Source organism: Lolium perenne, chromosome 1 (genome assembly GCF_019359855.2).
Source record: "Lolium perenne isolate Kyuss_39 chromosome 1, Kyuss_2.0, whole genome shotgun sequence".
Taxonomy (NCBI): domain Eukaryota; kingdom Viridiplantae; phylum Streptophyta; class Magnoliopsida; order Poales; family Poaceae; genus Lolium; species Lolium perenne.
In genome coordinates, this window is record NC_067244.2 from 59,865,408 (window position 1) to 59,937,496 (window position 72,089).

At 45.4% G+C, this 72,089-nt stretch overlaps 3 protein-coding genes and 1 long non-coding RNA gene across 9 annotated transcripts; 2 read left to right on the forward strand and 2 right to left on the reverse strand.

The window, feature by feature from the left end:
* Positions 1–12,028: 12,028 nt before the first annotated feature.
* LOC127342042 (cysteine proteinase inhibitor 6-like) lies at positions 12,029–12,575 on the reverse strand. The gene has a single exon (XM_051368000.1). It carries the CDS (start codon positions 12,522–12,524, stop codon positions 12,177–12,179), a length of 348 nt encoding a protein of 115 aa, XP_051223960.1. The 5' UTR covers positions 12,525–12,575; the 3' UTR covers positions 12,029–12,176.
* Positions 12,576–12,755: 180 nt separating this feature from the next.
* Positions 12,756–15,131, reverse strand: LOC139832249 (uncharacterized). Its single transcript, XM_071821922.1, has 3 exons — positions 14,953–15,131; positions 14,239–14,875; positions 12,756–12,778 (listed from the first exon to the last, which is right to left on the reverse strand). Exons 1-3 carry the CDS (start codon positions 15,082–15,084, stop codon positions 12,756–12,758), a joined length of 792 nt encoding a protein of 263 aa, XP_071678023.1. The 5' UTR covers positions 15,085–15,131.
* A 20,478-nt stretch (positions 15,132–35,609) lies between these two features.
* On the forward strand, positions 35,610–36,189 carry LOC127342118 (uncharacterized). Its single transcript, XM_051368076.2, has one exon. The coding sequence runs from the start codon at positions 35,704–35,706 to the stop codon at positions 35,974–35,976; it is 273 nt and encodes a 90-aa protein (XP_051224036.1). The 5' UTR covers positions 35,610–35,703; the 3' UTR covers positions 35,977–36,189.
* An 11,340-nt stretch (positions 36,190–47,529) lies between these two features.
* LOC127294851 (uncharacterized) lies at positions 47,530–52,642 on the forward strand. 6 transcript variants are annotated; one of them, XR_011754450.1, is made up of 8 exons: positions 47,530–47,861; positions 48,194–48,513; positions 48,679–48,748; positions 48,991–49,165; positions 49,784–50,202; positions 50,402–50,507; positions 50,763–50,936; positions 51,890–52,642. It is a non-coding gene; the product is annotated as an uncharacterized lncRNA (long non-coding RNA). The 6 variants fall into 6 exon arrangements; XR_011754452.1 differs by having other exon boundaries at positions 50,441–50,507; XR_011754449.1 differs by having other exon boundaries at positions 49,784–49,900; positions 49,995–50,507.
* The last annotated feature ends 19,447 nt before the right edge of the window (positions 52,643–72,089 follow it).

Here is a 72,089-nt window from a genome sequence, read left to right on the forward strand (position 1 = left end):
TCGATGTTTCTTACTTATTTCCAAGAAATTGTTTCTAGCAAAGTATTTGAGTGGGAGGACAATGGAACTTGATAAGGTTTATGAACCTGAGCATGATGATCAGAGTAGCGCAGCATCGGAAATGGTTCCGGAAGCGGCCATGAAGATCATAGCTCCCATGTCTACAAAGTGTTATAGTCATGGAGATCAAAGTACCTATTGAACCTAGTAGATATGGTTTACTTTGTGATCAAATAAATGATTTGTGGACAAATGATTGATTTTGAACAATGATAAACCAACTACATACAAAGAAGTTATGATGGGCCCTGACTCCGTTAAAATGGCTAAGCGCCATGGAATCCAAGATAGGTGAATACTTTTTGAAAGTAAATAGATCTATAAAATTGATGGAATTGGATTGGAATATCCTTGAAGAAGCTCGACTTGTCGAAAAGTTGTTTTCGACAAAGTTCAAAGAGTTGACTACGATAAGATTAGATCTTCCGTAGCGATGCTTATAGTCAATGTGGATTATTCTAGTAATCGCTACATATTTCTTTTATGAGATATGCTAGTAGGATGGTAAAATACATTACTTAACAGAAGTATGTATTAAAGTTGTATACAAGATACAACTGAGAGTTTTGCTAGTCCGTAGAATACTAAAAAGGTATACAAACTTCACTGGATGAAGTGAGTATCACGGAGTTGGAATCTTCACCGGATGAAATGATCAAAGAGTTATGATTTCACCAGAAACGATGAAGAGGCTTGCATTTACAAGAAATTAAGTGGGAGCACTAAGACATATTTGTAATACTTTATGTAGATGACATATCGTTGATTATAAATAATGTAATTATATAATTGATTAAAAATGTTTCATCGAGAATTAACTTCAATGAAAGGATATGAACTGAAACATATTTAGTGTCAAGATCAATGAAGATAGATTGAAACACATAATAAGTTTAAGTTAAAGTACATAGAATGAATATTGAAGTAGTTCAATATAAAAATATTAAGAAGGTGTTCTTTTCCATGTGAAGGTTTAACAAGACTTGAGTGTGTTTGACACTTGATGAGTAAAAACACATGAGTGATTTTAGATCACGAATAATATGTACAAAATCAGATGTCATGTGCTCTAAAGAGTTAGGAGCATATACCAGAATGATTCATGTGATGATCATTGGACGACAGTAAGAATATCCCTGAGTGCTTTAGAAGAACCAAGGATATATATAATTTTATATGGGGTAATGACAAAAAAAATCGCTGTAAGGTGTTGCAACGATATTAGTTTGGTCACATATAAAATCTCAATTAGGCTAAGTGTTGATTAAAAGGTAACACAATGAGCTAGAAGAAGTCTATGCTAGATTTAGATGAGTTCTAAATATTGTGACGGATTCTACAAATGAAGGCAGAGTATGTCATTGTTTTGACAATGACTGAAGATGTTAAGTTGAGAAGTTCTTTGAGAACTTGGCGTAGTTCCGATAGTGTCAAAACTTTGAAGCTATATTGTGTGTGACAATATTAGTGACATATTTCAGACCGCGGAATTAAGGTTCCACCAGAAGACTGAACATATATGATTAATGCCGACTCATTTGGAAAATGAGTGATGCGTGAAGACGCAAATGAATTGCAAAATACATACGATTCTGAGTGTGTCAGATTCGTTGACTGAAATCTTTCCCGTGAGCAAAACATGGTAAGCACCAGAAGGCCAAGGTGTTATATCTTCACAAATGTAAACTAGATTATTGACTCTAGTGCAAGTGGGAGACTGTTGGAGATATGCCCGAGAGGCAATAATAAATTAGTTATTGTTATATCTTAGTGTTCATGATATATGTTTACACTCCATGCTATAATTGTATTGACCGGAAACATTAATACATGTGTGTTGTGTAAACAACCAGAGTCCCTAGTAAGCCTCTCATTTAACTAGCTTGTTGATTAATAGATGATCATGGTTTCCCATAGTAAGCATAGCATAAGATCAAGTCATTAAGTTCACCTAATGATATGATCTTGTTATTAATAAGCTTACTAGTAATGATACTTAGGTGAATGATGTGATGGACACACCCATAGTAAGCGTAGCATAAGATCGAGTCATTAAGTTCAAATTGCTATAAGCTTTCGATACATAGTTACCTAGTCCTTCGACCATGAGATCATGTAAATCACTTATGCCGGAAGGGTACTTTGATTACATCAAACACCACTGCGTAAATGGGTGGTTATAAAGATGGGATTAAGTATTCGGAAAGTGTGAGTTGAGGCATATGGATCAAGAGTGGGATTTGTTCATCCCGATGACGGATAGATATACTCTGGGCCCTCTCGGTGGAATGTCGTCTGATTAGCTTGCAAGCATGTGACTAGGTGATATCCCACAAGTATAGGGGATCGTGTGTATCCTTTTCGATAAGTAAGAGTGTCGAACCCAACGAGGAGCTAAAGGTAGGATAAAATTCTCTCAAGTTCTATCAACCACGGATACAACTCTACGCACACTAAGCGTTTGCAATATCTAGGAAATAAAACTAGAGCGATAACGGGTATGAGAGGTGACTTTGCAGAACAATAAAATACACGGAATAAATGTTAGTGCTGCAGCAATAAAACAAACTAAACTAACAGTACCATGAGTGTGGAAAGGCGGTGGTAATAGTGGTGGCTTTGTCCAAGATCAATTAGTGAAGATCTTGGGTTCAATGTCTTCGATGCAGCTTTCTATGTAGGAGAGGCTAAATATACATGCTCTCCCTCCGGGATTACAAGTACTATATGATTGGCTTGCTAGCAAACATCCGTAAATACTAGCAAGCATTAAGGTTTCCCCAACCATAGCCTTAAGTAAATGGTCCTCTTACTCCCATACATGCAACTATCCGGTTCGCCTCCTTAGGTTTCTGTCACTCCGGCAGAACTCCCCCCTTCTTGTATACAAGTACTACCAACCCTATGGTGCTTGATCCATGCGCGCACAAATATAATGGGCACGAAGGACGGTAACATATCAACATACAACTCTAATGAACCAAAGAGAAACAACCAATCAATCAAAGAACACATAAACTATGGCAACATAACATAGATCATAGGATTATAACTTATAGCATCAAACACCATGGTTACATAGGGTGGTACAGAGGTTTGTGAGAGGATGGACCACTGAATACAATGAGGAGTTGGTGATGGAGATGGCGGTGAAGACGTTGGAGGGCTCAGCAAGGAGCGCCGGGAGGCGGAGGCGTGGGCGGCGGCGGCGGCGCGGGGGACTCCTTCCCCGCCGCCGGCATCATGGTGGAGCGCCGCCCCTTAGCCTTCTTCTTCTTTGAGTTGGTGCTGGTGTAGATGAGTGTTTCCCCCTCCTTGGCTGCTGCCAAGGAGGAGGATTTTCGTGACAATGCTTGGAGGCCTCCAAAAATAGGGTTTCCCATCAATATATAGTGTTGGAGATGCAATCTAGGCCATGAGATGGATGCCCTTTGATCCAAGGGCTCTTGGGCACCTCTAGAACCTTCCTAGGACTCCCCTCTGTCCTTCATGAGCCTCACAACTCGTGGCTGGGCCGAAATATCCAGGTATGGAAAGAGTTTCTGTCAAATACGTCACCAACTTTCGGAGTCCCGAGACTGCACGAACCTCCGCAGTAATTCTGCTCTGCCGGATGCATCCGTTGTCCGTTCTGGATGAATAAGATGTCCAAATTGTTCGGTTTGAAATTCTCTACAACTTTGTAGTTTACTACTTTTTCATTGGACGTCGTTTTGATGGAGTTTCGAAGCGATCTTTGAAAAGTGTTCAGCAGGGACAGATTCCGGGAAATTCCAGATTTCACCATAATGGGCTATTTCATTCCATATTTGCCTATTTCCTGCACAACAAAGTTGAAACCAAGAACTTGTACACTTTAGCAACTATTAATAGGTTAGTCCCTTAAAACATATAGTAATTGGTGTAAAACAAGCATGGAACATCAAAAATTATAGATACGTTTGTGACGTATCAACATCCCCAAGCTTAACTCCTCCTCGTCCTCGAGTAGGTAAGTGATAAAAAAATAATTTTTGAGGTGACATGCACCTTTAAAGTTCAAAGAATGACTACATACAAATAATTTAAGAACAATTAATAACACATTCATGATTCAATCAATAATAATTTTGGGACCATGCACATAGAACTAAGAATGACAACTATGTTCTCATAAGACGGTGCATATAACTTAGAAGATGAAGACTCAACATAAAAGTAAAAGAATAGCCCTTCGCAGAGGGAAGCAGAGATTAAACATGTGCTAGAGCTTTTTATTTTGAAAACATAGAGATATAAAATTTTAAGAGAGGCAATTGTGTCAACGGTAGCAATAAGTAATATAGGTTATGTATAAGACTTCCTATAAGTTGCAAGCCTCATGCATCGAATACAAATAGTGCCCGCACCTTGTCCTAATTAGCTCGGATTTTCATAGATTATCATCGCATTACATATGTTTCAACCAAGTTTCACAAAGGGGTACCTCCATGCCACATGTACAAAGGTCTAAGGAGAAAGTTCGCATTGGATTTCTCGCTTTTGATTATTCTCAACTTAGACATCCATACCGGGACAATATGGACAACAGACAAATGGACTCCTCTTTAAGCTTAAAGCTTTTGGCAACATAAATTTCTCATAAGAGATTTTTGAGATTTTAATATCCATGGTGAAACTTCCACCATGTAAATATGGCTTTGGTTAGCGGCCCAATGTTCTTCTCTAACAATATGCATACTCTAATCTTTTATCATGGTTATCTCCTTTACTTCAGACAAGATAGACATGCATAGTAACTCACATGATATTTATCAAAAATATGATGATGGTGTCCCCATGTCAGCATGGTTGCCACACAACAAGCAGCTTATAAGAACTAAGATACATAAGTGACATATTCCTCACCACAATATTTTTTTAGGCTACTTTCCCATGAGCTATGTATTGCAAAAACAAGGAATTATTTTGAAGGTTTTAAAGGTAGCACATGTAAATTTACTTGGAGTGGCGGTGAAATACCACATATAGGTAGGTATGGTGGACACTTTTGGCATATTTTGGTTTTTGGTGGTTGGATGCACGAGTAGAGATCATACTCAGTACAGAATGAAGGCTAGCAAAAAGAAAGATAGCGACCAACTAAGAGAGCAATAATGGTCATAATCATGCATAGCGACAAAACTTATTAATTAAAGCATATGGTGATATTAAAAGTCTAAACTAAATGATCAATTCAACCCAATTGAAACATCAGAGGAGATCTTCCATTTGCATCACTATTAATATGAAACCTTTTTACTCGTATCCAACACCAATCAACTTATTTGAAACAACTCTCATTTATAATATTCATTAAAGATCAGAGAGCTAATCATATATAACTGAAGCATACTAACAAGCTCTGAACAAAATAGGAGTGAAAAACCAGAGCTAAACGCAGTACTAGCAAAAATAAAACGCTTGTTGAACAATAAGAGTGAAAACTAGAGCGTTCATACAATTAAAACGGAGTGTGTCTCTCTCCCAAACAAACATGATATGATGGTGCCCACTTTATTGAAAATAAAATAAACAACAGAAAATAAAGATACTCCAAGAATAACACATAGTATATGAAGCAATAAAAATATAGTGAACAGAAACAGGACCTGATATTTTTATTGATGAAAAAGGGGATGCCTTGGGCATCCCCAAGCTTTGACGCTTGTACTTCTTGAATATATCTTGGGGTGACATGGGAATCCCCAAGCTTGAGCTTTTGTCAATTCTTCATCTCATCTCATCATCCTTCTTTCCTACACTTGAAAACTTCCTTCATATAAAACTCATCACAAATCTCATTAGCAGCGTTAGTGTAATGATAATATTAATCAAATCTACAAAGTTCAGTATGACATATGAAAAGCATTTTAATAAGCATTAGCTACTGTAGCACAACTTCAATAAGGTTCTTTGATCAAGAGAACTCAAAAAGGTGGGCAAAAAGATGCAAATGCAAAACAGGGCAAGAATCTGTCAAAACAGAACAGTTCGTAAAAAATGATTTTTGAAAAATAGTTACACTGCGTAACTCGAAAAACTCTGAACTAATGAAAGTTAGATAAATACCTGGGGAAGATGCTCGTAAATTGGCAGCTCAAACTTACGTTCTGGTGATTTTTGGTGATTTTTCTCGTGACGAACCAGAAACAGTAAACAAGATTGCAAATCTCCCAAATACCACTTTCTTACCATTAGAGGCAATTCTTGGCACAAAAACGAAACAAATATGATAAGGAGAGGTCATTACAGTAGTAATGACTTTCAAGACTCAACAAAGCAGTAAATAACAGAAATATAAACATATTGGGTTGTCTCCTATAAAGCTCTTTCTTTATAGCCATTTAAGATGGGCATGATTATTTGATGGAGCTCTCAAACCCCCTTTTTTTGTTGTTGTTTTCCAATTATAAGTGAAACTGACAAAGCAACAAGAACCAAATAAAGAACCTAATAAAACTAAATAGGATAAAACCAAAGATAATAAAAACAACTATATACAATGCTTACATGTGGATGGGTAATATTGAGTTTGAAGGAGACAACCTCATGTTGGTTAATGAATAGGGGGATGCCTTGGGCATCCCAAGCTTAGATATTTGCATCTTCTTGAATATTCTGGGATCCATCTACACATCCCCAAGCTTGAGCTCTTGCATCCTCTTGCTCATCTTATATCACCATATTGATTGGAACTTAAAAACTGCATCCACATAAAGCTTCACAAAACTCATTAGTAGGTTAGTACTCATTAAATAAAATCCACAATTGTTCAAGTATCCCTAATTTCTATAAAATCTATCAAATATTTGGCCACTGTAATACTGAGGTTTCTTATTATTATTTCAATCGTACTTCGAAAACGAAGGAAACTTTTGAATCCTAAGTACAATATTTAAACAAAGAGAATAGAAATCTGTTAAAACTGAACACTCTGTAAAGATGTCACTCAATGAGATAGTTACGTAGCTTAAATCGAAAAACTCATGATTAATGAAAAACAGATCATAACCTCAGGTCTATGCACAAAAAAATTTCAGATCAAAATGCCATACTGAGATTTTTCACGAATTTTTGCAGCACAGCAGAGGAAATCTGTCTCAACAGAATCAGTCCGTAAAGATTGAATTATTAGATCTGTTACCTCAAATCAGAAAAGTCAGAACTAACGAAAGTTAGATAGCAAGCACTACTATGCACTCAAGAAATTTCAGATCAAGATCACGTTCTGGTGATTTTTAAAATTTTCTACAGTGGAGCACAGGAAATCTGTTTTCTAGGCAGCATAGTGACAAACTTGCATAACAAACTAGGGGTTATCTATACATTCTATTTACAGCGGGATATGTACACTATATACACTATATACACTATTTACAAGTTTTTAATGAAAATCTTCCATGGAAAGAATTATTTTGGTTTCGCAGGCATGAACACAAGTGTTCAAGGTCGACCCCCACTTCACCATTACTCATCTTTCCAATCACTTTTCTTTTCTGAAAATATTTTTTATTTTTTTATATAAAAAGTACAACTAATTTTTTTGTAATTTGCATTCCCTATCCATACAAGAGATAGAGAACAACTAGGTACAGGAAGTAAAATTACTTAGAGATAAATCAAACAAGTGCACACGAAAATATTCACCTACGCTATGGCTCCTCGGCAACGGAGCCAGAAAAGGTCTTGATGTCCCACAAGTATAGGGGATCGTGTATAGCCTTTTCGATAAGTAAGAGTGTCGAACCCAACGAGGAGCTAAAGGTAGGATAAAATTCTCTCAAGTTCTATCAACCACGGATACAACTCTACGCACACTAAGCGTTTGCAATATCTAGGAAATAAAACTAGAGCGATAACGGGTATGAGAGGTGACTTTGCAGAACAATAAAATACACGGAATAAATGTTAGTGCTGCAGCAATAAAACAAACTAAACTAACAGTACCATGAGTGTGGAAAGGCGGTGGTAATAGTGGTGGCTTTGTCCAAGATCAATTAGTGAAGATCTTGGGTTCAATGTCTTCGATGCAGCTTTCTATGTAGGAGAGGCTAAATATACATGCTCTCCCTCCGGGATTACAAGTACTATATGATTGGCTTGCTAGCAAACATCCGTAAATACTAGCAAGCATTAAGGTTTCCCCAACCATAGCCTTAAGTAAATGGTCCTCTTACTCCCATACATGCAACTATTTGGTTCGCGTCCTTAGGTTTCTGTCACTCCGGCAGAATTCCCCCCTTCTAGTATACAAGTACTACCAACCCTATGGTGCTTGATCCATACGCGCACAAATATAATGGACACCAAGGACGGTAACATATCAACATACAACTCTAATGAACCAAAGAGAAACAACCAATCAATCAAAGAACAAATAAACTATGGCAACATGACATAGATCATAGGATTATAACTTATAGTATCAAACACCATGGTTACATAGGGCGGTACAGAGGTTTGTGAGAGGATGGACCACTGAATACAATGAGGAGTTGGTGATGGAGATGGCGGTGAAGACGTTGGAGGGCTCAGCGAGGAGCGCCGGGAGGCGGAGGCGTGGGCGGCGGCGCGGGCAGCGCGGGGGACTCCTTCCCCGCCGCCGGCATCATGGTGGAGCGCCGCCCCTTAGCCTTCTTCTTCCTTGATTTGGTGCTGGCGTAGATGAGTGTTTCCCCCTCCTTGGCTGCTGCCAAGGAGGAGGATTTTCGTGACAATGCTTGGGAGCCTCCAAAAATAGGGTTTCCCATCAATACATAGTGTTGGAGATGCAATCTAGGCCATGGGATGGATGCCCCTTTGATCCAAGGGCTCGTAGGCACCTCTAGAACCTTCCTAGGACTCCCCTCTGTCCTTCATGAGCCTCACAACTCGTGGCTGGGCCGAAATATCCAGGTATGGAAAGAGTTTATGTCAAATACGTCACCAACTTTCGGAGTCCCGAGACTGCACAAACCTCCGCAGTAATTCTGCTCTGCCGGATGCATCCGTTGTCCGTTCTGGATGAATAAGATGTCCAAATTTTTCGATTTGAAATTCTCTACAACTTTGTAGTTTACGACTTTTTCATTGGACGTCGTTTTGATGGAGTTTCGAAGCGATCTTTGAAAAGTGTTCAGCAGGGACAGATTCCGGGAAATTCCAGATTTCACCATAATGAGCTATTTCCTTCCATATTTGCCTATTTCCTGCACAACAAAGTTGAAACCAAGAACTTGTACACTTTTGCAACTATTAATAGGTTAGTCCCTTAAAACATATAGTAATTGGTGTAAAACAAGCATTGAACATCAAAAATTATAGATACGTTTGCGACGTATCACTAGGTCACAAGAGATGATATACCACGGTACGAGTAAAGAGTACTTGTCGGTAACGAGGTTGAACAAGGTATGGAGATACCGTTGATCGAACCTCGGACTAGTAAAATATCGCGTGATAAAGGGAATCGGTATCGTATGTAAATGGTTCAATCGATCACTAAGTTATCGTTGAATATGTGGGAGCCATTATGGATCTCCAGATCCCGCTATTGCTTATTGGTCGGAGAGGAGTCTCGACCATGTCTACATAGTTCACGAACCGTAGGGTGGCACACTTAAGGTTTGATGACGTTTTAAGTAGATATGGAATATGGAATGGAGTTCGAATGTTGTTCGAAGTCTTGGATGGGATCCAGGACATCACGAGGAGGACCGGAATGGTCCGGAGAATAAGATTCATATATAGGAAGTCACTTTCCAAGTTTGGAAATGATCCGATGTATTTATGGAAGGTGCTAGAATGTTCTAGAACTTTCCGGAAGAAATCACCATGGAAGGTGGAGTCCCGGTTGGACTACACCAATCCTAACCAGCCAACCAAGTGGGAGGGTGGAGTCCATGGTGGATTCCACCTCCTTGGCCGGCCAAGAAAGGGAGAAAGGGAGAAGTCCTTGTCCCCCTAGGTTTCATCCATATGGAAGGTTTTGAATTGGGGTCTAATTCAGACTTTTGGGCAAACCCTAGGAATTCCACCTATATAAAGAGGAGGAGAGGGAGGGGGCCGGTTACACCAAGTTGGCCGCACCCCCAGGGCTCCCAGGCCGGCGCCCAAGCAGCCCCCCTCTCCCAAACCCTAGCCTCTCCCCTCCTCCATCTTCTCCCATGGTGCTTAGGCGAAGCCCTGCCGGAGATCTCCACCACCACCGTCACCACGCCGTCGTGCTGGCGGGATTCCGAGGAGGATCTACTACTTCCGCTACCCACTGGAACGGGGAGAAGGACGTCGTCATCAACACCGAACGTGTGACCGAGTACGGAGGTGCTGCCCAACTGTGGCACCGTCAAGATCTTCTACGCGCTTTTGAAAGCGGCAAGTGATCGACTACAGTAACAACGAGATCTAATCTCGTAGGCTTTGGAAATCTTCGAGGGTTAGTCTCATGATCTTCTCGTTGCTACCATCTTCTAGATTGGATCTTGGCTTGTTATTATTCATCTCAAATCTAGCAATCAAATGGTGATATTATATTTGTCGAGCTACCCGAGTCTTTGAGTGTTAGGGTATTGAAGGCAGTTTACTTTCCAAATGGTGATATTATATCTGTCGAGCTGGGTTCACATCCATCTCAAATCTAGCAATCAAGGATACAAGGTTGTGACAGATTACAGTCAAGAAGTTGGATGCCCCGGTGTTGCTGGGCGTTTTCATTAACCATGAAGCAAAAGAATGAAATATACAGAAGTTGAACGAATTCTTCTGACCGATGGATTCAGAGATCATCAGGTCAATTCCACTTTCCTATAGGGAGGCTCAGAGTGATTCCTAGGGGTGACATTTTGAACACTCGGTTATTTTCTAGGTTAGGTCTTGCTATTGACATTTGGCTGCGATGAAGGGCACCAAAGAAGACTTGCTAGATAAATGTGCGACATCGTCGGGTATGGCTGCAAATGAAAAAATCTTGGAAGCGGCTATGGATATTTCTATGGCGGCTTATAAATCATTCTTTGCCACCCGGGGGACGTTTGTCACTGACGGAACATGGCGCCAATGGCGGCATGCTTTATATGCGGGAGAGAGGACTCATGGCATCATTCTCTCATCGAGTGTAACATGGAGAGGTGCTATGTGCGCTCATGGAGGCGGACATTGTTGAACATGTCTTCATGATGACGGTGTCCTCGGCTAGAGTGTGGCTCTTCGCCATGATCAAAACGATGAAGGTCGAGGATCTTACTCGCATGCTAGTAACAATATGGGAATTTGGCATGCCAAGAGGAAGGCTATCCGCGAGGAGGGTCTATCAAAGCCCAATGAAAGCAATCGCTTTTGTAAACCAATTCCTGGCTGATCTTAATGCTGGTGTGGTAGAGACAAGCAACAAGAAGGACAGGACTCCTACCAGTGGGAGAAAGCAGGGACGGATTGCTCCACCTGAAGGCCGATCCAAGGTAAAAATTGATGCGGCGGTGGCATGGGCGCCAGAGAGAGGTGTAGTTGCCGTTGTTTGCCGATCCAATGCTGGTTCTTTTCTAGGTGCATCGATGATGATATATGAAGGCATCAAGCACCATCGGACTCTGGAGGCACTCGCATGCAGGGAGGCTCTGGACGCCGATGCTGATCTTCTTCTCGGCCAAATTCACGTTGTTTCGAATTGCCTCGAAGTAGTGGATGGCTTGCATGGCGAGAACTTTGACGTCTTTGGTAGTATTCTTCAGGAATCGGGAGATCAAAGACAGATCAAAGGCGAGGGGCAATATAATTTTTTTTGCAGGGAATATAAATTTCAGCCATGAAAGAAGGGAATCAAATGAAGAAGCTCACGGGGTCTGCATTGTGGTTTATTGAACCACTTGTAGGTTTGAATATGCCTGTAATTCAACTTCTCTTAATAAAAGGCATATGAGTTCTGAAAAAAAATTAAATCGATTCAAGCATAAGACGCAACGCATATGCAACGAAAACAAATCCACCTTCAATATTTCGAACTCGTGTTTATTACTGTACACCAAAAGCCATTACAATCCAGCCATGTATGATCGTGGTACCCTTTTTCAATACCATATGCATGCAGGAGATTTGCACGTCGGCTCCCACTCGAGACTCGATCAGTTGAAAGACACGAGCAGGCGCGTGTTGGTCCAGTCCTGCACGTACACCTCCGCGGTATAAGCACCGACCACGCCGTCACTGCCCACAGCGTCGATGTCGAACACGTAGCGTAGCCCGGCGACGACCTCGAACTGGCCGCCGAACACCTTGTTGAACGTGAGCCCGTCGTTCGCCTGCTTCACGTGCTCGCGCACCGCCCACTGGCCCAGCTCCTGGATATGGGGGGCGTCCACGTTCGGGATCGGCTGGAACGGCGCGGCCTCGGCTGCCGCCCCGGGCATGGCTATCGCCGCGGCGCAACCGACGGCGGCGACGGCGAGAAGGAGCTGGTTGCAGGTCGCCATGGCCGATAGATGGAACCTTTTGATGAGCTGCTGGCCGGTCGTGGTGATGAATTTGTGGTGGTCGATCGAGAATGACAGGTGAACTGAGCCTTCATATAGGGAATCGATCGCTAGGGCATGTTGTTGCCAGCAAATTGGATGTAAATCCGCCTTGCATGTTTAGTACTATATCAATTGAATTGATTTCCTTCCTTGCGGAAAGATTATATACCTTCTCGTTGTGGTGCACTGCTAGCTGTTCATGCAATCGCTCTCTGTAAATATACCATGCAGTAACCGATTAGCTAATATAGCCTAATAAGACTCCCTGTCAGATATTTTGTTTTCAGGCAGGAGCACTCATATCATTCCATTAGTATGTAGTTTCCATGTAATGTCGGGTCAGCCAGGAGCACCGATCATTCCATTTTTTAGTTTCCATGTAACTGCCAGATCCTACAAATTTGAGGATCTGTTTCCATCGACGATCATGCATGTTGGGCCGGATTCCTCGAAAGGTAATGTTGGGTTAGCAAGTTGTGTAGCATTTTTTTCTAGATAAGACACACTATAAACAAAAACGCACGCATACACTCACCTGAATGCATCCTCATTGATACGCGATTGGGCTCCAATATACTACCTCCCTTTCAAGAAATAAGACGCACGCGTATTTCAAGACAAACTTTGACCATAAAAATTGAGCAACCAAATCTTGATTATATTATATGTAATTAGTATCATTGGATTCGTATTGAAAAACACTTTTTAATGATATTAATTTAATACAAACAATTTTTATCTGTTTAAAATATTTTTTGGTCGAACAAAAAAACACGTAAAACGAGGGCTTCTTATTTCTTAAAACGGAGACGGTATTTTCAGGGGATACTTTCATTGGAGGAAGAAAATACAGAAACTACCCCTGGCTCATTAAATGCGAGCACATAATCTTATGTGTGTCGCAACTTGGGACAACCAGCGACCCCATTGTATCGCCTCCGCCAGCAATCGCCTCAGCTAGCAATCAGCGCCATGTTAGGTGTCCTCAACACCTGGATGTGTGCGCGGGGCTGCCATCCTCCCGACAATAGGGAACTGGTCGCAACCTTTTGTGAGCGCCCTACTAGTACTAGCTAGGAGAGTGGTGTGGTTTCGAATTTCACTTTTCGAAAATATTTCGTTCTCTACTAAAATCAATGAAATACATTGAATTTCAGTGTTTTCTGAATTATTTCGGAAAAGGAGCGATTTTTTCTCTGAAAATTCATCAAAACATACAAATAATCACTCCAGAAAATTCAAATAAATGAAAAATATTTTGAATATTTTATGAATCCATATGCATTAGTGAGGCGCATTGCGCAGCAGCAGGTACTTTACAAACTAAATCTCCTTGTCGACCACGGTGTACCACAGGACGATACCGTGGCCGTGTGCAAGCAAATTGTCTAAGAGCATCTCCACTCGTTGGCGCTCCCCACGCCCAAATCTGGACGAAACAACCGCCGGATTGGACGAAATTAAGTCGTGGGGAGTACCGTATTTCCAATCGTCCACCCGGAGTTCGGCGGACATAGTTTAAATTCAAACAAAGCGCCGTCCCGCGCTACAAGTACGGCCAGTTGATCGGCAAAAGGAGCAAAATGATCAGCCACAGATCGGCGATCGGAGGGAAATTACACGGAAACAGGCTCATCGGCAGTCCCGCCCGGCACGGCGGTGTCCGACGGACCAGTTTCCTCACACGCCGTGGCCGAAGCGGCTGCTGCAGCCGACGACGAAGCAGCGGCAGTGGACGTCGAAGCAGCCGCAGTCGACGAGGTAGATGGTGAGGAAGCCGAGGTAGGAGCCGGCGGAGACGACGAAGGACTGGCCGGAGTGGCTCGGAGGATGTCGCTGCGGTGGTCCTGGTACCAATTCCTCGTCTCCTCGTCCATCAGTTCCATGTTGCCGCCGCCCATCAGGAACGCCAAGTCTGTGTTCCTCTTCTTCGCCGCCGCCGTCGTCTTCAGCAGGGCGATCCGGACGCCTTGGTTGGCGAGCATCTCCCGCCACCTGCCGTCGAACTTGTCGTTCCTCCCGTCGGCGTGCGACCTCAAGTCGGCCCAGCACTTGTCGATCGACGCCTGCATCCTGTCGGCGGGATTGCCCGTCTTTTTGAGCTCTTTGAGCTTCTTCTGGCCGAGTTCAGGGCGCCCTTCCGCCGCGCAAGCCGCCGGAGCGTCGGGGTTGTACTGTTCGGTCTTGCTCTTCGAGAGGGTCGTGCGGGTTTCCTTCCACTTCTCGCAGTTCTCGAGGCGGGCGTAGACGTTCAGGAACTTGAACTGCAGGCCGGTGTCGTCTGTGTACATGTCCAAAGCACGGCGCAGCTGGGGAAAAAAGAGCACGGCGATACGGGTCAGCTCACGACGATGTACCTCGGTGATGCAGGGTCGACGGAGCATACCTTTTGCTCCAAGTCGTGGCCGCTGATCGGCCGTTTGTCGACCTCCTCCTGTATGCCGTGCCATTTGTTGCACGCCGTCTGCATGATCCCCCAATGGGTGGCCATTGCCTTGTCTCCCCGGTACACGTTCATGTTCGTCTTGTTGAAGTAGGGATCGACGAGTTTGCGTTCCTCGTACGCCTGCCTCACTCAAAGCCAATATGTGTCGAACGACTGATTGGCCCCGTTTATGCCGTTCGTGGACACGGTCATCCAAGCTTCGGCGAGGCACTCCTCTTCCTTCGGCGTCCATTTGATACGCGGTTCGGCAGGCGGCGAGTTCTTCTTCCTCTTCTTCTTCCCCTTCGACAGGTTGGCGGCGGCTTGAGTTGGCTCTTCTTCTTCTTCGTCTTCTTCTTCGACGGCTTGGCTTCCGTTGGCAACATCCTCCCGATGCTCGTTGCGCGCCGCCACAGCTGCCGTCGCCCTCGCCTCCTCTTGCGTGAAGAACCCCGGGCTCGCGGCGGCGGCGGCCATGAAGAACCCCGGGTTCGCAGCGGCGGCCATGGAGCCGGAGGTGATCATCTCGTGGATCTCCTCTTCGTTCAGTGCCGCCATCGCGCCGAACGGGAGCGGCCCTCATCGCATGACCGGCGAGCTGCCCTCGAACTGGCCGCCGATGCCGACGTCAAGCTCGGGCGGCGACGGCGCGAACCTGGGCGGTTGGACGTAGGCGCCCTCTTGGAACATGGCAGGCGGCGACGGCGAGTACATCGAAGGGGAGAAGGATGACGGGGAACTACTTGTACCTTGCGCCGGCCATTGGCCGGGGAACATGGCGCCGCTGCCGCCGCTCATGGCCATGCTGATCTTCCTCGCTTGTTCGTCCTGGGCCGCCGCTGCCGCCCTCTTGGCGGCGGCTTTTTTCACCCTCTCCGCCCTGCCGCATGTTTCCACCTCGCGCCGTTTCTCGTCCGCCGCCCACTCTGCGTTCGTCATGCCCGGCGGCCGCTCCTTCTTCGCCCGCGGCTTCCTCGTCGTCGCCTTCGGCGGCATTGTGGTGGACGAGAAGACGAGGAGGAGAGCGGTGGTGGACGAGAAGACGCCGCCGGGAACTGGAACTGGAAGACGAGGAGAATGGACAAATTCGGCGGGAGAGAATGGGGATATGCAAGCAAATTGGAGGGAATGGGGATATGCAAGCAAATTGGAGGGAAAATCGACAGGATTTGGTTTTCCTGTCACCGACTACGCGGGTCCACACGACGTTTCGCGCCAAAATCTTTCGTCCGGAGTCCCCGAGCGCGCCCCGGGGGATCGGGGATGGCGTGGGCTCGCCGGATGGATGAAGGGCCAAATCTGGACGAAAACGAGAAACCGGGGGCGCGACTGGGCCGATTTACGCCATCCGGATGTAAAAATGGCTCGCCGGGGGCCTGTTCGGGGTACGAGTGGAGATGCTCTAATAAAGTAATCTATACATCTAGAACGCAAGTTACTGTTTGCTGCAGAGGTAGTGCGCCATTAGCGTTGTTTTTTTTTTTATTGCAGTAACAAGTTCGATCTGCAGCACCATTTTGTATTTTTAAATCATTCTGATTTCTTCCCTGACATATGGGACCAACTAGATAAAGCAAAACAAAGGTTTCACCTGACAAGAAAAAAATGATTAGGGGCGTTTACGTAAAAAAGACATTGCCACTTTGGGACCAATTTTGCACCGCAGCACAACTTTTTGCGACTACTTCACCCCAATTTTCAAGTAGTGGGGTTAATTTGCACGGTACGAACAATTTTTGGGACTGCCGGTGTATTTAGCTTGAGGGAGAGAATACAACTACCACTGGCAAGAAAAATAAATACAACTTCAGCTTGATGTCATGCGAAAGACCAGAGCTCAAACACAATTGCCTTCATCCAGTTTCCGACGGATGATTTCATCATCAACCTGGATGCATGCCACTTTTGCCTGCAAGAGGAGGATAATGTGGATCATGTTCTTGTTTTATGCCCTTATGCGAGACAGGTTTGGGGCAGGGTGCTGCACAGTGCGGGTTTACAGATTGCAGACCCAGGGTTCACGGGGAATCTACAGAGATGGTGGACGGAGGCCCGCAAGCGTGTGAGGAGGACCGACAGGAAGCGTTTTGACTCCATGGTCATAAGCTCGGCATGGACGATTTGGAAGCAGCGCAATGCGAGGGCCTTCGGCAATGCGAGGGAGCAGAAGACGGTGGACCAGATGGTGACCCAGATTAGAGATGATTTCCACCTTTAGGAGAGGGCCAAGAGAGGAGGGAGGCTAGATATAGCGAGAGAGTAGGTCTAGGTGGAGGGAGGGTGGCGTGTGTGTGTGTGTTCTCAGTACCATGGTGCTGATCTTGTAATTGGAGACTCTCTTTTCCCTTCTATAAAGATAAGGCACGCTTTGCGCATGCTCTCGAAAAAAAAAGATTTCATCATCAACCTGTTATACAAGACAACTACTAAAAGTTAGCATTTTGTACCTCAACCGATAGCATTAACACCAGGACAAAACCAGGTTTGCAATACACAAAACTAGGTCAAGCTGGACACGAATACAACCCATAACATATTACCATGGAAGCAATCTGATTGGACAAGGTTTTCTTAAATCCAATAGAATGTCACAGACAAAATCCAGGCCAACAGTAGTATACTCCTCCCATTGTTTCTCTTCTGGACAAATTAAATCAGTCAATTATTCATGTCTTACTGTAGATACAAAACTACATTGTTTTTGTTCTTCACAAACTAAATCAGTTAGCTAACACGCCTCTATATATCAAAATAGCAGTACTTCTACCTCAGCTCACCAAACAGCCACATGCATACATGTTTATTCATGACCACTGTTATCAACTCTGAAGATTAGTCTTCAAAAAAAAATTGACTGCGTTGATCTCAAATAAGATATGGATAATTTCAGTTCTGCAATTAAACACATGAAGTTCCGGAGGGTATTTTTGAATAAGAATGCAGCAACTAAAAAAAGAAACATGTAGAAAATAAGGAAACATGTAAAGTGTTTGGATCAGGTGCTCTTAAACTAAAGCAAAGCAATTTGTAGCGGTGTTAGTCTGTTAGACTGTTAGGATAAAATGCTCCCAAACTCAACAAATGCAGTGAAATATAGGAAGCTATGAGAACACATAAACAGCACTAGTACTATGCCTCTAGTAACTATTATCAGTCTGGCATAAAGAACATAGCAAGTAGGTAAGTCTGGAACTATGTTCAGTAGTATAATCATAACACTGAAAGTCTGAAATTATGGGCATAGCAAATAGGTAAGTCTGGAACTATGTTCAGTAGTGATAAAAAAAGTACTAACTTACACCGAGAAGCTAGCTGTGGCTACCGAACTGAGGGCTGTCAGTTCTGCTAGTTGGGCCGACAGAGACTGCAGATTGCTATTCAAGATCAGTAGCTTGCCTGTAGGAGGTAGTCCTTGGAGCCTCAAAGTGGGATCAGATTTTTCATGTGATGATCCTTTGTGCTGCCTCTGAACTCAAATCGTGCCTGCATATTTCGACACCCAAGATTTAACTGTAAGTGGCAACTCTTGCAGGCACTGGTTTCAGTTTTTTTGGAATCTGTTCTCTTTTTTTTCGAGGATGAGGAATGTGTTCTCTGAAGATTGGATAGAGTTCATTTTTCTAAATAATAACTCTCCGAAAAACTACTCTCTAGGCACCTAAGCTAAGACTAACTCAAATCTATTATCTTCTATTATATACTAAAAAACAAAATGCAGATGTATAATAGAAGCACCATTGAGAACTGAGCTCTAGCCCAGTGGCAAGGCAAGCGAGTACGCAGCCAGTCCACCCGGGTTCGAATCCCCGCGGTAATTTCGCAGCAGGGGCGAATAAACCGGGAAAGTCTCATCCTACCTAACAACGTATAGCCAAGGGAGGGATCATTCCTCCGTTGGTCAACGTTTTTTAATAGAAGCAGCACGTTATTCATATCATCTAAATTATTATGATAGTTAGATCTAAAATTTACGATTAGGATTTAATGAACAAATATTAGTTGTGTAACCTATCAGGTACCAGTTTGACACGTAACCTAATTCCACGTTCTTATCCTCCTACATAGTTTGCCTTTTTTGAACGGACCCAACGATGGTACCAGGTAGGAGATACTACATAGGGAAGTACATGTCAGTTAAATTATTTTTGTAGTCAATCTATATGACTAGAATTTGATTTTAGAGATAGCTCCCCTCGCGTCGCTCCCCCAGCGACGCCAGGGGCACATCCGAGCGCCGCCGAAGGTCCTACCCGTCTGGCCCCTCCCTGCCGCTGTCGCCGGCGGCCTCCCCCGCGGTGGTGGCGGCACCTCCGCTGCCAAAGGTAGCCGGGGAGTTCGTGTGCGCGCGGTGGAGGGCCGGCTTGTGGGGGCGACGCCGGTCGGGTGAGAGGAGGCCAGGCCGGCGGGCTCGGGTCGGGCCTTCGTTGGCGGCTGCTCGCAGGCTCTGCGGTGGTCGGCCAGTGTTGGAGGTGGTCGTCCTCTGCGCGCGGGCGTGCGGGGCGATCTGGTGCGACGCTGCCTGGCCAAGATCCGATCGGATCTGGGGCGTGCGGGTCGCCCACGCTCGTTGTGGCCAGGGCAGCGGCCTTGGGACGTCGTGGTGGCGCGAGTGAGGTTGGGTCGGTGTCCTCGACCGCGGGATGCCGGCTGGTGGCGGCCGGTATGCATCTCCGGTGGCGGCGCGTCCTCGTGCTGCCGGAGAAGAGGATGCCAGGGCGGCGGCCCCGGGTGTGCGCTGCTTCGTCTCGCCTCTGCTACTGCTTGGCGGCAGCTGCCGTATTGGGGATCGCGTGCTGCTGCATGGAGGGCGCGGTCCCAGCCACCACATTCGCTGCGAAAGGAGGTGTCGCAGTTAGTGTGGTGCACGTCTGGTGAGGATGAAGGAGATATGCCCTAGAGGCAATAATAAAGTGGTTATTATTTATATCTTTATGTTTATGATAAATGTTTATATATCATGCTAGAATTGTATTAACCGAAACATTAGTACATGTGTGATATGTAGACAAACAAGAAGTCCCTAGTATGCCTCTTAAACTAGCTTGTTGATTAATGGATGATTAGTTTCATAATCATGAACATTGGATGTTATTAATAACAAGGTTATGTCATTGTGTGAATGATGTAATGGACACACCCAATTAAGCGTAGCATAAGATCTCGTCATTAAGTTATTTCTATAAGCTTTCGATACATAGTTACCTAGTCCTTATGACCATGAGATCATGTAAATCACTTATACCGGAAAGGTACTTTGATTACACCAAACACCACTGCGTAAATGGGTGGCTATAAAGGTGGGATTAAGTATCCAGAAAGTATGAGTTGAGGCATATGGATCAACAGTGGGATTTGTCCATCCCGATGACGGATAGATATACTCTGGGCCCTCTCGGTGGAATGTCGTCTAATGTCTTGCAAGCATATGAATGAGTTCATAAGAGACCACATACCACGGTACGAGTAAAGAGTACTTGTCAGGAGACGAGGTTGAACAAGGTATAGAGTGATACCGAAGATCAAACCTCGGACAAGTAAAATATCGCGAGACAAAGGGAATTGGTAATGTATGTGAATGGTTCATTCGATCACTAAAGTCATCGTTGAATATGTGGGAGCCATTATGGATCTCCAGATCCCACTATTGGTTATTGGTCGGAGTGAGTACTCAACCATGTCCACATAGTTCTCGAACCGTAGGGTGACACACTTAAAGTTGGATGTTGAAATGGTAGTACTTGAATTATGGAATGGAGTTCGAATATTTGTTCGGAGTCCCGGATGAGATCCCGGACATCACGAGGAGTTCCGGAATGGTCCGGAGAATAAGATTCATATATAGGATGTCATTTTATGTGAAATAAAATGTCGCGGAAGGTTCTATGGAAGGTTCTAGAAGGTTCTAGAAAAGTCCGGAAGAAACCACCAAGGAAGGTGGAGTCCACAAGGGACTCCACCTCCATGGCCGGCCAGCCCTAGTGGGGGTGGAGTCCCAAGTGGACTCCACCATAGGGGCCGGCCACCCCCACCTGGGAGGTGGGAATCCCACCTTTGGGTGGGAGTCCTAGTTGGGCTAGGTTTCCCCCTCCTATGGAAGGTTTTGGTTTCGGGTCTTATTCGAAGACTTGGACACCAACACTTGGGATCCACCTATATAATGAGGGGCCAAGGGAGGGGGCCGGCAACCCCAAGACCATAAGCTGGCCGCCCCCCTTGAGTGGCCGGCCACCCCCTCCCAAACCCTAGCTTTGCTCCTCCACTCCATATTGCCCGCGTAGCTTAGCGAAGCTCCGCCGGACTTCTACACCGCCACCGACACCACGCCGTCGTGCTGTCGGATTCAAGAGGAGCTACTACTTCCGCTGCCCGCTGGAACGGGGAGGTGGACGTCGTCTTCATCAACAACCGAACGTGTGACCGAGTACGGAGGTGCTGCCCGTTCGTGGCGCCGGAACCGATCGTGATCAAGATCTTCTACGCGCTTTTGCAAGCGGCAAGTGATCGTCTACCGCAGCAACAAGAGCCTCATCTTGTAGGCTTTGGAATCTCTTCAAGGGTGAGACTCGATACCCCTCGTTGCTACCGTCTTCTAGATTGCATCTTGGCTTGGATTGCGTGTTCGCCGTAGGAAAATTTTTGTTTTCTATGCAACGTTATCCTACGGTGGTATCGAGAGCCGTGTCTATGCATAGATGGTTGCACGAGTAGAACACAATGGTTTGTGGGCGTTGATGCTCTTGTTATCTTTAGTTTGAGTACTTTGCATCTTTATGGCATAGTGGGATGAAGCGGCTCGGACTAACTTTACATGACCGCGTTCATGAGACTTGTTCCTCGTTCGACATGCAACTTGTATTGCATAAGAGGCTTTGCGGGTGTCTGTCTCTCCTACTATAGTAAAGATTCAATTTACTCTTCTATTGAAAACATTAGTATCAACGTTGTGGTTCATGTTCGTAGGTAGATTAGATCTCTCTCGAAAACCCTAAACCACGTAAAATATGCAAACCAAATTAGAGACGTCTAACTTGTTTTTGCAGGGTTTGGTGATGTGATATGGCCATAATGTGATGATGAATATGTATGAGATGATCATTATTGTATTGTGGCAACGGCAGGAGCCTTATGGTTGTCTTTAAATTTCATGTTGAATAGTATTTCAAAGTAGTTGTAATAGTTGCTACATGGAGGACAATCATGAAGACGGCGCCATTGACCTTGACGCTACGCCGACGATGATGGAGATCATGCCCGAAGATGATGGAGATCATATCCGTGCTTTGGAGATGAAGATCAAAGGCGCAAGAACAAAAGGGCCATATCATATCACATATGAACTGCATGTGATGTTAATCCTTTTTATGCATCTTATTTTGCTTAGATCGCGACGGTAGCATTATAAGATGATCCCTCACTAAAATCTCAAGATAATAAAGTGTTCATCCTTAGTAGCACCGTTGCCAAGTCTTGTCGTTTCGAAGCACCTCGTGATGATCGGGTGTGATAGATTCAATAAGTACATATGACGGGTGCAAGACAGTTTTGCACATGCGGATACTAAGGTGGCCTTGACGAGCCTAGCATGTACAGACATGGTCTCGGAACACGTGATACCGAAAGGTAGAGCATGAATCATATGGTTGATATGATGAACACTTTGAGTGTTCGCCATTGAAATCACACCTTTTCTCGTGATGATCGGGTTTAGGTGCGGTGGATTTGGTTCGTGTGATCACTAAGACAATGCGAGGGATATTGTTTTGAGTGGGAGTTCACTTAGGTTTTTAATTATGTAGAATTAAAATTTGAACTCAATTTGTCATAAACTTAGTCTAAACTATTGCAAATATATGTTGTAGAGATGGCGTCCCCAATCAATTTTAATCAGTTCCTAGAGAAAGAGAAACTTAAGAACAACGGTAGCAACTTCACCGACTGGTTCCGTCATGTGAGGATTTTCCTCTCTGGCGGAAATCTGCAATTTGTGCTTGATGCACCGCTAGGTGACCCTCCTGCAGAAGATGAATCCGATGAAGTAAAAGCTGTTTACGCAACTCGGAAAACTCGGTACTCTCAAGTTCAGTGTGCCATCTGTGCGATGCGGAATCCGATCTTCAAAAACGTTTTGAGCACCATGATCCTCATGAGTTGATGAATGAGCTGAAAGCTATATTCGAGACTCATGCGGCAGTGGAATGCTATGAAGCATCGAAACATTTCTTCAGCTGTATGATGGAAGAAGGCAGCTCCGTTAGTGAGCACATGCTCGCCATGACCGGGCATGCGAAGAAACTCAGTGACTCGGGAATAGTGATTCCTAACAGACTGGGGATTAATCGTGTCCTTCAATCACTGCCACCAAGTTACAAGAACTTTGTGATGAACTACAATATGCAGAACATGAACAAGGAGTTACCTGAACTCTTTGGCATGCTAAAAGCTGCTGAGATTGAGATCAAGAAAGAGCACCAAGTGTTGATGGTCAACAAGACCACCAGTTTCAAGAAACAGGGCAAGTCTAAGGGAAAATTCAAGAAGGGTGGCAAGAAAGCTGCCACGCCTCCTATGAAACCTAAGAACGGCCCTAAGCCCGATGCTGAGTGCTATTACGCAAGGAGAAGGGACAACTGGAAGCGTAATTGCTCCAAGTATCCGGCTGATCCGAAGAGCGGCCTTGTCAAGAAGAAGAAAGAAGGTATATTTGATATACATGTTATAGATGTTCATTTCACCGGTTCTCGTTCTAGTACTGGGTATTTGATCCTGGTTCGGTTGCTCATATTTGTAACTCGAAACAGGAACTAAAGAATAAACGACAACTGCTGAAAGATGAAGTGACGATGCGCGTTGGAAACGGATCCAAGGTCAATGTGATCGCAGTCGGCACACTTCCTCTACATCTACCTTCGGGATTAGTTTTAAGCCTAAATAATTGCTATTATGTACTGCGTTGAGCATGAACATTATATCCGGATCTTGTTTAATGCAAGACGGTTATTCATTCAAGTCTGAGAATAATGGTTGTTCTATTTTTATGAATAATATCTTTTATGGTCGAGCACCACAAAAGAATGGCTTATTTCTATTAGATCTCGATAGTAGTGATACGCATATACATAACATTGATGCTAAGCGAATTAAACTTAATGATAATTCTACTTATATGTGGCAACTGTCGTCTTGGTCATATTGGAGTGAAACGCATGAAGAAACTCCATACTGATGGATTACGTGAATCACTTGACTTTGAGTCACTTGATAGATGCGAAGCATGTCTAATGGGAAAAATGACAAAGACTCCATTTTCGTGTATGATGGAGCGAGCTCCTGACGTATTGGAAATCATACATACGGATGTATGTGGACCAATGAGCGTAGCATCGCGCGGTGGTTATCGTTATGTTCTAACCTTCACGGATGATCTGAGTAGATATGGGTATATCTATTTCATGAAACATAAATCCGAAACTTTTGAGAAGTTTAAGGAATTTCAAAGTGAAGTAGAAAATCAACGTAACAAGAAGATCAAATTTCTACGATCTGATCGTGGAGGTGAATATCTGAGTTATGAGTTTGGCATGCATTTAAAGAAATGCGGAATACTTTCACAATTGACACCGCAGGAACACCTCAACGAAACGGTGTGTCCGAACGTCGTAATCGAACTCTCATCGATATTGTTCGAAGTATGATGTCTCTTACTGATTTGCCGTTATCATTTTGGAGTTATGCATTAGAGACAGCCGCATTCACTTTAAATAGAGCACCATCAAAATCCGTAGAAACGACACCGTATGAATTATGGTTTAATAAGAAACCTAAGCTGTCGTTCCTGAAAGTTTGGGGTTGCGAAGCCTATGTAAAGAAGTTACAACCGGACAAGCTAGAACCCAAAGCGGAGAAATGCGTCTTCATAGGATACCCTAAGGAAACTATAGGGTACACTTTCTATCACAGATCCGAAGGCAAAATCTTTGTTGCTAAGAACGGAACCTTTATTGAGAAAGAATTTCTCACTAAAGAAGTGACTGGAAGAAAAGTAGAACTCGATGAGATTGATGAATCTATACTCGTTGATCGAGTAGCGCGATGCCGGAAGTTGTACCTGCATTCGCCTACACCTGCAACAGAGGAAGCTAATGATAATGATCATGAAACTTCGAACGAGGAAACTACTGAACCTCGCAGATCGACAAGGGAACGTGCCACTCTGATTGGTATGATCCTTGTCTAAATGTCATGATTGTGGATAACAATGATGAGGACCTGCGACGTATGAAGAAGCGATGATGAGCCCAGATTCCAACAAATGGCAAGAAGCCATGAAATCCGAAATGGGATCCATGTATGATAACAAAGTATGGACTTTGGTAGACTTACCCGATAGCCGTAAGGCTGTCGAGAATAAATGGATCTTCAAGAGAAAAACAGATGCCGATGGTAATATTACTGTCTATAAAGCTCGACTTGTCGCAAAGGGTTTCCGACAAATTCAAGGAGTTGACTACGATGAGACATTCTCACCGTAGCGAAGCTAAAATCTGTGAGGATTTTGTTAGCAATAGCTGCATTTTTCGATTATGAGATTTGGCGAGATGGATGTCAAAACGGCGTTCCTTAATGGAGACATTGAGGAAGAGTTGTATATGGTACAACCCAAAGGTTTTGTCGATCCTAAAAATGCTGACAAAGTATGCAAACTTCAGCGTTCAATCTATGGACTGAAGCAAGCATCAAGAAGTTGGAACCGACGCTTTGATAAGGTGATCAAAGACTTCGGGTTTATACGGTGTCATGGAGAGGCCTGTATTTACAAGAAAGTGAGTGGGAGCTACGTAGCATTCCTGATATTATATGTAGATGACATATTATTGATCGGGAATGATATAGAACTATTAAGCAAAGTGTTAAGGGTTATTTGAATAATAGTTTTTCAATGAAAGACCTTGGTGAAGCATCGTATATATTAGGCATCAAGATTTATAGAGATAGATCAAGACGCCTAATAGGGCTATCACAGAGTACATATCTGGACAAGATTCTAAAGAAGTTTAGAATGGACGAAAGTAAGAAAGGGTTCTTACCTATGTTACTGTGCAAGGTATTGAGTAAAACTCAAGGACCGGCTACGAGCAGAAGAAAGAGAAAGGATGAGTAACATCCCCTATGCTTCGACGATAGGCTCTATGATGTATGCCATGCTATGTACAAGACCGGATATAGCACATGCCGTTAGTTTGACTAGCAGATATCAAAGTGATCCAGGAATGGAACACCGGACAGCGGTCAAGAATATCTGAAGTACTTGAAAAGAACTAAGGATATGTTTCTTTGTTATGGAGGTGACCAAGAGCTCGTTGTAACAAGTTACACCGATGCAAGTTGGAACACCGATCCCGATGACTCTAAGTCACAATGCAGGTACGTGTTTATATTGAATGGTGCTGCGAGTAAGGTGGGCAAGCTCGAAGCGGTGCACGGTGGCGAAGTCTTCAACAGAATCGAGTACATAGCGGCTTCGGAGGCTTCATCGGAAGCGGTATGGATGAAGAGGTTCATTGTAGAGCTCGGTGTGGTTCCTAGTGCATTGGACCCATTAATCATTTCTTGTGATAACATGGGTGCCATCGCCAATGCACAAGAGCCAAGGTCACACAAGAGGCTGAAGCATATCAAGCTGCGTTACCACTCGATTCGCGAGTACATCGAAGATGGAGAAGTAAAGATTTGCAAAGTACACACTGATCTGAATGTAGCAGATCCGTTGACTAAAGCTCTCCCTAGGGCAAAGCATGACCAACACCAAAATGCCATGGGTGTTAGGTATATTACAATGTAATCTAGATTATTGACTCTAGTGCAAGTGGGAGATCAAGGAGATATGCCCTAGAGGCAATAATAAAGTGGTTATTATTTATATCTTTATGTTTATGATAAATGTTTATATATCATGCTAGAATTGTATTAACCGAAACATTAGTACATGTGTGATATGTAGACAAACAAGAAGTCCCTAGTATGCCTCTTAAACTAGCTTGTTGATTAATGGATGATTAGTTTCATAATCATGAACATTGGATGTTATTAATAACAAGGTTATGTCATTGTGTGAATGATGTAATGGACACACCCAATTAAGCGTAGCATAAGATCTCGTCATTAAGTTATTTCTATAAGCTTTCGATACATAGTTACCTAGTCCTTATGACCATGAGATCATGTAAATCACTTATACCGGAAAGGTACTTTGATTACACCAAACACCACTGCGTAAATGGGTGGCTATAAAGGTGGGATTAAGTATCCGAGAAAGTATGAGTTGAGGCATATGGATCAACGGTGGGATTTGTCCATCCCGATGACGGATAGATATACTCTGGGCCCTCTCGGTGGAATGTCGTCTAATGTCTTGCAAGCATATGAATGAGTTCATAAGAGACCACATACCACGGTACGAGTAAAGAGTACTTGTCAGAGACGAGGTTGAACAAGGTATAGAGTGATACCGAAGATCAAACCTCGGACAAGTAAAATATCGCGAGACAAAGGGAATTGGTAATGTATGTGAATGGTTCATTCGATCACTAAAGTCATCGTTGAATATGTGGGAGCCATTATGGATCTCCAGATCCCGCTATTGGTTATTGGTCGGAGTGAGTACTCAACCATGTCCACATAGTTCTCGAACCGTAGGGTGACACACTTAAAGTTGGATGTTGAAATGGTAGTACTTGAATTATGGAATGGAGTTCGAATATTTGTTCGGAGTCCCGGATGAGATCCCGGACATCACGAGGAGTTCCGGAATGGTCCGGAGAATAAGATTCATATATAGGATGTCATTTTATGTGAAATAAAATGTCGCGGAAGGTTCTATGGAAGGTTCTAGAAGGTTCTAGAAAAGTCCGGAAGAAACCACCAAGGAAGGTGGAGTCCACAAGGGACTCCACCTCCATGGCCGGCCAGCCCTAGTGGGGGTGGAGTCCCAAGTGGACTCCACCATAGGGGGCCGGCCACCCCCCACATGGGAGGTGGGAATCCCACCTTTGGGTGGGAGTCCTAGTTGGGCTAGGTTTCCCCCCTCCTATGGAAGGTTTTGGTTTCGGGTCTTATTCGAAGACTTGGACACCAACACTTGGGATCCACCTATATAATGAGGGGCCAAGGGAGGGGGCCGGCAACCCCAAGACCATAAGCTGGCCGCCCCCCTTGAGTGGCCGGCCACCCCCTCCCAAACCCTAGCTTTGCTCCTCCACTCCATATTGCCCGCGTAGCTTAGCGAAGCTCCGCCGGACTTCTACACCGCCACCGACACCACGCCGTCGTGCTGTCGGATTCAAGAGGAGCTACTACTTCCGCTGCCCGCTGGAACGGGGAGGTGGACGTCGTCTTCATCAACAACCGAACGTGTGACCGAGTACGGAGGTGCTGCCCATTCGTGGCGCCGGAACCGATCGTGATCAAGATCTTCTACGCGCTTTTGCAAGCGGCAAGTGATCGTCTACCGCAGCAACAAGAGCCTCATCTTGTAGGCTTTGGAATCTCTTCAAGGGTGAGACTCGATACCCCCTCGTTGCTACCGTCTTCTAGATTGCATCTTGGCTTGGATTGCGTGTTCACCGTAGGAAAATTTTTGTTTTCTATGCAACGTTATCCTACAGAGGATGCCCGAGCGGCGGCTCCGGGAAAGGAGGCCGGGGCGGCGGCCCCGGGAACGCGGTGGCGCTTGGATGGTCGGCATCCGGGTGGTGCCTCGACGCAAAGGTTGCGTGGAGGTCGATGGTTCTTGGAGGTGCCTCGGCGCGGTGGTCGTGTGGTGGCTGCCCCCAGACTTGTCGGCGACCTAGCGGCTTTGGTGGGCCACCGTGTGTGGCAGGTTGCCATCGCTGGCACCTGCAGCCATGGTAGGGGTGTGCCATGGCGTTTGGATGGCGGCACGGCGGCGCCGCTCTTCTGGTGGTCGGGGTGCTGTCCGGTGCCCCGCGGCGGGTGACGAGTCGACATGAGGTGTTTGCTCTGCTGCTGCGCGTGAAGGCGGGAGCGGTGGCTCCGGGACATGGAGTTTCTGCCCTGGCCGTGCGGGCGGCAGGGCACGACTGCGTGGGCGGCCGTGCGGCGCGTCCTGGAGCACCGTGGCTTTGTGGCACGGCTGGCTTCGTGTGGCAACGGCGAGCTGCGACGCGGGCGCTTTTTCTTCGTCTTCGTGGATAGGCTTCTATGACTTGGGTTTTGGTGAACTCCGCGCGAAAGCACTGCATCCACTTCGGTTGGTGCCGGCGATGTTGGCGTCCTCGGACGTCGTTCCCCTCGTTGGAGGCATTGTCGAGGAGCTCCTTCACCTCCCTCGTCGTGTGAAGTTTCAGACTCCACGCGTGAAAACCCGAGCTTTGGCTTCCGCTAGAGCGGGCATCGGCGGCGTCATCGTCGTCTCCCCCTTGGGGGCGATGTCTTGGAGGTCTGGTACTCCGCTAGGCAAGTTTTGGTTTGCTTTGTGTGGCAGCTGCTTGGCCGGCCAGGCGGGTGCGCGGTCTCGGGACCGGTGTGGACGTCGGAGCGGCGGCTTCGAAACTTCTGTGTCTTTGAGTGTCGTCCCTTCTTGCGTGGGCTGAAGTGTCGTCGGCTCGTAGCGTGTGCGGCCTCGGGGCCGGTGTGTTGTGTTTTGGGTTGTTTTTGTGCGCGGTCTCGGGACCGCGGAGCGGCGGCTCTGAGAGCTTTATGTTTTGAGTGATGCCTCTTGCTAGGGCGGGAGTGTCGTCGGCTTGTGTGGTGCCGGCCTGAGTTTGGGTTGTACGGTTTTCGGCCAGTTTCCCTTATAAACTGACCAAATTTTCCTCTTCTTAATGAATAGGCAGTGCTCCTGCCGGTTGCTCCAAAAAAAAAACATGACTAGAATTTGACAAGTCTAATTTAACACGCCAGTGGTCTACTTTTTAAAATTATGAAACGAAACTGCCATTCCGGATTAGCGTACAAAAAAGGTGACACGACTTGACAAGTGAAATTATGGAAGATACTTCCAACGTGATAAAAGATGATTTACAAAGAGGTATCACATTTGGACTCAACTCCAACCAAAAAATGTACTCCCTCTGATCTGGAAAAAATGTCGGATCCATTAGTACAATGTCATTTTATAAAATAATTCTTGTAGTAATCTAAAACTGACTAAAACCACCGCAAGATCTAGATCGACCGCTCCAGATCATCGTCAGAGGAGATGTAGGACGTCCAAGAGAGCAAGGGGCGCGACCTGCTGTTCCATGTGAGGGCACCGCCAGGTCCCAGGAATCCATGCCGGCGAGCGGCTGAACAGGGAGGCGAGAGGGGGCCGCGACCTGCTGCTCCACACGAGGGCGCCGCCGAGTCCAGGGAATCCCTGCCGACGAGCGGAGGCGAGGGACGGTCGCGCTGAGCGGTTGAGGAGGGTCTTGAGCTTGGACCTTGCGTGCGCGAGGAGGGAGGCTTGGCGTTGGATGGATCGAGGAAGAGGAACTCCGGCCGGTGTTGTGGGATCTCCGGCCGGCACCGGTGAGGTCGCCGCCCACGTGGATTGCAGAACGAGGTCGTGTGGTTGGAGATGTGCGAGTGTGGTGTGGAGGTAGTTGACTGCGGGGTGAAAGAAATTAGAGGACTATTTTGTAAAATTACCACTTTCGATACTTTTTCTGGACCGGAGGGAGTAGAACTCAATTTCCTTCGCTAGGAGAACGTATCAGCCAGGAGATTTACATGTATATATAAACGGTTATATCGTATAAATGCAACGTAGTTTGATACATCAAGCTTATTTCTTTAAGAGAAACATGTGAAGATAATCAAACTAGCCGTCCCATATTGGTAGAGTCTCTCTACAAAAATAAAAACGTTTGGGAGAGTTTATTACTAATAGGTATATGGCAGTATATTCTAATTGGCTACGCGTTGGTGTACAGAAGTAGAAAGCTTCAAATTAAGTTCATCGGTAGAGGCTTTCTATAATCTAGACTAGGTATGAATCAATACTAGAACACAGTCAAATTATTGTCACACCAGGCGGGCTACGCGTACATGACCGTGTATGTACAAATGCTCAGCATACATCAATCTTGCTAAATAAAATTTGAAATCTGAAAATTGATACCAAACTTTTAAAACAATACAAAATATGAGGACACATACTGTATAGATTTGCGCAAGGCTATACTGCCGGCCACGTTCATGAGCGTGCATATACAAATACTAAAAGTACATCTATATTGCTAATTAAAATTCAAAACACAAAATTTGATACTCAAATTTTGAAAACATTCCAAAAGAATAGGACACTGTCCAAATATATTAGCACCAAGATATACTGCTGGCAACACGTACATGAGTGTGTATACAAAAATACTTTAAGCACATCGATATTGCTAATTAAAGTTAAAAATCTAAAAATTGATATCCAAATTTGAAAAAAGTACAAAATAGTAGGAGATGGTCTGAATATATTCACACCAGGCTATATTGCCAACTACATATACATGAGCCTGTATATACGAATACTTAAAATACATCTATATTGCTAATTAAAATACACAGTCCGAATATATTCAGGCCAGGCTACGCTGACGGCTACACGTACATGAGCGTATATATACAAAAAATTGAAATACATAAGTATTGCTAATTAAAATTTAAAATCTAAAAGATACCCAAATTTTAGAAACTGTATAACATACTATGGCACGGTCGGCATATATATGCAAGGCTATACCGCCAGCTTCGTGTACATGGGCATGTATATACAAAGACTCGAAGTACATCAATATTGGTAATTAAAATTCGATATCTAAAAATTAATAGCCAAGTTTTGAACAAAATAACATGACATGATCCCAATATATTCAGGCAGGCTACAATGTGGGTTATGCGTACAAGACCGTGTATCTTCGGTGAAGTTGTAATATTTATTGCAAGATATCTTTGGTGGTTACAAAATCATATCATATCTTATTGACATAATATGGATATACATGATTACAAATAATTAAATAAATAAGTTAATAAAATAGCTAACGAGTGAAGATGGTGCCCTCGCATTTGCGAGGGCCACCTTGCTAGTGGGATAAACAGTGGGTACAGCTACAAGCAGCAGCAGTATCAATTGTTGCTACATTCTACTTACGCAAAAAAGTAACTATGCAAGGGGTTTTAGTTATTTGTTTGGCATTGATCTTAATGAGACAGCAGATGAAGATTTTGGTTCTGTGAACAATGACCATGAAGCTGGTAAAAAAAGGGAAAACAGTGAGCTACACCAATGAATAATTATGTAATCAAAATATGTTAGATTCGGCAAGGAAATTTTATAGTAAGACATTACATGTGAGACATGTGTCACATTTACCGCGAGCTATTCCTCAGGTTTGGGATGTGTAATTGGTGCCTCTGGTGATACGCGCGTCGGCCAGATGCGTGGGTTGGGGTGGCGGTGGGAAGGGAGCGGAAGGTGAGCGCCATGGGGTCCCGAATCTCTGGCGACAAAGACGGAGATGGGCGGATTTGGGGGAGAAATGGCTGGCGACGGCCGACGGCTATCTCTGTCCTCGTCTCACCTTGGTCGCGTACGAGCCCTCGACACGCGAACGGGTCGTCCGATCTCCATCCAGCTGTAAGCGAGAAACTCGGACTCCGACCCCGACACTGTCAGTCAGTCCCGACCGGAGCAAATAAAGAGCCACTCCCTTCGGAAGCTAGGGTTCCTCAATTCTGCACACAGCGCCGGCTCCCAAATTCCAGAGCTAGGGTTCCTCAAAATCTGCCCCAAAATCCAAATCAACCAGTGGTGAGTTGAGTCACACAATATCAGAATCAACCGATGGCCGCTGTTGAGGAAGATTCGTCGAAGCAGAGCACGACCAAAATCATGGCGGCGGATGAGAGGTCGGTGGGTGGCGACGAGTGTGTGCTGAAGCATGGTCCAGTGGAGGAGCGCACACTGATGTCGTGCGCTACCAAGCGGAAGCGGGAGGCGGCGGCAGCAGGCGACGGGAATATGCGCACCATCAAAAGGAAGACGGCCGATTCTGAGCTGCTGGAGCAGGGATCAACGGCGGGCTATTCTGAGCTGCTGGAGCAGGGATCAACGGCGGTGGCCAAACACGAGGAGGACGAGGCTCCTGTGAGGAAGATGACGCGGCTGCCGCAGGAAGAAATCCAGTACATCCTCGGCCGGGTGATGGACGACAGTCGTGCCCCTCGTGACTACAAGGCCCTGAAGCGCCGAAATCCTGACTTGATTCCTTCGCCGGAAGAGGAGATGAACCAGCGATTGGTGGGACTCTACGCCGGCGCGCGCGTGTTCTACGCTATTGGAGAGAGGTTCTCCAATTTCCAGGACAGGATCCGCAGTCAGTACGACAAGCATGGCTACGTCGAGGACGATGATGACTTCCTAGCTAACAGGGCCCAGATCCAATCGTGGAACGACGAAGCACGGGAAGAAGCACTCAAGGAGTTTGATTTTTCGGATATGGACGATGATATGAAGAGGGCGTTTTTGAGCTTCTGAAGAGATGGTTCTTACTTGGTGTAATCGTCAATCTACAGTGATCTTAGATTGATCACACTTCTGCCATATATTATTATGTAAAATCCCCTGGATCCATGTAACCTGTGCTAAGCTAAGCACTCATGAACGCCTTCACTATGTCATTTTTTTTGAAACGTGTTGTAGCATGGAACAGAAAAGTAGTATCCATCCGTTTGCCATTGCAGAAATGTTTGTGTTTGCAGTTTTATGGCTGCTGTTGGGTTTCTTTTTCTTTCTCACTTGCTTGTTTCTGAACAGTCGTCAAGCTACTTGGGTGCAGTCTGAGAAATAAGAAGGGGCCTGCTGAGCGTACGATTGGCATGATCAACGCTATCTAACCACGGTTAAAGCTTTCAAGGAAAATGAAAAAAACCAATAAAAGTAACCCACGAGGGAATTTGGAGAAGTTGATGACGAGCCCCATGACTGCGGCAAAGCTTATGTCGCAAAGCTGCATATGTTAGTATAGCTGGGGTTTGCCTTCATCTTCTTTTTACAAAATACACTTGCCACCATTTCAGATAGCATATCAAATATTAATCCAATATGATGCATGAATTTGTATTGTTAATTTTATAGCATAACATGCAAGCCACCATCATCCGAGTGATTAAAGGATAGATAGTCCACTCAACTTCTTATTCTGAAATTGTGTGTTTAATGGCAATTTCAGAAAGGACCAGCTCGATGATCCACTAGGAAAAGGTGACATCGGAGTATTGATCCTTCGGTGACTCCCAATGCTCAGGGATACATCTAACCAACATGCCTTATTTGCTTGGTTCCTCGCTTTATGTTTGATTCTTTCTACGACATGAGCTTTTCTAAATCTTGAACGCCCATTTCCCCTTAAATGCGGAGTTAGTGCAAATTTCAAGATTTGAAGTCTATTATTAATATCTGCATTTTTTAAAAGTACAAGATTCTCATTTTGAATTCCCCGGAAAAATGGTACTAGGTGCAAATTTCAATATTCAAAAGTTGGTTGTTAATACTTACATTTAGAAAACGTTCTTCAAACGATTACACAATGTGTATCTCTTTCTGGGTGATAAATTTAGATTAAGTCATTCAGATGTATGTTCTATGTTTCAAATTCTAACTCTTCTAGGTGACTACGAGAATGGGCAAATGTAGAGAAAATCTGTCTATGCCAGTTCATAGCTTGATTTGAGCTTAAATCATTGGTACTATATTCTTTAAATCTCTTTATTTCATTACTGTGGGAATTAACATTTAAATAAGTGGTACATATCCAATTGATCATGCTACGGTAAAAATAACTTCAGGTCCATTTACTATCAGACCTCTATTGATTTAAAGCATCCTTTATTCTTTATCTCCAGGTTGTACGCGGCGTGCCGCCGCACCTTTCCTTGCTATTGTCATTCATTCTGATTCAGAATCTGCAGCAAATATGAATAAAGGGAACAAAAGAAGGAACAACATGAACTTTTCCCATCTAAAAAGCGAATCAGGAAGGAATACTAGATATTGTAAAGCTGGAAATACACTTTTGACCCCGCATATGCTCCTGTCACTCTAAAGACATTATAATTTTTTTAAAAAAAATCTAAGAAAAATTTCGAGCATACATGTGGAAAGCCGACATTTTTGTGTCCTCTATAAAAAAATGTCTTGATTTTTGTTCTTTTTACACATGGCATGAACAATATCGGTTTTTTGTGAAACGACTTTGCGAGCACATAGAACGTTGAGATCTAAGTGCGGCATTTTTTCGCCACATGTATTTGACATTTAGAAATGTGTTTAAAAGTTATTTTTTTTAGAATTTTGTTTAAAACTTATTATGGACATTTAGAAGTAGCTCATGTTTTTAAAATAAGCATGAGCTACTTCTGGATGCAAAAAAACATTGTCCGCAAGAGTATATATCTTTTCAGTTCTAAACTGACCCAATATGGTAAAGAATCAGGGGAGCGGTGGCCCGAACAGTCCGGCATGCATGCGGCGAGTTTGACACCATACCTCACGTCGTCCGCGAAGCTCTCATGGCCCCACGGCGTTCCCCCCTCGCTCTCCCTTGTACAGTATATTACAAAAGCAACCACACTAGCTTTCACAAGCCCCCCACAGCAAAACCAATCTCCATAATTATACATCATCATCATCTAAACTGCTCGAGAGGTTAATCAGCGATGGCTCAGAGCAGAAACACCGTGGTCGCGCTGTGCCTCGTCGCCCTGGTGTTTGCGGCGGCGTCGTTGCCGGCTGCAACCGCCTTCGGCTGCTACGACGACTGCTACGAGCGCTGCGCCAACGGCAAGCAGGACCCCGCCTGCGTGAAGATGTGCAACGAGGCATGCGGCGCCGACGCGGCAGCCAAGGCCGCTGCGGGTGCCAGCGCCGCCGGCTCGACGCCTGGCAAGGCCGATGCCGCCAAGGCGCCCGCTGCCGGCGCCTCTGCATGAGCGACTCCCTGGATATCGATCTAGGAACTCACACCGGCCGGCACCGCCTGGCTGGTTAACTTAGATGCACGCGCCCGCATGCTCGATCACCGGACATGACATCCACGCAGGTGGCGGTGTCCTATTGATTTCATTCTTATGCATGCATGCTTTAATTCTTTTCGCTCAGTTAACTCGTGTTCCGTCAGTGACCAATGATTTTCCATTGTTCTACGTCTGCCTTGTTCCCTGAAACTGGTTTGGTTTCTACTCCATCCCATCCAAATTACTTATCACAAATTTAATGTACCTAGACGAGACAGATTTTAGGCAACATGTTGCTCAAATTCGTGACAAGTAATTTAGATTGGAGAGAGTGTGTAATAGTTTCTTTGTAACTATAGATCTTGGGCGAATCAGCCTATGCAACTGCTCAATGTTGCGACATGCCGCTCCATCTCGGCTGTCAGGTTGAAAATTTCAAATATATAGAAATGTTAGTTTCGAAACGATTATGGGAAATTACATCCAATTTTGAATGGGCCAAAAATTTGAATTCGGATCCTACTTGTTACTCAATTACAAGTACACATGTTTTCCCCTCAAATTAAGTCACAAATTGTAGTGAATTTTTGATAAAATTGGATATGTTTCTCCTTGGATGATGCATGCCTTAGGGCACCTTTGATTCAAATGATTATAAATTGCAAGAGTGTAAAGAAAAGAATTGCAAATTCATGCGCACTCTAGTTCTACCTGATTTCATATATATATATCAAAATTTGTTAGATTTCATCATAGGAAAAACAAAGGATTTAAAAAAGGGGCTTGCGTGAATGTTAGACTTAGTGCCAAGGATTACCTAAGAAAAAAAAGTTATGAGATTTAATCATACGAATCAAACAACAACAACAACAACAACAACAACAACAACAGAAAAAATCCTAATGATTTGGATCCTCCAAAATTACTATGCAAAAAAATTTGAGTCAAAGAGGGCCTTAATTACTATCCAAAAAAAATTCCTAATGATCAATCGCATTTTCCATGGATCGAAATGATAGGGACACACATCAAGCGGTTCATCTCCTCTCCCTGCCGAGTCATTTCGTTCCCATATTCCCTGAACTGACAGTGCCCTAGCCTCCGATCGACGATAGGTGCCCCTGGCCTTGACGCCTCGTGATCCTAGCCGACGTTGAAGTGGGCAATGGCAGACCGCAATTGCTGCCCAATTGTCCATGATCTCCTCCTTTCGGCCTTTACCAATCTGCTGACTAGGTTGATCTACTCGTACTCGACTGCTGCTACCTGATAATAGCCATTTTTGCAACATGGGTCTACCTTCACATTCCTCATCATCTCTGTGGGTCGCAAGTGTCTGGCTTCTTTTTGAAAACTTCCATGCCAGCCTACACCACCCTGAGAAACAAAGGGCGAAGCAAGAGTAAAAGGTCATCGGAGCCTTTCTTGCATAATCTTTCTCTAATAAGCAATATTAAAGACGATTCAAATGAGGATTTGCTCAATTATGTTGGTTTGAGCTAAGAGCATTTTTGCAGTACCCTGAAATTAATATTAGCCATTCATCCATCCTCACCTAGTGGTTAACCTTGCTTGGTACTCCAGCACAAGTCATGTGGAGTACTATCTCTACAATTAGGGACTACCTCCGTCCAAAGGACAAAATCATAATCAAGAGGGTCTGTATTTCATTAAGCCAGTCCAAGTTCTTTGGGAGTGCACATGGATGGTTCTAATTCTTGGTAAGTGGTGCGTCACAGGTCTTAAATGGATATGACCAGTCGGGCTCCGACAGTTTTTTTTGACAAAGAGAACATATTAATATCCGAATATACCAATTACATCCAGCCTCTACAACAACGAGATGTCCTAAAGACATTACGGGTGCACACAACCCTACTACAGAAAAGAAGAAGAAAAACGTGCTACGGTGATCAAAACAACTCTGACATTTGGTTCAATGTTGGATAGTGGTGCATTTATCACATCAGAATGATGTTTGGTTTGGAAGTTAACTATTTTTTGTGTGGGCTAAACCTCTGTACTTGGATCATATAAATGGCCATACAATCTATCTTTGCAACACATTTCGAAAATTAAGGTTTCGCTCAAAATTAGAATTTTTATGTGATCCATCCATCTCAAGATGATCTTAACAAAGGATAATTGGCAAAGAGAAAATGGAAGGGTAATATGAAGTGCCGGCAACCTGTTACTAATAGAATCACAACTGGATGAGCAGCTATCTCATGTTATCTTTTGTTATTATTTTTAAGTGTGTGACTCATTTATCAACACTTTGTGACACATAAGTTGTAAACGCTGAAACTTTCAATAATAAAATAAAAAAAACTGTATGCATCAGTCAATGTAGAGACCAGGGCATCTCCCCTTTTGAAATAAACTAGTATAATTGCCCGTGCGTTGCTACGGGTACTCAAATTTTATTTCTCAACGCACATATATAATTCACAACTCACTATGAAAATGTAAAACAATCAAGGATATCATAATGTACTACCACATGATAATACCATACCGTAGGGAATAACAAGACAAGATTGCTGTGCATGTGTGTGGTTCCAAGTTCTAGGCTTCTTGTTACTCTTTCGCGGTAAGTTCCACACCTGAGCCATTATAACTGTCATCTCAACAACCTCTCCTTTTGGATTTATTATTGTCTCACAAAATGAGTGTTGCAAACACACATATATATATCGGAAGGAATACTTATTTTCTGATTAATTCAGACAACACTTTGATATTCATAGTTAAATTCTCATGGGTCGCCATGGGAAATCAAGACATGGAGAAAAATGATTTCATCTTGTCGTTCATCACAAGCACAGTGACTTGTAGCTTTTTGTTACACCATCATGTACAATATCATTTCTATCCTTCTCACTAACCTTCAGAGGAGGTGAGGACTAACAACATGTGTTCTTTCTATCCTTATTACCCTTTTTCGCCCATGTTGTATTAGCGGTACTTTTATTGTGTAAGTGTGTCAATAACAAGAATTATTTTGTTAATCCTAAATCGGTGCCGATTCAAAAATTGATACACCATCATGTACAATGTCATTCCTATCCCTCTCACTAACCTTCCGAGGAGGTGAGGACTAACAACATGTGTTCTTTCTATCCTTATTAGTTATTACCCTTTTTCGCCCATATCATATTACCGGTACTTTTATTGTGTAAGTATGTCAATAACAAGAATTACTTTGTCAATCCTAAATCGGTGCCGATTCAAAAATTGCAACAGAATGCGGAATGTGAAGCAGCAAGAAATAAATGTAGTGTGTCGCTTTTTTTGTACACTTGATTCTAATAAGAAAATATTATATATGTAGCATATACAAATCCACATTGGCATTTTCAAACAATGCATACAATAGTTTGTTCTAAAACCATTATTCCTCATTTCTCTTCTCCCGTAAGTGGCATTTGTATTGTAACTCCTCTTTTTGTAGGGTAGGCAGAAGATTTATCAGATGGCTTGATCAAACACTTCAGCTTTCTTGCGCCATAAAACTAAAATCACATGCATAAAAAAGACTGGCCACACTTATATAAGAGCCTACCTTTTCTTCGCCAAATAAACCAGCAAACATCGATGTTTTTCCAAAACTATATGTAGACCTCTTTCTGACCAAAACTCTTTGTGACTACCATTGAGTTTAACCAACATAGTTTCCATTGTCAGAGAAATTATATTCCAGCATTATATAAGCTCAACCACAAGTATGGTGTATAGTTGGGTGAAAAACAAATGATGCATGCCCCTAAACACACGCGCACACATCATCGCTCCCCAGTCCCCACTCTAGAGCTTCACTTTGACCGTCAGTCTTCTGCTACCTCCTCGCCCCCAGTGAGAAGACCGTCCGCCTCCCCTACATGCGCACTATATTTCACATAATCCTAGAAAATAATCTTTAATTCCCTTGGCTTTCACTCTTATTGCATCAAATCAAGGGTAGAGAACCGACATTGAATCAGTACGAGGCAGTGATTCATATAGGGAGAGGCATTTATCTTCTAATAAGTGATCAATTCAAGCAACCATGATTTCGTCTTGCTCTTTCTCAACGGTAGGTAATATAGCTCACTTCTATGCATAGGCACAATGTGAACATAAATCAAAAGAGAAAAAGGAAATGAAAGACGTACCTATCTCCTTCCTCACTCGTTCCCCTCACTCACATCACTCCCAGGCTCCTCAACTCCACCACTCCATGGTCCCCTTCACTCTCCCATAGTCCATCCACGCATCTATCTGTTCCCATCATCAACCGTCATCTCCCGCTGCGTCGAACCGACAGCTCAGACTAGCAGCGCCAGCGTGAATCCGGCCTCCACAAGCAGTTTGCCTGGGACGTCGAGGGCCAGGCGTGCGCTGCCTGAACAACTCCCTCCCCTCTCTCACGTCCGCCCCCGCCGACAAGCCAGTACCCTCCCCCGGGGCTGACGACACTGATCCCGACGGTGCTACTGTCGCTATGGCCGCAGGCAAGCTCCGTTGTCTCCACCAGCGCCACTGGTTTTCCTGGTCGCATCCTCCGACAACCCACGGCCGACGATGGCCACCTGCAGCCATAACCCCTGCCCCACACCTCCTCTCCAGCCCGGTTCATCATCTCCAGAGAAGGTAAATCCTCCTTTTTTCTATGTTTTCTTTTTTTTGCTATCAGAAGGATGATCAGGATGCACGTTTGTGCTTACAAGAGGATAAATGGAGTTTGCTTGTATGCAATTTGAAGCTTTGGGTGCTTGTATGAGCCTTACGTAACTACCTCCACTATCTTTATCAATTACTTCTGTAAGTATGAAATCTAGCTCAGGTGATTATTGTAAACAGTCAATCACCACATGGGAGTACTTAGTTTGTGTAGTTGCAGTACTAAACTAAAACGTGTCGCTCATTTTGAAAGAGACGAGAACGTGCCCTGGTCTGTTGAGCAGTTATTTAGAAAGAACATCAAGACCAAACTTTCTCAGAACGTTGCCAATGAAATTCATGACAAAAAGGAAGAGCCCTATGTGCAATCCTTGAGGATTCTTTCAAGCGAAAAGATCCCAGAGAAGTTTGGAGATTATCATGTCATACTACGGTATGCAAACTTTATCAGTTGTCCAGAAACTATTTTGTATGATTTGTCTAAATAACTGGGAGATATTTTACACCTCAACTGGAAAGAAGTTAGATGTATTCTGATTTTTCCTTGAAGATGAACTTAAACTAACTGCTACCTTCACTTATGCGCATGCGAGGATTCAGCATATAAAAGGCAAAAGTGATTTTCCTGAATATGCTGAAATGTCGTCAAGATTGTGCTGTTGTGGCCATTGTGAAGGTATGACATGGCTATTGTTTGTAAATAATTGATGTGGATAAATATGTCCAAAGTGTCTCATAATGTTCGCATACCCTTCCATTTCTAGCTGTGAAATAGGATTGTGGTGTCACACTATAATGTTGTCTGGTTACAAGGGTCTTGATGATCTATCCACTTCTACCAAATCTTAAAGGTATATTATCGGTTGGAGCAAATAACAATATGGCTACAAAGGACTGCTTTTTCAGGTGATGAATTATAATCTTATATCATTTATTACTTGGAATTCTAAATCATTGGTAAACAGTTCATAATTTATTTGTAGAGAATCATTTGTTATTTGCTGTCTTGTTCATGTTTATGATCAACTATATACCATTATCATGATATATTATTGCCATGAAGGAGTCTTCCCATCTAGCAAATATATACCCAGAAAGTTCAGAACTTTTGAAGATGACCATAAGGTGCACACAGACTCACTGACCCACTTTCTCAAGGGTACTCTGTTATTTACTTCATACACTATAATTTGATGCAACTTCATTGCGTATACGAATATCGGAATATGAGTGCGTAATAACTCCATTTCATATCTAATATGATACCTAGGATCAAGCATATAAAATGGACACGATGAAGTAGAATTCATAAATAAGCATCTTTTCCGATTTTGAAGTATAACCTAGTATCGCAAGTAACAGTATGATACTGGAAAATGTACGATCCAGTCTCAACTGACATCCGCGAGGCTTCACGTTGCCCCTTTGACAACTTCTTCAAAAGAAGCTTAGCTTGCTGCTTGTAGAACTCAGAATCCTTCTGATCCCACCCGTTATCCAGTCCTTCTACCAGTGGAAGGACATCAGTGACAAGCGCTATCATTGTAAGCTTCACCATTTTGCGAAGAACGCCAGAAACTACTATAGACCATATACTTGATAGTCAATAGAGACACATGCATGTTAAACAGGGAATAAGTGCTTCAGAAGTAGTCTAGCTTCAGCTTATTGCTTGATGCATTAAGCACAACATATATAAAAATTCTAGTTAATTGAAAAAACAAGTGTAGCCAACAACAGGCCTGATGCCGTACCTTTTCATATCTCTTGAAAGTCTTGGCAGAATTGTCATCTTAAATACTTAAATCATGCATTTCATTCTTCTTTCTTCTTGGCAGCTGCTTCATACCTCTCGGCGTTGCTTTTCAAATCCCAAGTTTCTTTCTCCTTAGAAAGAGAAACACCCACTTCAACACATGATCAACATCAGCAACAAAGATGGATGTGTAGATAATAAAGTAGTTAATCACCAAAATTACCTTGTCGAAGAAAACAGGCTCCACTTCGTAGTGGACAGTGGAAGAGGAACCACAGCAAGAACTGCATCAATATTTGATACACGGCAGTAGGACTGCTTGGTATGGGTAGAGAAACATGAATTTCCCAGTCAGGGATGGAGGCCTTGCTAATATAGATAATTGTTTGGGTTTGTACTCCATATTGGAGGACATCAAGTAGTGAGAGTGCTAGACATAATAACCTGCAAAATCATGTCATTGGCATAAAGCAGCTGTACAGATGTATGATTGAACACTGATAGACAATATTGTTCGAACAGTAGATGCTGAACCGCAGATGCAGAGGTAATAACAATGTTTGAACAGTAATAAGACTCAAGTTACTTTGAGATCACACAAATAATTACTCTCTAAAAACATAAAAAATGACCAAGTACTTATGCGCTACTAAGCAACCTGGATTGGCTGCAAACCCATTTCATTGCATTGAACCCTATAATTCGTCTAACAACACAATCTAGTTGCTCTGCCTATACATAGGATCACTTAATATTGGTTTGTACTATGACGCAACCAAGGTGATAATAAAATGCACAATGCAAACATATTTGACAATACTTAATAATCTGGCACCCAAATGGTGCACTAATCTGTGAAAGTGAAACATTAAAAAAACACTGTAAATACCACCACGAAGTAACCAAAAATTTAAACTAAACCTAGGTTATCTGATGACCTATATTTGCAATAGAAATGTTAAACCTTGAGGCTAATGGCGAAGTATAACCCATCGTCTAGTTATGAACCCTGTGAGATCAAAGCTTCAGAGGCATGACGGTGGCACGAATCATGTCCAAGATTTATCCAAATTAGGAGCATGTTCTAATATTAGTACTACCCCTAATCCTAAGGTAAAAATATCATTCTTGGACATTGTTCTACTTTAGATGGCGTAGATATAATAAGATCTTTGGAAAATCCCAATTTTACAAAAATAATTCAAAGGTATAGGATACTCACAACACACTTGTATTTACACATAAGATCTTGTGCCTTGGGAGTCTCTGCTTCATATCCATTTCAGTCAGGAGGCACTGATAGTAACACATAGATCAAAATCAAATTAACCAAGATATACTGGTATGATAAGATATATGCAGAAACATGAACACGTCTTTGTTCCAGAGGCAATACTATATGCCAACACTTTAGTTTCCATAATTAGATTGAATTTTGGAATTGGTTCCCCAATTGCATCTACGAAACTGATGGCCACATCATACATATATGAATATTTTTTTAGAAGTTGCAGTGGATGTATGATAACTCAGAAAAAGGGGGATTGACTGGATCATATGCATTGAGGTTCATTTTGGTAAATTTTGCACCAGTAAACTCTAGGCCAAACAATATGGGAGATAGCTTCGAATGTGCGTGCCACTATTCTCTTACCCGAATGATGACAAAAGTACACTTTAATCATCACATAAGATAGTGCAAATACAAACCAAGCCAGTTATGGGCCATAGCTTAGCACGTAAAAGAAAATTACAATATTCCAACAGTATATCCAAATCAATCGAGCTAATGGTATTGAAAAGACATCAAACAAAGTGTTTTTTGAAAACAATATGCCAACAGTATACGCACCAGGAATTTCTCATGCGAATGCAATACCCGTGTCTGTTTTCACATGCTCGTCGACGACCCCGTTAATGTCCAAAGCTAAGTGCTTTTTGCTGCTACTGTTTAAACCAATCGAGGTCCCTAACTTGCTAATTTAAGAAGACAAAATCCTTGATTCTCATGTAGTGAACAGTCAACTTCAGAGATCTCAGGCCAAACAGGTAACTTCAGTGATTACACCAAATTATCAAATAGTCCATTGAAAGGGCCAACACGATTCAGATCTCAGGCTAAACAAACGTAAATTAAAGCAGAACTTTTAGTCTTTTAGAATATATCAACCTAAGTACCTATGGCTGATACAAATTATTCCTAGCACAAAGTGGAAGTAAGCTGCAAGTATGAAACAACAAACAAATCAACGTTGAGCAAATATGCTCCATGTTCGAATAAATAAACCACAATACTCATTTCTTTTTCCAAATTGGTGTCTCTAACTGTATATACATCTGGACAATCTACCAAGATAGCTGGCTTGTATGTGCGTGAGTGCTAGCTACGTTAATCTAGCGGGCTAGCTTGTAGTTGCAAGTTTCACAAGACAAGAGCACACATCTCCCATTTTTGAAGAAGAATCAGATTTTCTCCATTTTATTTCTTATTACTATCTCATGAATTACCAATGAAGCACATCTATCCCTTTTTTTGAAGAAAATATGGTATTCTTGAGCATCCATGGGCACAAGAAAATCTAATTATGAGGAACATCGTCTGAAAACACAATTCACCTAGCTAGCATCAGATCCATGCTTGGATGGCTCGAGGATGGAAATCACTTGGATGTCTCCCTTGCTAGGATCGGATCGGTGGTGAGATAGGAACGACAATGGAGCACTGGGCTGACCTCCCCTTCTCTTCCAGGATCCGTAACCAGCACACAATTGAAATATCGGACGCGTCGGCTGCCTCCATGCCTGGTGGAAACCACTCTTCCCTCCGCTGGCTGCTATGGCCCTTCTTTGTTCATGTACTCTAATTCATACCCTAATCGCAGAAAAATCAACCAAAAATTCATACATGATTCAGATCAAAAGGCAATCATGGAAGCAAGTCGGAAGCAAAGGAGTACATAAAAACCTACCACAAACAAGAACAAGAAAGGGAATTAATACACAAAAAACATGCCTGATCCAAATCCTCCAAGGCTGGATGCGGGCTCTCCATGGCTTCATTTGGCATGTCCTTGGACAGGTTTGTTAGCGCCGCGGTTGGAGGTGACAGGAGGCTTGGCCGTCGAGGTGGAGGGCACGGATGAGATCGCAGGGTCGAGGACGACGAGGGTGGCTACTCCCTTCCCGCTGGCCACCGCATACAGGGCAGGACATTCCTTGTGCTGAGATCACAGAGGAGGAGCTGGACGGACCATGTCGACGTTGACCTGGTGATGCCGCTGTATATGACCTACAGCTGCAACATCGGGAGGAACCCGGGGGTTCCATTCCTCCCGTCGGAGGTGGTAGGCGCCGTCGGAGGCCGTCGGAGATCGACCGAACGGATGCGGGGAAAACCTAGAGGTGATTCTGTTTTGTGTTCTCTCGCTGGTAGGAAGAGGAAAAAAAGTAACCTAGTAGTACATGAAACTGGGCCAGGCCCATAAGAAGGCGACCCAGACGAAGCGGGACGATTGATCCACCAAGCGAACGACGAACGAACGTATCGGCAGAATACGGAACAAGTTCCTCCTTTTTAAGTAGTGTAGAAACCTCCGACATGATGCTTGTGTTGTCCCAGTGTCTCCTGAATATTTCGGACGACGTGAATCCGACCTCACACTACACCGGCCGCTCCCGACGACGGTAACCACCACGCCTCCACCTACGCACATGGGACCTTCTGGGCAGCCAACGAGGTTTGCCGGGATCACCACAAAGAGCTTGTGCAGCGCATCAACATTGGCCTTCCCTCGCCTATGCCGTGGCGATTAGCTTGCGCACAAACTCCGGTGCGGGCCCCATCTTGGACTTTTTCATACCAGCAATGATACCTAGTACACTATTTATCCGTTTACTTCAAAGAAATTGAGCAAAGAAGGCAAGCAAATTTCCTCTTATCTCAGTTCCAAAGAAGAAAAAAAGAGAAATTATACAATCTAGGTGGGCCTCTTTCCAAATTTATACACACCAAAAACAAGAATGGGGTCTCTAGTGGCATAATAACACCCTAATTATATCTCTTCACTTAGTTTAACTTTACCTTGACCACGTTTATTAGGAAAGATGTGTTTTTCCTATTCTTATGAACGATACAACCAAGATTACAGAATTCTAGTGTTTTGGATCCTCTATTTTGTACATCCATTCCTAGTTGCTTCTTGTGTTTCTCCTACTATAGTAGTTTTTAGAATCCTATAAACCAAGCATGTCCTAAATCTCCACCGACCACTTTATCCTATATAAACAAACACTGGTGTTTAAGAAAATAAGTTTATTTTCTGAACATCCTGCATTGAAAATGCCCAAAATGGTTTCTCTTGGGCAAATTAAGACATAAACGTGTTTTTTCTTTTGGAGAAAAGGCTGGCTGTGAATCATGCTCTCTTCCTAATAGAGCCCAATTATCATCCTGACCAATTAGATATATTCTTCTCCTTCAGCTACATCTTGAATAGCACCTCTGAATGGTTTTGTTAAAATAAATGTAGACGCGCGCTGGAGTTTCTAAGCACGGTAACAGGGGTGTAGTCGCTGGTCGCAGCTGTTTGTAGGGATGTAGACGATATTTATTTTGAGCTTCGGCTCTTGCTATCCATGATATTTCTGGCCCTGCTACGGTAGAAGCTATTGCTTGTCGTGAAGGTTTATCTAGCTGATCTGCAGTTACAACGACTCAATGTTGCATCGGATTGTTTGAGGTGGTCAATGCTATCAGAGGTACAAGAAATGATAACATAGGGAATCGTGAAGCTTGCAAATGTTAAATTCAATCTAAAGGTATAATAGATGCCACCCCAGGGGGGTTTCACAGCGATTAACGTTTCTGGACCATCGGATATTTACAGTGGTTGTCAGATGTTAGATCTCATCCGTCCATTGTGGACAGCAGCGCGGCTTGCTGGTTGGTTGGAGAGCATGTGCGCGTTCTCCCGTCGGTCCATGCTGCTAGAGAAAGGCATGAAATGGCCATGTGTTACTCGCATCTGACTGCACATGGGTCCCACAGTTTCCCGGGTCCGTCCGTCAGTCGCTGCGGGTGGCTTTTAGGTTGGTCTTACCTTGAGCCGGCCGTGGAAAAGATATTCTCCTCGCGCGGGGTAGACTGGGGCTTTCCTTTCGACGGTGTGCTCGACTCGCTGGCGGCGTGCCATTAGCACACGGGAGGAACTCTGCCTGTGCAAGGAGACATAGAGCCGCGCGCCGTCGCCTCGCAGGGACGATCCACCTCACTTTCCCCTCGCCTCTTCCGCTCCACCTTCGTCGTTCTCTCTTCCTCGCCTCGTCCGCTTGGTCGCTGCCCTGCAGATCCGCCGTCGCCTGCGTCTTCCGCGCGCTCCGCCCACGTCCGTCGGTGGTGGCCGATCTTAGCCCATGGCGGTGCTCTGTCCTGGGTTGGGTTAAGGTGAGGTCCTGCTTCATCGATGGGATTCGTTGCTGGCATTATTTTGCCCTATTTTTTTCCTCTTCCTTTTCCTGTTTCTGGGGTGAGGGTGCCGTTCTTCTCCGTGTCGTCAGTGGTGGCCGGTGCTCGGGTTTGGTTGAGGTCAGCGCGCCTGTTTCTTTAGAATTTTTTCCGTTCGCAGACCCGTCAATGGCCGCCCTCCTGCTTGGTTTGTTTTTGCCTAATTTTGTTTCTTTTTCTGTACGTATTTCTAGAGGTCAGGGTACCGCATCTATTCGTTTCTTTTGCTTCTTTGATTTTTTCCCGTCTTCTTGACCGTGTTTCTGGATTAGGGTGCAGGGTGCCATGCGCGGGCGGTTGAGCGGGCGAGCAGCTGAAGGGTGCTATGTGTGTGGCGGCTGATGCGGGAAAAGGAGCAGGCGAGGGAGGATGAGGATTTGCCAGCCGGCCAGAGGTCACGGTGTACCCGGCGACGGAAGGGCAGCCATGGGCGGTCGGTTGGGCGGCGCACGAGAATCTGCAGGCGGCTCACACTTTCCCACTCTCGCTGGGCTCCTCTCTCTCTGATCTGGCCATAGTGCTGCAATGTTCCCATAGAGAAGCATCAGGACCAGCAGTGAAAAAAATCCTTCAGATGCACCGCATCAACCAGGTGATTGCCCAAACTCATCTCCAGCACAACCTTTTGTTCACGAATTTCCGTTTGGATCTCTATCTATTTGGTTCAGTTTTTGTGGCTTGGGTTCTCCTCTCTAGAGGTTGTTCTTATAATGAAAAGACGGTTGATAATTTGTCTGGATTGCTGCTGATTTTGTAGTTGGAGACAGATCAAGGGTCAAGGTCTGAGTGTTGGGAAACGCCACAAGAAGGGGATTTGTAGGATGAAGGTGACCACAAGCATAGGATGATTCTGGTGCACACTACCTGTTTGATGAAATGCAGATACATGGATTCTTTTTATTTTATTATTCTTCCATGTCTTCCTTTGCAACCTATTCATCATCGGTATTGTATGGATTTTGGAAAATCAGTATATGCAAGTGGAGTTGTCCGTTATTACCATCAGTCATAATTCGTATCTACTATTACTTTCCAGCAACGATGTTGACTGTTCCCTACATAAAATTAGGACACAAACCAAGTACCACAGTGCGTGTAGTCGTGGGCATCTATGAAGGCGCTCCTCAGGCTGCTCGAGTGCATCCTGTAGTAGCGAGGTCGACATCCTGGTTTGGGGCGAGTACCATGGCGGCGTGCCACATCCCTGCAGGCAAGCTGGGCAGCAGCATTTCCACGGGTGATGGGTAAGAAATGAGAGCTTCGTACTGACTAATCTCCATCATACAGTAGGTGTCAAACCCTACAAAATATTATAATATTCGGTTTAGTTCATGCAAATAAGAGCCCAGTACAAAGAAAAGAAATATGCATAGTATTTTAGTATTGGTTTATGAATTGATTAAAACAGATTTCGTTGAGAAGTATTACCAAAATTGTATTGTACAAGCATAATAATAAGCCAAGTGGTCAGCTGTGAAAAAAATCAAAAGAACTGAAAGCACAAACATAAAGGCCGACACTTTATTTTATCTCAAATAGAACATGTTTTTAATTAGCTAATTAGCACGGGTACTGGTGCAGGTACAGAACATGTAAGCAAGGAGAGGAGGAATTAAAAAAAAATACCAATTTGGCCACATATTTGATTTGAGAAGGTTAGAGCCCAATTAGGTCAGACTTTATTCATTTTTAGCTAGACATTTCAAATCGTGTTAAACAAGTTTAGTTTATAGGAAGTTTAGCCACTGTCAGCCGTCCACTCATTTGCGCCAATATTCGTTAGGCTTTAGGTTCTGGATTTTAATCTTTCATTGGCTTTAATTCCTTATGTCATGGATCAAATAAACTATTGATTTTGTCAGCAAGGGTGGCCTGGAGTCCATGTTCAGGTTCTCGGTTGACGAGAACACCGTTGTGCCCGGCACCGGTCACAACCATGGCCATCAAGAAGATCAAATAGGAACGCTTACAGGATGCTGGTACTTTTTTACCACTACCAATCTTCTTAACAGAATCATTTCTTATTGAATTTCCCAAATATTTTGCTATCAAATATGTTCTCTGTTTCTGAAGAAAATGTGCAACCTGAATGGAACTGGCTCAGATGATGAGACCACTGTTGTGCTGGCCAGCCCCGACACCGGGATGGTAATCTTCATGAAGAAACTCAAATAGGAAGGCCTCCATAGTGCAGGCATTGACTTATTGGTGTGATATTTCGGTGTAACTGTTGCCATGCGGCTACATCTGCACTACACTTTACATATCGATGAACTAATAGGTGATTCCTGGATTTGTATTTCCAGTTATATGCTTTCAAAGAAGGAAAGCCTAAGTGAGCATGGAGAAAGATTTTGAATAATCTATCTGCCATATCATAAATCTGTTAAATGTGAAATATATTTATGTTACAGGTCTAAAGTCAATAGCGCATTTTATATAATTCTACAACTCTTAACAACTCTATTTTTTGTTGCAAGATATAACTTCCTTCTTCTATACCATATCTTCAATTTCAGAGGAGTGGCAAGGTACCAACAAATCAACATCTTGATTCCAGTGCACATGCAACAACTGAATTTCAATGTAAGTAAATGATTCTTGGGTCCTTAAGTACAAACTGTGTGGATACTGATATTTCATTTGACCTGTAAGTAGTATTTTTCACGTCCTTTTAGTATTTACCCACTATTAATTTTCTGTAGTTCTCTTCCACCTTTTGCAGCTAGATAGTGCTCCAGAAGCTACTGTTTTTTCTTGCATTTTCTCCTGATGTAGTTGGTAGCTAATACAGGTACGCAGTACATGTTGTTCTAAAAGGCATTTTTGTTTCGTTGCTAGGTTTATTATAGGTTGGCTTGGTGAGATGGGCATGCCCTTTGTCTGGTTGCCCTGCTCTGCCTCAAGTGGCCTCCCACACTGCGTTCATCCCTGGTTCGGCATGGTCATGTAAGACATGGATTTCTGTAACTCATGCTGCTTGGTTCATGGCCTCTTCGTAACAAGAAATGAGTGGTATGGCCTATCTTTGTATCGTTCACTATGTATGTATTCCCTTATCTGTATGACCAGATTTGTTTCAGAAATTGGTCTGCTCATGCAAAATTAAGTGTTTGCATGTGGTACATTTATTTAGGCCAGCTCTAGATATGATGTGTTTTGCTTATTCATTTCTATTGCTGCTGTTATCAAACTCGCTTACGTTCATTCATAGATAAATACTACATGTGATTTTGAACGTAAGCGAGTAGTACCTAGGACAGGTGAATACGATCCGTATTCATTATTTATTCAGAAAGGCACAAGGTGTTAGACAAATGATTTTGAAGTGGTCAAACATTTAGCTCTTTTTATTTAGACATGTACTGGAAAGTATTTTAGATTGGTTTTCTGCCTGAAGAAAAGTGAAGGCCGGCATGAAAATACATATGACTAATTTGTTCACTGATTATGTAGTAGCAACGAGGCAACAACCCGCTGGCCGCCGTTACTTTTAAATAATCCAAATTCTAGGAGATCAATCTCAAATACTACCTCTAGCCTTTTAAATTGGTCGCCACATGTAAAATAGGTATAGGTGCCACGTATTTTGAATTTTTCTAGGTTAGTTGCACATAACGCCTTATCGGGTAAGTTTTGCGTTCCAAGTTACAATACAACCTTCTAGAGTAAGAAACATCCTATATGCTGTAATATAGACAAAATGTTACTGATCTGAGAGTAGTACACATCTACTGTTGGATTTTTTAATTTACCTGATTGTTCTCATGTAACCTGACCTCTAAGCTCTACATTTTCTGCAAATTAAGACCCAAGTTGGATATTTTTCCTAGCTCTACTGCTTAGTTTACATTTTACTATCATATTGTAACTTTTCAGTAGAACATGATTATGGCACTCAGCAATTGTGTAAAATATTTTGTAGTTGTGTATCTAAAAATTCTATTTCGCTGGTTCTTATTGTGCAGGTTGTATTCTTTGGTCGTGCAAGATGTATGATGTATGCTCAATCATTTTGATTATTTTTAAAAAATTCTAGAAAAGGTAAATATATCAGAAAGTGTTATATAAGAATGTACAATCAGTTTTGTTTTCCCTGCTACTCTCTGTTTGTTAATATATTGCCTTAGATTACTCTACTCACACATACCATTTAGAGCTGCTTTCTCTGATTCTTATTAACCTGCATAGATATCACTATTAGGTTAGAGTATGTATGATTTGCAATCCAGTTCTCTTACCACGATATCAGATTTGGTACCATGGTTGTAGGCTTGTAGCAGAACGTTTTCTTTAGTAGGTTCCTCAACTTGGCCACTGAATATTCGAATGTTTTTCATGTGCCGAACAATTTCTTACTGTACCTTGGTAAACTTTACTTGAGCAAATCAATTGCAATTCAGACGTCAGAGCCCACCTTTCAGTGATGATCCCTTGTGTTTAAGCATACGTACAATTTTTTGTAGGCTATTATTTATGTTTTCCTTTGCTTTCTTTTGTTATATTTATCACATCGATTTTTTTCTTCACAATTCTTCTCTTTTTGAACCTATGTTTATTAATAGTGAGCCTATGGTACCGAGATTTTCTGAGCTCGGAGCCTGGTAGCTGCTGTTTTCGATGTGGGTAGAACCAAATCTACTAAGACCTTTAACTTCACTTCTTATTTGGTTTGGTGCTTCGGTTGTGCATTCTTGAACCTATTTGATTTTGGCAGTGCATTTAGACATCCAAATCCATTGGATTGGGCCTTCAACATTAATATGCTCAAAGTGAATGTATGAATTCTTGAGGATGAGAAAGAATGGCCCCATTGGAAGGTCCATTTGTCCGTGCCATTGTCGTGAATGCTGTGTTATGCTTGTAGGACCAAATCCCTGAATTCATGATATTTTTTCAAAAGTTTGAGTTCATACATTCCTATTGCATCATCATAAATATATGGTATTTGATTATGCATAATTGGCTTCCTTTCTTGCAAAAGTATGTATGGAGTTAGGCATGTTATTTGTGATACAATAAGGTTGTACTTGTTTCAACTCGTTTGATGTGGGTGCCATCCTCACCGTTGTCTGGTAAGTATGTACCTAAGAATTATACATCGATACAATCTTTGCTAATTTAAAACAATAAATAACCAAGATTTCTTTTGTTATCTTAAATAACAAACAAGCATGAAAATACAATTCAGTTATTATTAATGTATAACAAGAAAATAATAGACGTTGAGAAAATGGTAAAGAGGTTTGATTTATGGTGGATTAGGATTTTGCATATAGTGAGTTATCTTCAGAAGGTAAAAAATTAACGTAGTCTTTCAAAAATAAACAGATAACCAATTTATTCAAAATATATTTTCTGCTATATATTTATTATTAGGAAAACCTGTGGAGTGGCTTTTTCTAAAAGATGAGACCACTGTACTTAAGTTTTGAGCATAGCTTGTACATCATAAAAAAAAGCCTTTTGTTTTCAGTGTTTTAATTGTACTCATGGCTCATATAAAGGAGACGGAGTTAGATGACAAATGTTGTCCAAAGTATTCCAGTCGCTGTATAGTTTTTGTGCAGGCCACCTTTTTTGTATTCACAGAATTGTTTTCTTCTCTAAATAATGGTATCCTATTCTAATGTTTTTAGGAGAGCCGATGAGGAGCGAGGGTGTCGAGGCAAACATCGTCACCTGGAACATCGTGATCCATGGGTTGTGTAACTAGGAGGACAAAGGAGGCGGCCCAGCTCAACAGGGACATGGTGGCGACAGGGGTGGAGACGAACACCACGTTGGTCAATGGGTATTATTGGGCATGTCGCATGTGATGTGGGGGAGGCCATCAGGCTGCAAAGGGCCAATCGGAACATGGGATTCTAAACAAAATAGTGTACATCTTAGCATCGGTGAGCTCTTTTTTTCCTTCGGATGTTTCTTACTGTTGTGGTGCAAAAAGTTATGGCAAGTTTACTTTTTGGTGCAAAAAGTTATGACAAGCCGAGGGTGTCAACTGCAGACATTGTGATACATTTAAACGGACTTATCGAGCTAGAGGACTGGTTGGAGATGACAATGAGTTTGGGCTACGTTGTTTCATCTTAGACATCTTTTTATGGGAATATTTTATGATTTGCTACACTTTTCTTTGAAGTGTCTATTATTTGCCACATGACAACCACATGTCAGTGAGACACAAAATGGCAAATGATAGAAGTACCAAGAAAAGTGTGGCAAATTGTAAAATTCCCGTCCTACTCTTCTGCAGTGGTACTGAATACTGATGGTTAGAGACTTCGTATTAGCGATACATGACTAATGATATATCTCTACTCGGATTGATACTTCTATGGGTAACTTTGGGGTAGCAATCTTTGCAAATACAAGCTAGATGTTGGGAAACATGCTTATCTTACTAGAAGAATTGCAATATGATAGGGGCACTTTAAATGTCCAATCTTTGTCTCTTGTCCGTCAATTAAATGATGATCAAGCAGTTGTCGTGAAATAATGGATGTTGACGGCCCATTTGGAGGGGCTTATTTTGTCTAAAAAATAGGGAAAATTTTCAGAAATCTAAACATAAATATAAAAGGAGAACAAAAAATGGTACGGAGTAAATTAAGTATAGAGATTAGGGGACTTGCCTTCATCTGCAGCTGGATGTAACCGAACTCCCGAAGCATGATGGCATCGCCTTCCTCGCGCAGAATCGACTCGCATTCCTCTCAGCGGAGCATCCGTTGGTCGAAACCGGTCAGCCCAAGCTCGCAGCGCTGCTTGCTTTCCTGGCCGCCCGCGTTACTCATAGCCGCCGGTCACCGCACTAAGCACAGCAGCCGCCTTCTCTGCCACGTTTTTTTAAGAGAGTACCAGATTATCTTTGTTTTTAGAAGGAGCGAGCGAATTGATAAGCTTTGGTGGTTTCTGGTCCATTTGGAGTAAAATTTCGGCCGTAGGAGTTGATTCCGAATACTCCTTTGGATCGAGAAGTGACAGCAGGGAATGAGGAGCGGTTGAACAGCAAGCGGGAGGGCACAACCTCCTCCGTCATTAGCGGTAACCGACCGGGCGCAGCATTAGGAGCATCTAGGCCCTGCCGAGCTCAAGCCGGCTCGTGAATCTCTCGCCGCCGTGCTGCAGTAGGCGAGCCGTTGTCCAGGTCACTCCCATCTTGAGCCACTCCTCAGACACCCCAAGGCCTGGCCCGTCGAGACTCAGATGGGTCCCATATCTAGGATGGGAGGGCGCGTCGATATGCACCGGCCACCCCACCACCAAGCGGCCGCATCATCGCCACCTCGCCACATGAGAAGGCACGCCGCGGCCGGAACATCGTTGACCTAAGAGAACCGCCACCGACCGAGGAAAATCCAACGCCTCCTCTCCTAGCGTGTGGGTAGGGGCATGACAGCCACCGCCGGCACCGCACGGTCTTTGCCTGGTGGCCTGCACCAACATTGGCGATGGGGAGAGGAGGGGGAGGTGGGCTGGAATCTATGGTTTGAGATCGGTCCAATGTCGCCCGTGTGGGACGGCCAAGACAAAACATGTAGTAGAGATGCTAAAGGTGTCCCTTTCGTTGGCTTCTCTTAGCGGTAGTTTCCTGTTCGACCAACATAATGCATAGCTGTACACGGGCCAAAACCTACAAGAATGTTTATGCGACATGTGGGTATGAGTGTACAACACAACACTGCGGCCAAATATATGAACAATAGGTTGCTCCAAAAATTGCCATTTTGTTCTGTTGATCAGAAACTTCTTTCTAGGATGTAGCTATAAAATTATGAGATGTATTTGTGTATGTGTGGTCATACGGCTAAACTGCTTTTATTCTCGATCCTAACTTGTGGGTGTCGTAGTTTAATGGGTTAGAAGTACCAAGACATCTTCTCATGTAAGTTTTGGCATATAGACATTTGTTCTTATAGTATGCCCAATTCTCTTGAAAGTTTATCCTAAAAATTAGATCATTTTCTAATTACCTAATTACCGTACGTATTTGTTGAAATTCAGGAGTTCCGCAGTTTTTATCTTAGTTGTTTTCACTATAATATCATATTAGTAGCTATTTATATCAATAAATATTGGCATGAGCTACACGGGGTCGTGCGCCAAGGCGCACATCTAAATCTAGTTATGAGAAGAGATGCTATAACTTCAATGCATATAACCGAGCTTGCTCGTCTATCTCTCCGGATCATGGTCGCCAATTGTTGCTTTTCAATTCTGTTGGCGTCCGAAACCCACCGGCGAGCTACGGCTGGCAACACGAAGAGCCGGGAACAACCTTAGGGCTGCGGCTGGCCCTGGTCCCTCCGAGCGACGGCCCGCAAAGCTCCTGGTACACACGTCCCGATGCTGGTGCAAGGGCGTGCCACCTGATCTATACCTGATCAGGAAGGTGATGGATTTGCTTCGCTAAGTTTCCTGCATGGCATACACGTAAACATTAAATACGAGCCTCGATCGGCTCTCAGGTTGTCCCGTGAATCGGCTCAAGGAGCCGATCCACCCATGACTCGTAAAGGGTTTACGATAGCATGGTGGTCCTGCTTGATCAACATAAAGCTAAAACGATCTACAACGATCTAGGGTTTTCACCGCATAATCGAAACATCCTACTCGTGATTGAGCCTAGCAGCCACGCACGGTGACGATGAACCAACCCTAGATAAGGCCTAAAAACCAACATGAAGTTGATCCCCGGAACATCTTATCTAGGGCTAGCAAACCACACCCTACGTGCTACCGGATCCTTCAACCCGTTTGCAAGGCCTAACTATGCAGATATTAAACTAATCCTTGAAGAACAAGGAGCGATCATAACGGATCGGATCTACTAAACAATGATCAAGCAAGGTGCCGCCCTTACACCTAAGAAAGGTGTAAGGACGGCTAGACGTCTAAGGGTTGCATGGACGGAAGCATGTAGCACGGTAGAACGATGCTAACCCTAACATGATGTAGCCCCGGTCACCGACGTCGCTACACCAAGACCAACAAGTCCCCCAAGTGGACCGATGACACGAGCCCGAGTCAAAGCTCTACATGATGAGGTGAACTCGCTCCTCACCACCCTTGATCTTGGTACCCCTTTGGATGGATTGCTACCTCATGCCGACGTGCTATGTGTCATTAGGTACAAGGCGCATCAAGACCCCGGAGAGGAGGACAAGCCAAGGTCAAGGGAGGGAGAGAAGCAACTGGACATGGAGATGATCATGAAGCCGAAGCCGACGTCGCACGAAGCGCTCCAAGGAAGAGACGGACGCTGGCCGGTCCAGGACCCGGTCAGACCGGACCTACAACCGGACGCCCCGGTCATAGGCCCGGTCAACCGGGCGCAAACCGGGCCAGCTCCCTCGTACCGGACGACGACCGGACCCAGGACCGGAAACTTCGCAGTTTCCCGGTTTGCGCCCGGTCGACCGGACCCATGACCGGACAGCCCGGTCACAGGCCCGGTCAGACCGGACCCATGACCGGACAGCCCGGTCACAGGCCCGGTCAGACCGGACCCAAACCGGATCTGACGGGAATGCCCCACCAAACTGCCTTAACTTATCCATTCGCGTACCTGTTCGCCCTTGCTGGCCATGTGTGCCTATATAAGTAGCCTGGACCCCTCCTTAGCTCTTTAGACTTGTTTTGAACTCAAACCTACCTTTGAGCTTAGTCTCCCTTGGGTATCATCCCTCTGTAATCAAGGCACCTTGGTTGTTGACTTTGATCTTGGTGAGTGAGATTCTAGTACAAGTTACTCTCTCTCCCTCACCAAGCTCTTCCTCTCCAACCCCAATCTCTCTCCGGGAATTCTGCCACGGCCTCTTCCTCGGAGATTCTATTGGCATGGTCCATCGAGCCACGGAGGTAAGCATCGGGTGTATCGGGTTGGTGTGCGTGCGTGAGTCTCGGAGTTCCTCGTGTTCATCGTGTTCTTCGCGCTCTCCCTCTCTTCCTCCTTGGGATTTCGGGTCAACCGCAAGATCGGGCCACACACGGGGTCTTAAACCTCATCATATGGTATCAGCAGCTCTTGGTTACCGCGGATTTGACCTTCCACCCACTCGATTTCGTTCCTAGAAAATTTTCCAAAAAATCCCCAAAAATAGCCCCAAATTGCCTCTTGACCGATCTGTGATTTGGTTGCGTTTTGAGTGGTTTTGGTCCGTAGATCTGGTGTTGTTGTGCTTGATCTACTATTTCCCTAACTTTGAGCCTCCAATTCCATCGTTTCCCTTCGTTTTGGTCGATTTGGTTTTGGTTTGGGGAAGAACAGGAGAGAGAAAGCTCCAAATCGTGAAACCCGGTTTCGAACCCGGTCAACCGGGCCACAGACCGGACGAGCCAGCACTGAACCCGGTCGACCGGGCGGCAACCGGACAGGCCGGTCCAGGATCCGGTCCAACCGGGCCCCAGACCGGGCGCATCTTCGCGCCCCCTTCGACCTCGTTTTCCGGCGATCTCCACCACCACCACCACCACCACCACCATCGCAGGTATAACTTGCAGCTTTCACCTTGTAACCCCTCTTCCTTTTGCGATCTATCCCATCGAGCATTGCTTGTCTAGTGTTGCGAGACATTGCACGTGGCCCCGCATTGTGAGGTGTGTGTGTCGCGTTGAGTAAGGCATCCAAGCAAACACTCGTGTGGCAAGATAGCAAAAGCGAGGCTAACGCTAACATAGTGCGTGAAAAAGCCCCAAAAACACAAAAAGAGTGCGAGTAGCACCATACATCCATACATCCATACATCCATACGCCCATACATACAAAAGTGTCCACGTGCCACCAAAGATACAAACGAGTGCAAGTGCCACCATATACAAAAGAGAAAAAGCTTTTAAGCAAAGAGAGATATGAGAAGAGAGGCCGCGTGTGAATCTTGTTGTCTCTTCCTTTGCAACCGAAGCTTTGGCTCTCCTTGTGTTAGTGTGACACCGAGCACTTATACATACACTTTTCCGCTCACTTTTGGTTGCACTAACCCCGCTTATCTCGTGTGTGTGTTCCACAATATTTTTCGTGTTTATAGTGATCTTCACATTGACATTTGGATTTTTGGACCTTACCCACTTTTAACAACATACTCGATCTTGGATTTGTCTTTTGGCTTTCCACAATACTCGCCTAACACCATATTTGCTAGCTTTTGCGTGTGGTTTTGCGTGTGTTCCGATACACTTGATCTTGCTTTCGGCTTGGTGGATTGCCTCAATACTATCTTACCTTGGTAAGAGTGCGAGGTAGTCTCCTTCCACTAACATACACAACATAGTTCTTGTCTTTCCATCATGGATAGGAACGGAGATACCAATAGGGATGAAGAGATCCTCCGCAACACCGAGAGGTTGGCTACTCAACACAACCTATGGACGCAACGACAAGAGTTCAAGGAGCAACTCACCCTCTTCGAGACGCGCATCGATGAGCAATACGATGAGGTGGCTCACAACTTCTCTGCCGTGAACCAAGACTTGGCTCTTCTTCGTGAAGCTACGGACAACTTGAACGGCCAAATGGCGGCCAATGATGCCAACATGGAGCGGCGCATGGATAGCCTCGAGCGCGCCATCACCAACTTGGGTCGTCATCGTCGACACCGCTCTACTTCATCATCCTCAAGCTCGCCACAAGATTATTACTCTCATGGTGGCCTTTCGTCCTCAAGCTCGTCCTCAAGGCATGAAGACCATCATCGACCTCATCGCCCACAAGCTCGTCATGAAGACTCTCGCTCCAACTCTAGGCGCGGAGAAATCCATCGCCATGCTCGCCCACATGAGCGTCCTCCACAAGACCAAGTCCTTCAACAAGATCGTCACCAAGCGGATCGCCATGCCCACCATGGGCGTGACGGCCAACCCCAAGACCAAGGTCCTCAAGATCAACCTCGGCGAGATCTCCGCCGCCACCCTCGCCATGACCAACGTGGACGAGGAGAGCCGCACCATGATCAAGATGAGAGACCCAACCTTGAGCATCGTCCTCAACCGCGACAAGATCTTCAACAACATCCTCACCGTGAACCAAGTGAAGCAAGCGTTCATCTTCAACGCCAACCCAATGCTATGGTTGGCCGTAGAAGACCTCCTATTCCTCCTCAAGCCGCAAGAGATGAAATCGCCCCTCCTTGTAGAAGAACCTTGGAGGATGAAGAGAACATGTTTGGAAGACTCAAGTTCACCATGCCAAAGTTCAAGGGAGAAGAAGATGCCGAGGCCTACCTCTCATGGGCACTCAAGGTTGACAAGATATTCCGCATCCACAACTACTCCGGTGCCAAGAAGGTGGCTATGGCGTCTCTTGAGTTTGAAGACTACGCCAACACTTGGTGGGAGCAAGTCCTCACTCCTCGAGAAGAGAAGGGTGAACCTCCTATTGACACTTGGGAAGACATGAAGAAAGAGATGCATGCTCGTTTTGTCCCCACGCACTACATGACCGATCTCTTCAACAAGCTCCAAAAGTTGAAGCAAGGCACCAAGACCGTTGAGCAGTTCTACAAGGAGATGGAGCTCACTATGATGCGAGCCAACATCCAAGAATCCGAGGAACAAACCATTGCTCGCTTCTTCAATGGCCTCACTTACCCCATCAAGAGGATCGTCGAGTTCCAACCCTACTCCAACATGGTTGAGTTGGTCCACCAAGCATCGAAGGCCGAGCGCCAAGTGATTGAGGACATCAAGTACTCCAAGGCCAAGACCTATTTCTCCTCCAAGCTCGCTACATCGACTCCTCCTACTACATCAACTCCTCATGCTACAAGTGCCAAGGCCGACGTGTCCTCTACACCATCCAAGAAACCGACTATCCAAAGTCGCATGAAGCAAACGGTCTCCTCCACCGCCTCCTCCAAGGCATCCACGGGACCCTCTAGTGTCACTTGCTTCAAGTGTGGCACCCAAGGTCACAAATCGTTCGAGTGCAAGAACACCAAGGTTATGATCACTATGGAGAATGGTGACATCGAGACACTAGATGAAGAAGAATACGAGGCCCTTGTGCAAGCCGCCGTGGAAAGTGAAGAAGCTTATGAGCAAGAATGTGGAGAAGATCCTCTCTTATGTGAGCATGACCCAAGTCCCTCACTTGTGGTCACAAGGGTGCTAACCACACAACCTCATGCTATGGAAGAACAACGGTGTAACATCTTCCAAACCCGTGCCGGAATTGGTGGCAAGTCGATCAAGGTCATCATAGATGGTGGAAGTTGCCATAACCTTGCGAGCACCGAGTTGTGTGAGAAGCTCAACCTCACTCTCCGCAAGCATCCTCACCCTTACCATATCCAATGGTTGAGCGACAAGGGCAACGTCAAGATACAACATACCGTAACCGTCACTTTCAAGATTGGACCTTATGAGGACACTATCGAGTGTGACGTGGTACCCATGACGGTGTGCCACATGTTGCTTGGCCGCCCTTGGCAATATGACAAGAAGGCTATACATGATGGACTCTCCAACACATACACCTTCAAGGTCAACGACAAGAAGTTCGAGTTGCGCCCGATGACTCCTAGCCAAATCATCGCGGATAATGCGAAGGCTTTAGCGAGGGCACAACTCCGCACCCACCATAGTGAGATGAGAGGAGAGGGAGCGACCCACCACAAAGATAGTGAGCGCCACAAGCCATACATGAGTGAGTCCAAGAGTGTCCTTCTAGCCACCAAGAGTGAGTGGAGAGAGCTCCAAGAGAACCCATCCACCATATTGCACTATGTGCTCATATGCAAGGGACCCTCGTCGGCAACTAACGACTTAACCAACATTCCTCCGTCTTTGTTGTCTCTTTTGCAGGAATTTTAAGACGTCTTCCCCGACGAGCTCCCTCATGGACTACCACCACTCCGAGGCATAGAACACCGCATCGACCTCATACCCGGTGCTCCGCTCCCAAACCGTGCCGCCTACCGCACCAACCCCGAAGAAACAAAGGAGATACAACGCCAAATACAAGATCTCCTCGCCAAAGGGTACGTCCGCGAAAGCCTTAGCCCTTGCGCGGTTCCCGTGATTCTTGTGCCTAAACCGGATGAGACGCAACGGATGTGTATGGATTGTCGCCCCATCAATGCCATTACCGTCCGTTACCGCCATCCCATTCCGCGTTTAGATGACATGCTTGATGAACTTAGTGGTGCCACGATTTTCTCTAAAGTCGATTTGCGTAGTGGTTACCATCAAATCCGCATGGCTATCGGTGATGAATGGAAAACGGCATTCAAGACCAAACTCGGTCTCTATGAATGGCTCGTTATGCCTTTCGGTCTTTCCAATGCTCCATCTACTTTCATGCGCCTCATGAATCACATCTTGCGTCCTCTCATTGGCAAGAGCGTGGTTGTCTACTTCGATGATATTCTTATTTATAGCAAAAACCTCGAGGACCATGTGCAACATGTGAGAGAGGTCTTGTGCATCTTGCGTCATGAAAAGCTTTATGCTAACCTCCCCAAGTGCACCTTTGCTCAAAACAAATTGGTTTTCCTTGGCTTTGTGGTTTCCGCTAATGGGATTGAAGTTGATTCTTCCAAGGTAGAGGCCATCCACAATTGGCCTACTCCTACAAATGTTGGTCAAGTCCGAAGTTTTCATGGACTTGCCGGTTTCTATCGCCGCTTTGTGAAAGATTTTAGCACCATTGCTTGCCCTTTGAATGAGCTTACCAAGAAGAATGTTCCGTTTGTTTGGGGCAAGTCCCAACAAAATGCTTTTGATGAGTTGAAGAAACGCCTTACCGAAGCTCCCCTTCTTGTTCTTCCAAATTTTGCCAAAACTTTTGAGATTGAGTGTGATGCAAGTGGGCTTGGTATTGGTGGTGTTCTTATGCAAGAGGGCAAACCCGTGGCATACTATAGTGAGAAGTTAGATGGCGCACGCCTCAACTATCCTATATATGACAAGGAGCTCTACGCTTTGGTTCGTGTTCTTGAAGTTTGGCAACACTATCTTTGGCCAAAAGAGTTTATCATTCATTCCGACCATGAGTCCTTGAAATATTTGAAAAGCCAACACAACTTGAACAAATGACATGCAAAATGGGTCGAGTTCATTGAGTCCTTCCCATATGTGATCAAATACAAGAAGGGCAAGGACAATGTTGTGGCGGATGCTCTTTCCCGCAAAAACACCCTTTTGCTTACTCGTTTGGATGTTCATGTCTTGGGACTTGAAGAGATCAAAGAACTCTATCCTTCCGATTCTTTCTTTGCTCCCATATTTGAGAAGTGCTCCATTGAGCGAGGAGTGGATGATTTCTATTTGCATGATGGCTATTTTTTTAAAGCTAACAAGATTTGCATTCCCGAGTCTTCGCTTCAAAAATTGCTTTTGCAAGAGTCTCATGGAGGAGGTCTTATGGGTCACTTTGGCCGTGATAAGACAGTTGCGATGCTCTCCACTCATTACTATTGGCCAAAGATGAAGCGAGATGTGGAACGCCTTTGCCGCCGGTGCACCACTTGCTTACAAGCTAAGTCTACCTCCAACCCTTATGGTCTTTACACTCCATTGCCTATTCCTTATGCACCATGGACCGATATTAGCATGGATTTCGTTCTAGGCTTGCCTCGCACTAAGCATGGTCATGATTCCATCTTTGTTGTAGTGGATAGATTCTCGAAGATGGCTCATTTCATACCTTGCCATAAGAGCGACGATGCTTCACACATTGCTTCATTGTTTTTCAGGGAAATTGTCCGCCTACATGGAGTACCGCAAAGCATTGTGTCGGATCGAGACGTCAAGTTCATGAGTTATCTTTGGAAGTCGCTCATGGCGAAGTTTGGAGTGAAGCTCTTGTTCTCATCATCATCGCACCCGCAAACGGATGGCCAAACGGAAGTGGTCAATCAAAGCCTCTCCACCCTCCTACGCATCCTCGTGAAGAAGAACTTGAAGTCATGGGAGGAGTGCCTTCCTCACGCCGAGTTCGCCTACAACCGCGCCAAGCACAAGACTACGTCAAGGAGCCCCTTCATGGTCGTCTATGGCTTCGAACCTTACACGGCACTCGACATACTTCCGCTTCCCCTCCACGAGCGCATCAACATGGACTTCGACAAGCGCACCGCCGCCGTCAAGAAACTACATGAAGAGACAAGGGCAACCATACAAGAACATGTTCTTCGTCAAGCCAACCGCATCAACGCCAAGAAGAAGGCAAGAATATTCGAAGAAGGAGACATCGTTTGGATCCACCTCCGGAAGGAACGGTTCCCTCATGAGCGCAACTCCAAGCTCAAGCCAAGAGGAGATGGCCCCTTCAAGGTCCTCAAACGCATCAACAACAACGCTTACGTCATCGACATACCGACATCCAAGTACTTGGTGAGCAACACGTTCAACGTCTCGGACTTGTCACCCTATCATGGAGATGAGGAGGTGCAAGAGTCGAGGACGACTCTTTCCCAAGGGGGGGAGATGATGTAGCCCCGGTCACCGACGTCGCTACACCAAGACCAACAAGTCCCCCAAGTGGACCGATGACACGAGCCCGAGTCAAAGCTCTACATGATGAGGTGAACTCGCTCCTCACCACCCTTGATCTTGGTACCCCTTTGGATGGATTGCTACCTCATGCCGACGTGCTATGTGTCATTAGGTACAAGGCGCATCAAGACCCCGGAGAGGAGGACAAGCCAAGGTCAAGGGAGGGAGAGAAGCAACTGGACATGGAGATGATCATGAAGCCGAAGCCGACGTCGCACGAAGCGCTCCAAGGAAGAGACGGACGCTGGCCGGTCCAGGACCCGGTCAGACCGGACCTACAACCGGACGCCCCGGTCATAGGCCCGGTCAACCGGGCGCAAACCGGGCCAGCTCCCTCGTACCGGACGACGACCGGACCCAGGACCGGAAACTTCGCAGTTTCCCGGTTTGCGCCAGTCGACCGGACCCATGGCCAGGACAGCCGGTCCACAGCCCGGTCGAGACCGGAGCCATGACCGGACAGCCCGGTCACGAGCCCGGTCGACCGGACCCAAACCGGATCTGACGGGAATGCCCCACCAAACTGCCTTAACTTATCCATTCGCGTACCTGTTCGCCCTTGCTGGCCATGTGTGCCTATATAAGTAGCCTGGACCCCTCCTTAGCTCTTTAGACTTGTTTTGAACTCAAACCTACCTTTGAGCTTAGTCTCCCTTGGGTATGATCCCTCTGTAATCAAGGCACCTTGGTTGTTGACTTTGATCTTGTTGAGTGAGATTCTAGTACAAGTTACTCTCTCTCCCTCACCAAGCTCTTCCTCTCCAACCCCAATCTCTCTCCGGGAATTCTGCCACGGCCTCTTCCTCGGAGATTCTATTGGCGTGGTCCATCGAGCCACGGAGGTAAGCATCGGGTATATCGGGTTGGTGTGCGTGCGTGAGTCTCGGAGTTCCTCGTGTTCATCGTGTTCTTCGCGCTCTCCCTCTCTTCCTCCTTGGGATTTCGGGTCAACCGCAAGATCGGGCCACACACGGGGTCTTAAACCTCATCATAACACATCTATGATAACTACGTTGCTCGCCATCAAAAAGGCTTCAGTACGAGCAACGCATTAACGACGAATAAACGTATACTGCCTAGATCGCAAGATGCGATCTAGGCAGCATGATGCTTACCCGGAAGAAACCCTCGAAACAAGGGGTCGGCGATGCGCCAAGATTGGTTTGTGATGAACGTGATTGTTGTTTTTCTTGATAACCCTAGATACATATTTATAGTCCGTAGACTTTCTAACGTGGGAATAATCCCAACCGTGCACGAGCCAAATTCTAACTAACCGACACGTATCCTACTATATTTACAGATACAAGGGCAAACTGCCCAATCCTCGTGTATAAGGCCGGTTCACGTATTTCTTCTATGTATATTCTTCAAGCCCAATCCTGATCGCGGCCCACCTCTGACTTGGTCAAAATCTGGTGATAACACATGCCCCCCTGGTTTTGGAATTGATAATTCCAAAATCACTCTGCTCTTTCTTCGTCGGGTCATGTCGTGGCAGGGCAAAAACCGTCGCAGTGTCCTTCATCATGATGCCTTGCCTTCTCAACTTCTCCGCGTGATTTGACCGTTGTTTTTTTTTCTTTGGGCACCACCTCCTCGGAAACTGCTGTGGCATTGAATCCCCACTATATCCCCTTTATTTAACCGCAACCTGTAGTTCACTTCTTCATCCCCTTCGCATTAGCACTCCAAAAGCCCTCCTCTGCCACCATGTCTTCCTCCTCCTCTGCCTCGTCGGGTCTTTCCACCCAGTCCTCCCCCTCCCGCGAGCCGACGCCGGAGCGGGACCCAAAGGAGGCCCACGAGGCCCACATTCGCCGCGCCATAGAAGACGGGGACGAGTCCAGTCACGACTTCTCTGTCTGGTCTGAGGACGACAAGTCCTCGACCGACGGGGAAAGTGACCTCCGCTTCCTTGCCAACGGGGAAACGGAGGAGGAGAGCGATGACGATCGCTTCTCCTGGGACGACTTCACCTCCTTCGAGGAGGAGGAGGAGGAGGAGGACGACACCTCCTCCGATGAACCGCCGGCCAAGCCCTTCTGCCCCTGGCCGGGGAACCTCAGCGACTTCGACAGCGACGACGACGCTGACGAGGAGGACGAGGACAACAAGGGCCCTGCCGGCGGCCGCGGCAGCAGCGACGACGAGTCAGCCGGGAGTAGCGCCGACAGCGGCGACGACGGCGACGACGAGGGCAGCGACGGCCCATAGATAGGACCCTTAGTATAGGATCAGCAGTAGTAGATGGGGCAATGTATCCCCTGGTACTTCCTTTTGAGAGCAATCAGCTTTTTTTTGTAAGGAATCCCGTTATCAATGAAGAATTTCCTTTAATTTGATTTTGCCGATTTCCTTTATGCTAATTTAGCCGATTGTCCACCTAACCAACGCTCAATGAGCCGATGGCAACGCATCGGTCCCTCACAATCTATCCTTCATCTCTTCGACTGACGACTTTGAGATCTGGTGTATAATGTGGAAGACCCATGCCTTCTGGAGAGCCCTAGGACTGTTGCTGAAACAACTTGACGCTGAAACTGATACTTCTGCAGAACAGGTGCCACTTGTTCGCAAATCTCCCCGCGATAGTTTCCAGTGATGCTTTATAACCCTGCTCTGTTTCTTTGCAGCAACAAGATGGCCCAGAGCCTGTCAATGATGATGGATCCCCTTTCAGATTCCTTTCAACAGCTCTGGTGGTCTTCTCCTGCAACAATTCACCGCTCCTGAAGAAGGTTATGATGCAGGGCCAGCCGACGACACTCCAATCGGCTCCAAAAACAGAGTGTCTACCAGATCAGCTGCCCCCCGAGCCTCAGTTAAGGCGAGAACAGCGGCGAGGACACACAGTTCAGTCGAAGGGCCTCGAACTCAGGCAATTCTGAGACAGTCACCACGCAGAGCCAGCCAGACTTGCCACCGTCGGCTTCCAAGAAAAGGTCAGCCCCTGAACCTGCCGTTTCCCAAACTCCCACCAAAAAAGGGCAGGGCAGCTCCATCCTCTCCTCGGCTCATGTTGCATGCTGACCCCTTGTCGTTCTTATCGGCTAACCTCTTCTTCTGCAAACTAATGACACCGCTAGTGGGGATGTCGAGGAGGCACCCACGCCATCTGCCACTCTGGCCTTAGCAACTCCTATGAATGCAGTTGAGAAGGTGGCCAACTTGGCCAAACCGACAGCAGAAACACCAGAGCCGATCACCTCTTCTTCCGTTGAAAGCCGATATTGCAGACGAAATGCCAACGGCTTGATGAGCACAAGGCTGCCTTGTACGCCCCAACTGACACCTCTAACAGCACTGCTGAACTGGCGACCTTGCACAAAGGGTTGGAGGTCCTCGAAGAGAAGGTTCGGGCAACAAAACAGCTCATTGAAGCTGAGGAAGCTCTCATCGTTCACTCCCTCGAGGAAGCAGAAGGCCTCGGGGCTGAACTGAAGACCGACTTGGTCGAAAATCCGCGTCTTGAACACGCGGCTGGTAGATCCTGTGTAATTTATACTAGAGTCGATGGCTATGCATCGGCTTTGTTTCTTAGTTCTAAAGTCGATGTCTGTGCATCGGCTATTCATCATGAGAATTTTTTTTTTACTGGCCAATTTTTCTATCGGCCCCTCACATTTCACTGCCCATGTATCTCACATGTTCCTCTGATTATGTGCCCCCCGAGCCGAATCTGTCAGGTTACTGCAGATATCGGCTCTGCAGTTATCCAAAGAACTAGCCCTGAACATCGGCTCTGCAGACATAACCAATGCCGATTTCTTTGAGCTCACAAGCCGATGTAAACCCATACCCTAGCTTTCCGTCACCTGTTAGATCGACGCTGAACACAGGCAAAACGTATGGCAAGGATAATATGGGCCGATTGCTGGAATCGGCCCCCATCTTGATTGCATTGCTCAAAAGAGGTTTACATCTTGTTCGTGCTTCACTATGACTACGTGACATGCTTGAGACAAGATCATTACTTTTCATTTTTTGGGGCCGATCACAAGGATCGGCCTTCCCATGTACGTTCATAGACTTTGTTCTTGTTACACGGTCAGGCCAGTGGATAAGACCAGCCTCACCCCGTTTTTTGACACGTCGATGTACTCGCAGTCGTCCAAAGTGATACCTGAGAGTGGCTCTTGGCCTTCCGTCTCCCAAACGTTCATGCCAGCCGTTGAAATCTCGGCTGTATCGTCTGCATGGACGACTTCTACTTCATCTCCATCCCACTGTATTAAACATTGGTGCATCGTAGATGGAATGCAACAGTTGGCGTGGATCCAATCTCTCCCTAGCAGGACAGCGTAAGTGCTCTTGCTGTCGACAATGAAGAACGTCGTAGGGATGGTTTTCCTCCCTACGGTCAGATCCACGTTCAGAACACCTTGTGCATCAGATGCTTGGCCGTTGAAATCGCTCAGTGTCACGTTGGTCTTGATCAGATCCGAGCTAGAGCGTCCCAACCGACGTAACATGGAGTATGGCATGATGTTGACTGCCGCTCCGGTGTCCACCAGCATCCTATTGATAGGCTGTCCATTGATATAACCTCGTAAGTACAGGGCCTTCAGGTGTCTGTAACTTCTTTCACGTGGCTTCTCAAAGATAACCGGCCGTGGGCCGCAGTCAAGTTGTGCCACAAGTGCTTCGTCTAATCCTGGAGCACAAAACTCCGCTGGAAGGATGAACACCATGTTTGTACTAGCCGATGTCTCATCATCGGCTTTCCTTTGCTTGGGGCGCCACTCCATCTTTTGTGGTCGACCCTCTTCGTCTAGGGTTCGTTGAATTTTCGCGGCCAGATCGGGCCGCGCCTTCCTTAGCGTGTGCAGGTATAACCTTTCGGCTTCCTCCAAGCCACGCAGTCGCTGAACCCTACGCTTTTGGGAACGACTGAGTCCATCAGGCACCACCTTGGCCGGTGGTACTTGTCCTCTTCTTCTTCATAGTCATCTTCCAACTCCTCGAGGTGTTCTTCCCGAGAGGACTCAGTTCGCTTGTTCCTAGATGGGAGAGGCCCAAGACATTTGAACACTGACACGTCTGTTGCACCCTTCTTCTTCTGTCTACATTCTGGGCAGTTGCCGATTGTAGGCAATCGGCTCATTCCTGAATCCCAGCAGTGTTTGAAGAAAGGACAGTCCCAGTGCTTGTCCACGTTGTCTTGTTCTCTTGACCTTTCCTTGGCACGGCGCTCGTATCTCTCCTCGTTGCGATCATGCCGACGATGTCTCCTGGCGTCCCTGCTAGCTAGACGATCCCTTTCATCGTCGCTGTTGTACCGCCGGCGTTGGTCGTACTGACTCACGTATTTGTTGAGGAGATGATCAGAGAGAGGTCGTTGATATCGCACATTCTTCACTTCTCCCTCTGTGATGTAGCTTTTGCCATCGTGCCGGAGCCGATCGCGTGGAGCGGCTTCCTCTTTGTCCTTGCTACGAGAGCGGCTGCCCTCGCCTTTGTCCTTACCAGAGTGGTGCCCAGGCTCGACCATGTTGATGCTCAACGAGAAACCTGGCTGGCACCCTTCGGGGTAAGCGTACTCCACCGTGTTAACGGCGGGGAAGGGGTGTGTGTCGACTTTCATGGCGTACTGGTTGAAAATTAGGCGTCCTTGTTCTATCGCCATTTGGATCTGCTGACGCCACACCCTGCAGTCGTTGGTGGTATGGGAGAACGAGTTATGCCATTTGCAGTATGGCTTTCCGTTCAGCTCCTGTACCGTGAGGATTTTGAGGCCTTCAGGTAACTTCAGCTGCTTCTCCTTAAGTAAGAGGTCAAAAATTTGCTCAGTTTTAGTTACGTCAAAATCAAACCCTCTGGGCGGACCTGGTGGCTTAACCCATTTGCAGGATACGGGGGTTGCCCCCCGAGTCTATTCAGCCACTGCTACCTCTTGATCTCCCGCGAGACCCTTCATCTTCTTCTCGTCTCAACCAGGACTACCGCACGCTTGAATTTGTCCTGCATTTCTGGGTGGCGCTGCTCATATAATGACAGTTTCTGAACCATGTGCGCCAGTGAAGGGTAGTATGCTTGGGAAGCCATATCCTTGATCGGTGATGCGAGACCCACCACCGCCAACTCGACTGCTTCCTTTTCGGTCAAACGAGCCGAATAACATCGGTTCCTCACGGTCCTGAAGCGCTGGATGTACTCTGACACTGTTTCTCCGCGCTTCGACGTACTTGTGCTAGATCGGCAATGCCAGCCTCGGAAGCTTCGAGTGATACCGCATGTGGAATTGCTCTTCCAATCGCTTCCAAGTCCGGATCGAATCTGGTGGCAGCGATGTGTACCACCCAAAAGCCGATCTGTGAGGGACCGTGCAAAGAACCTCACGCGTAGTGCATCTGCCAGCTGAGATCGTGCCCACCTGCGCCAAATATCGGCTTATATGCTCGATAGAGCTGGAGCCATCGACCCACTAAACTTGGAGAATTCAGGAGCCGATACTTGGGTGGTAGTGGGATCAAATCGTAGTCGTTGGGATACGGCTTGGAATAGCCGATTGCCCTCCTTTTCGGCACCATGCCGAATTGGTCTCTCAAGATCGTGCCGATCCGATCCGCGGTGCTAGCCGGCAGAGTGGAGCTACGAAGATTCGCTGGCGTGGCGTATTTAGCTAGCCACGCTTGCTTCTCAAGATCTGAGCTAGCTACAGGAGTTGGGCTCTGGACGTTCGTCGGAGTGGCATACTTAGCTAGCCACGTCTGCTTCTCAAGATCTGATCTAGAAGCTCCTCCTGCTGTTCCGGAAGTCCCTGCTGTTGCAGCTTGGTTCGTGAGTGCCCGATTCGCATCGGCACGTATGTGCACGTGTATCCGTGAGGGATCTCCTTAGGCGCCTCATACAAGAACCGGTAGTCGCTAGGATCGCCACCGATCTTGTAGACGACGAATGCCGGTGTACTCGGCACCTGCAGTCTTGCCGGCGCGAACGGCAGCGGCGGTGGTCGGCTCTGGAGTGGTAGCTCTCCTTGGTGAGTCCCTAGAGCAGGTCTGACGGAGAGTACCGATGCCTCAAGATTTCATGGAGCACCCGAAGGGCGACACGCTCCAAAGTGTTCACCGAGGCTCTCGAGAATGGCGGTGCGGCGAATGAGCTACCATGAAATTGATCTCCTGACGCAAGGACCTGGTGCATTCTTACGAAGGGGTGGACAGGTCAATTCCATCGAGCGCGCCTTCAGGTGTGAACCCTCTCCACCTGATGCCATGCGAGCGAGTCCTGTGGAAAGAGCCGATGAGGTCGGCCTCGAGGATAGCTTTGACGTCGTCATACTTCTTCTTGAGCTCCTCGGGTAGATCCTCGTACGTGACTGGAGTACCTTCCGCCATCTCAGATGTAGATGGCGATGTAGTTGATGTCGAAGACTGTCCCACCGGGCGTGCCAGAATGTGTTGGCGTCCGAAACCCACCGGCGAGCTACGGCTGGCAACACGAAGAGCCGGGAACAACCTTAGGGCTGCGGCTGGCCCTGGTCCCTCCGAGCGATGGCCCGCAAAGCTCCTGGTACACACGTCCCGATGCTGGTGCAAGGGCGTGCCACCTGATCTATACCTGATCAGGAAGGTGATGGATTTGCTTCGCTAAGTTTCCTGCATGGCATACACGTAAACATTAAATACGAGCCTCGATCGGCTCTCAGGTTGTCCCGTGAATCGGCTC

Excerpts from the sequence above, each read along its gene's own strand:
- LOC139832249 (XM_071821922.1), bottom strand. The coding sequence starts at position 15,084 with ATGAACGTGTACCGGGGAGACAAGGCAATGGCCACCCATTGGGGGATC. Across the intron at positions 14,876-14,952 it reads GCCACGACTTGGAGCAAAAG|CTGCGCCGTGCTTTGGACAT; the intron begins GTATGCTCCGTC and ends TTTTTTCCCCAG. Across the intron at positions 12,779-14,238 it reads CACGGCGTGTGAGGAAACTG|AGAGCGATTGCATGAACAGC; the intron begins GTCCGTCGGACA and ends GTATATTTACAG.
- LOC127342042 (XM_051368000.1), bottom strand. The coding sequence starts at position 12,524 with ATGGCGACCTGCAACCAGCTCCTTCTCGCCGTCGCCGCCGTCGGTTGC.
- LOC127342118 (XM_051368076.2), top strand. The coding sequence starts at position 35,704 with ATGGCTCAGAGCAGAAACACCGTGGTCGCGCTGTGCCTCGTCGCCCTG.